Source organism: Sciurus carolinensis, unplaced genomic scaffold (assembly GCF_902686445.1).
Source record: "Sciurus carolinensis unplaced genomic scaffold, mSciCar1.2, whole genome shotgun sequence".
Taxonomy (NCBI): Eukaryota; Metazoa; Chordata; class Mammalia; order Rodentia; family Sciuridae; genus Sciurus; species Sciurus carolinensis.
Window position 1 is genome coordinate 1683271 of NW_025920126.1, and position 72089 is coordinate 1755359.

The 72089-nt window shown below is 37.4% G+C and overlaps 1 long non-coding RNA gene and 1 other non-coding gene across 3 annotated transcripts; one reads left to right on the plus strand and one right to left on the minus strand.

Annotated features, from left to right (window-relative positions):
• The first annotated feature begins 3288 nt into the window (after positions 1-3288).
• Positions 3289-50483, plus strand: LOC124973946 (uncharacterized). 2 transcript variants are annotated; one of them, XR_007106728.1, is made up of 3 exons: positions 3289-3353; positions 5937-5990; positions 50055-50483. It is a non-coding gene; the product is annotated as an uncharacterized LOC124973946 (long non-coding RNA). The 2 variants fall into 2 exon arrangements; XR_007106727.1 differs by lacking the exon at positions 50055-50483 and adding an exon at positions 22602-23160 and having other exon boundaries at positions 3326-3353.
• A 17731-nt stretch (positions 50484-68214) lies between these two features.
• Trnai-uau (transfer RNA isoleucine (anticodon UAU)) lies at positions 68215-68292 on the minus strand. Its single transcript has one exon. It is a non-coding gene; the product is annotated as a tRNA-Ile (tRNA).
• Between the last annotated feature and the right edge of the window lie 3797 nt (positions 68293-72089).

Consider the following 72089-nt stretch of genomic DNA (forward strand, 5'->3'; position numbering starts at 1 on the left):
CTCATATGCTGATGTTGGAAAGAAAAAATGGTGGTGACTGTTAGTTAGATGTAAAGGGGGCAGTTTTGGTTCGTCGATAACTCCCAGAAAAGATGCTCCGCAGATACAGGTCTCACACATGGAACTTTTATTCAAGCGGACAAAATGTGTCCGCTCAGGGGAAAGGGGAAAGGGAAAGAGAGAAGATGGCGCACGGTTCCTTGTATTGGAATTTCACGGGCTGGGAGGAACCAATCATGGAGGAGAATTATTACAGACTGACTGATGGACCAATGACATATTGGAACGTAATGTGGGAGGCAGGAAGGTTACGGCGACGTAAGCCGGAAATTCCTGTAACGGGAAAGGCGGGCTTAACGGCAGATTGACAGGTGTGTTGGGAGGGGAAAAGGTGGCTTTATACCTAACAGTGACTCCTATGAAAGTATTAGGGAGATCAATAGAGTAGAGAAAAGGTATAGAGAGGAACAGAGCATAGGAGGAAGTGAGGTAGTACTGGGGAATGAAACCTAACAAATTATGCTGTCTTCACATGCGGGGACATCCAGAATTCCATCCAGTGCTTGTCAAAGATCCTCTGGAGGATGATTGCAAAGGCTCATCCTAAAGGGAATTGCCAGATGTTTTGCTCCAGAGCTTGGTGCTTTTTCTGCTGTGTTTTTCTGATAATACATTACTCATTTCAGTCTGAACGGATTACTTAAGGGGACAAGGGGAATACAACAAAAATCCCAGAAAATATTACCTACAATCTGAAAGATAAAGGGTCTTTAACGTTAACAAAGTCAAAAATAATTTTGCAACCATGCAATGAGTCCCTGAAAGCCTCTGGAGAAAATAGATATAGATCTGCCTTTGTCTCCAACAGGCTGATTAAATTCTAATGATGGTTTTGTTTATGTGTGGTGGTGAGGTAAAAGAATAAGGTTTCACAACATTCCTTCCTTCCTACAAAAAATAGGTCACCCTATAATAAACCTTGGTACACAATGCCCTGTTCTGGAAAAAGGAGTTACATGAGACAAGGTAATCTATTCAGTAAAAAAAAACTTGGCCATGAGAACCACTGAGACTGCTGCCCTCCTGTAGTCCTTAACTCAGCAATTTAGATATTAACCAGATGGACCTAGTAGAGATGGTCACATGAGATTACTTGTCTATCGCTTTAACCACGAGAATAATAAGAATAGTCTTAGGTCACATACAGTTTAAATATTAAGGAAATAAACATTGTATTAGCTCATTGACTTAGTTAGATATTCTTTAAACAATTGTGATTAGGTAAGGATAATCTGTAAGGTTACTGTTTTCTCATAATCTTTGGTTCTTTGTTAAGAACAAATTCTGCCTATGCTTTGGAAACCTTTAATTTCATTAACCACAAGACTGCCATTATAGCCTGAAGAAAAATGTATATAAACCCAGTCTTCCTCAGAATAAAGTGGGAGTGATTGCACCAGAACTAGAGTCTGTGTCTTTCATTCTCCATTTATGGCCGATGCTGTCTCCCCATGCCCCGTTTACCGGTGTGGAACCCATGAACTCCTGCTAGGTCTGGACCCCGGCATTCACATATGAATTTGAGATGAATCTCGCTTATATTTACATAACAAAATTCTTGATAAAAATTTTATTCAGTGTTCTCAACAGAAACATTTCAATTGAAATTAGTAACTGTCTATTAGAGCTCTTGAATTAATGAAAAAAATGATTACAATGTGTTAGCAATTTAAAATGCTTCCTGTTGTGCATAGAGTAAAGCATATCTTATGCATAATCCCATATAATCATCTCTTTGCTGGCAAGGTCACTCTTGAATAATCAAGAATGTTTATATTGACCTGTGTAATTTAAAGTCAAATGTTTCTATAAAGTATTTCCATGTATTCAAATTCTAAGACTCAGAATATAGAATGTTATCATACATAGTACATAGAGTATAGTGCAATATTGATGGTATTTCAGGTTTTTCTTTGGATCACTTTTAAAAAAATAAATGAAAATGAAAGATGTCATTAAAATAAAAGCAAATGCACTAAAAACATAAAAATGAAGAATATATGTAAAACTATGTATATAGTAACTACTTACAGCAGTTTTGATCTTCATTACAACTCTTCTTGAATATCATGGAATATGTGTTAGCTACCTTGATAAGTACAATTTATGTACTGCTATTGTACCTCGATAAATGCATTTTGTGTATTGCTATTTTTATTTTCAACCCTAAAGAGTACTCTAATGTATAAATATTTAGATCAATTTTTATTATATACCTGCAGCGTGTGGAATGGAAGATTAAGTGTTCATGAAGTGACATTCAGGTTTAAGGCTAGAAGATAAATAGAAGATAATTGAATCCTTATACCCCAAAAATTGCCAGGATGAAAATACAAGAGAACTATAAAGGAAGATGTAATTGCTTGAAGAACAAGGGAACAAAAGTCACACCATAAGCAGATCTCCAGGGCTTAGTATTTCTAGTTTGTAAATTAAATTTTGCATCTATTTCTGTGTTTCTAATCCTTTTCATTCTTCCATATGATTATTGTCTATGGACATAAACATCAGGATGAAGACATAAATCAAGCAGACCAGTCCAAGTGCTCTCAAATCACTATTTTTTATATAATTAGTAAAATATTTAGATATCTTTTTAATATGGACATGTTGGTTGATAGTAAGAGTGATGCTGCATATATATAGTGTTCTCCCTAATGTGTAAACAGTATTAGCTCCTAAGTTTTATGTATTTGATCCTTACAATTCCTTTGCATAGGTAGGGTAAAGTTTTAAATCATAAGTTGAGATCAACAGAGAAAAAGGATTTTAAAAATTAAATGGAGAGTTTTGGCATCATGTAAAATAAGAACACCTTTAAATGTTTCCAGATGAAAACTAGAGTCGAAAATAATGCAAATTGATGTGCAAAATCATTCCAAAAAAGAGATTCTTAAATATTTATTTTCTCCACCTTCCCCACTACACATAAAAATATGCAATATGCAGTTTTCTCCAACTGTAAGAGTGAAACTGAGAGTAATTGAGGTATCAAAATATTCTTTATAGCAAGGGGCAAACTGCTGTTCATTTCAGTTTGTAGCAAAAATTATCATGGCAATTTGTAGCCTGAGGTCTACATATAGTTTCTTCTCTTTTTAGGGTAGAATTATCCCCAAGGAAGGGAGATGAGTCATCTTCAAGGCACTGCACTCCTGACACTGTGCTGCCACACACAGACTGTGCCACTTCCAACCTCCTGGACCACTTCCTCATGGAAGATGTATCTCAAAATATGCAGCATCATTTCATCCTGAAATTAAACCACCTTGCTTTGTCTCAGAAACCAAGAGGTTAGTTTGCTTTTCCTCTTTCAGAGAACCTTCTTTCAGCAAAAAATTTTATTTCATAAGAACAAATTGTATACAAAGACAAAGATCCAAAGTTCCAAAGAGAAGAAGTACTTTTTTCTTTCAAATTTTTTAGTAAGTGCTTTTTTATAAAGTGTTCAGTTTCTGTAGAATGTTTTATAAATAACAAAAGGCTTGACTTCTTTATAACCAGAAGTAGTTAGCAATACAGTAGCAGTAATTTTCCTTTTTGCTTCAACTCCTATCTTTTTTTATATCTTGTTTACAGCAGGTCAAAGGCATAGGTAATGTTGTAGGTGCTTAAGTGCTGACCAGGTTCTCTCATAGGCTCTACTGTGTATTCCCTCACATGTTCATATTGGATAAAGGTGATCAGCTCTGTGTGTCAAAAGACAGTGATTGCCTGCCTGGATACTGATGCTGATTAGTATATAAGGACTAACAAAATTTGTACAGATGTCTCTTCTTGGCCCTTTAATCTGATATAAATTGTGTGATATTATTCTCTCTTACTTGCCCTCTAATATATAGTTTCTAGTGTATTAACACTGATGTTCAATGTAAGGTCATCATAATTTCTCATACCCCATGCTCAAATTTTAATTTTTGAGGGCAAAATTATGGTAATATAAGAAAAAAAGCAGAAGCATGAGTGTTAAAGTTGAATTTCTACATCTGTCTTTGTCAGTGTGAATCAACAGTGGTATCCTGGGAAGAATGGCACTGCCTTTGCAAATGAGTAAACTTGGGCCTAAGCATTAAAGAAGGAGAATGTATAAAACTTCAGAGGTGACTGAGGACACTTCTTTTACATATATCAATAACTGACATCATCTGAATTACAAGAAAAATTTAGAAATTCTTGATGGGTGTGCAAAATAATTCTTGTAGCATTATTGGAAATGTAGCTCATACTCTACTTAAATTCACTGCTTAGTGATCTCACTTTACGGTAAATTTTTTTTATGTACACATCCAATAGGAGAAAACTGTCAATTTATTGAAACTGCTTTTCATTAAGGTTTTTCATGATTTTAAGTATTAGTATAAAAAAGCTTCCTTTAGATAAAACCTTCCATAATACATACATAATTTTGATAGTCATAGCTTAGTTTCACAACAAATCATCATTTTTTTCTTAAACAACTGCAATATTGGTGGCAATTTACTACAGTATTTACCCTATTGATACAGTATTCACCCTATTGATACAGTCTTTTAATTTTATTGGAAAACAGGTTGTAACTGCCCCCTCTGCTCTATCTCCAACCACACTGTTTTGGAAAATTAAATAAAAACCATGGACTTTTTCTCATTAAATTCTTTTTTGTAGAACCACAGATCCCATTATGTAAAAAATTATTGAGATTTAGCATTCTTTTTCTTCTCTAATTTCCTCCCGTCTTTTCTCTCTCCACCACATCCAAGATGAATTTTATATTTGTCAGGATAAGCTTCCACTTTACAGATGAATTCTGGTTTCCTTTTACAAAATTTTATTAGTGCATTACAATCACAAATAAAAATTGGGTCTATTTTGACATAATTATAGAAGTACAGAATATTATTTTTTCCAATTCAATCCCTGGATTGCCCCTATTAAATTTCCTCCTCATTTTCTTGTTGGTTTTTCTCTATTCTGTTGGCCTTTCTTATATTTATTGATACATGGCATTTATTATTTTATTATTTTATCATTTATTTATTTTTTTGTTCATTTACTTATTGTTTTTTTGGCTATGGCAGTAAAATCCACTTTGATATAATTATACAAGCATGGAATATATCCTACTTTAATTAGGTCCCCACTTTGTGGTTGTAACTAAGCAGTTCACTGTGGTGTGTGTGTGTGTGTGCGTGTGTTTTTGTGTGTGTTATATATAACACACATATATATATATATTACATATATACATTTTATATATATATAAAATGTATATATGTACCTTTGGATATATACCAAAGAGTGGGATAACAGGTTCAGATGGTGGATCCATTCTTCGTTTTTGAGGATCTCCATACTCATTTTCAGGGCAGTTTCACCAATTGGGAGTCCCACCAACAATGTGTGAGTGAAACTTTTCTCCCTCATTGTCACAAATTTTTTTGTTACCTGTATTCTTGAAAATTGTCATTGTAAGTGATGTGGTGTGAAGTCTTAGTGTAGCTTTAACTTGCATTATTCTGATTGCTTGTGATGTTGAAAATTTTTTAATATATTTGTTTCTCATTTGTATTTCCTCTTTTGTAAAGTGTCTCTACAATTCCTTTGCCCATTTACTGATTGTGTCTTTTTTTTTTGGCATTAAGCTTTTACAATAATTGTTTATCCTGGAAATTTACACCCTATCTCAGGAGAAGGTAGCAAAGACTTTTTACCCAATCTTTAGGTTTTCTCTTCATTATGTTGATTGTTTCTTTGCCATGAAGAAGTTTTTATTTAGATGCTATAACATATATTGTCTTTGATTTAAATTTTTTGGCATTAGGTGTCTTATTAAGGAGTAATTTTGTACCAATATGTTAAATTGTTCATCTAAATATTCTTTTTTCTTGTGTGTGCAGGGTTGCTGATCCAAGACTGCATCCTTGATCGTCATTGTGTTGATTTCGTGAAGAGTGAGTGTTGAGGTTAACTTTCAAAATATTGCATATTGATTTCCAGTTTCCCCAGCACAATTTGTTGAAGAGGCTATCTTTTCCCCAATGTATGTTTTGGTGCTTTTGTCTAGTATGAGATGTCTGCATTTATGTGGGTTTGTCTCTGTGCCTTCTGTTCTATACATTAATTATTTTGCCTGTTTTTAGGCCAATACATGCTATTTTTGTTACTGTAGTTCTAATTGTGCAATTTCAAGTCTGGTATCATGATGTCTTTTGCTTCATTTTTCTTGCTAAGAATCACTTTAGCTATACTAGGCCTCTTAGATTTCTAATTGAATGTTATGACTACTTTCTTCTATTTACATGAAGAATGTCTTTGGAATTTTGGTAGAAATTTTACTATGTCTGTATAGTTCTTTTGGTACTATGGTCATTTTGGTAACTTTAATTCTGCCTATCCAATAACATGGGTTTCTTCCATCTTCTAAGGCTTTCCTAAATTTAATTACAGTTTTGTTCTTTTAAATATAGAGATTTTTCTCTTCTTTCCTTAGATTGATTCCCAAGTGTTCTATTTATGTTTATTTGGGGGGTTATTGTGAGTGGGTTGGCTTTCTTAATTTGCCTTTCAGTTGAGTTTTCTTGGAGTATATGAGTGCAATTATTATGAATGTTAATTTTGAATCCTGCTAATTTTCTGATTTCATTTATGAATTCTAAAAGATTTCTTGTGGATTTTTGGGATCTTCTAAATAGAGGATCATGTTTTTAGCAAACAGGGATAGTTTTAACTCTTCTTTTCCTAACTATATTATTTTAATTTCTTTCTTTGCCTAATTGTTTTTGCTAGATATTCTAGGACTATGTTTAAAAGAGGTGGTAAAAATGAGCATGTCATTTTTGTTCCTCTATTTTGAGGGAATGATTTTAGTTTTTCTCTCTTTAGAATGATGTTGACCTTGGTTTTGGTGTAATAGGATTTATAATGTTGAGTTATGTTCCCTCTATCCCTACTTAATCTAGTATTTTGATCATGAGTGGATTATGTATTTTGCCAAATGCTTTTTAGCATCTATTGAGATAATCAAGTCATTCTTGTCTTTAAGCCTATTAATATGATGGATTATATTTGATAATTTCAGTATGTTGAGAGAACATTGCAGCCCTGGGTTGAACTCCTCTTGATCATGGTGCATAATATTTTAATATATTTTTATGTTATTTGCTAGTATTTTATTGATATTGATATTTTATCTATGTTCATCATGAATATTGGTGTAAAGCTTTCTTTCCTGAATTTGTGTTTGTCTGATTTTTATATCAGGATGATATTAGTTACATGGAATGTGTTTGGAAGCATTTCTTCCTATTCTATTTTGTAGAATAATTTGAGGAGGATTTGTATTAGTTCTTAAAAATCTAGTGGTATTCATTTGAAAATATCTCAGGTCCTGAGATTTCCTAAGTTGGTAGTCCTTTGATGGCATCTTCAATATCATTATTTGAAATTGATCTGTTCACATTTTCTATGTTATTCTGGCTCAACTGGTGTAGGTCATATATTATTAGCAATGTGTCGATGTCTTCAAGTTTTCTGTTTCATTGGAATATAAATTTAAATAATACCTTTTGATTTTCCTCTGTAAGTCAATAGTTTCTGCAGTGATAATTCCATTTTCATGACATACTTTAATAAATTTTTTTTTCTCTATCACTTGGTTAGCTTGAATAAAGTCTTATCAATTTTGTTTTGACAGAGTCAATTTTTTATTCATTGATTCTAAAATATTTTTTAAATCTCAATTTCATTGATTTTGGTTCTAATTTTAATTATTCCCTGTTTTCTGCTGAATTCCATGATGATTTTTTTTCATTTATTATGACCAGACCAAAATATGTAATATTAGTTTACTTATTTGTTGTCTTTCTGTTTTTTTATGTCTGAGTTCAATGTTATAATCCTTTTTCTTAAAAACATCTTCATAGTGTCCCAAGAATATGGTGTTTTATCATTATTCTCTTTTACCTCTATGTTATATTTATATCACTGTAACATTTTCTGCTCTCCATTCTCCATACAGGAGTGAGTTTTTCATTCTCCAGGTGTTTAAGTTAGTTTTAATTATTCTAGCCTTGATACCTAATTTCATACCATTTTGATCAGGTAGAATGCAAGGTATTATCTAATTTTTGAATTTGCTAAGTTTCTCTGTATCCTAAAATATGGTGTATTTAAGAAAATTTTAGATGTGGTGCTGAGAAGAAATTGCAATCAGTCATTGATGAATACATACATATATGTATACACACTCAGTCATACATGTACATTAGCTAATAATGTCTGTTTCTTTGTACTATCATTCCTTCCCACATATCCTTTGCCTACTTTCACTTCCCTCTACCTAAAATATAGTAACTCTATTCTTTCCTATACCACCACCCTAATTGTGAATTAGCTTCTACATATCGGAGAAAACATTTGGCTTTTGGTTTTGTGGGTTTGGCTTATTTCAATAGTATGATATTCTCTAATTCCATCCTTTTACCAGGAAGTGCCAGAATTTCATTCTTTTTAAAACTGGGTAGTATATATATATACACACCACTTATCCTTTATCCGCTCATCCGGTGAAGGATATCTAGGTTGATTCCATAGTTTAGCTATTTTAAATTGAGCTGCTATAAACATTGATGTGACTGTGTCCCTGTAGTATGTTGACATTAAGTCCTTTGGGTATAAACCAAGAACTGGGATAACTGAGTCAAATGGTGGTTCCATTCCAAGTTTTCTGAGGCATCACCATACTGATTTCTATAATGGTTGCATGATTTTGGTTTCCACCAGCAATATATGAGTGCATCTTTTCCCCCACATCCTCTCCAACTTTTACTATTGCTTGTATTCTTGATAATTGACATTCTTTTTGGTTCAAGATTAACACTTATAGTAGTTTGGATTTGTATTTCTCTAATTGCTAGAGATGTTGAACTTTTCACCTACGTATGTTGATCAGTTCTATATCTTCTTTCCTGAAGTGGCTGTTCAGTTACTTAGCTCATTTATTGATTGAGTTGTTTTTTGGTCTTAAGTTTTTATAGTTATTTCTATATCCTAGAGATTAATGCTTCATCTGAGGTGCATGAGTCAAGATTTTTGCCCAGAAGTTAGGTTCTCCCTTCACATTGTTGATTGTTTCTTTGTTAAAAAGAAGCATTTTAGTTTGAGTCTATCCCATTTATTGATTCTTGCTTTAACTTCTAGCACTTGAGGGGTCTTCTTCAGGAAATCAGGTCCTAGGCCAGCTCGGTGGATATTTGGTCTATTTTTTCTTCTAAGAGTCGCAGGGTCTCTAATCTGTTGCTTAAATTTTTGATCCATAGTGAGTTGAGTTTTGTGCAGGGTGAGAGATAAGGGTTGAATTTTATTTTGTTGCATGTGGCTTTCCACTTTTCCCAGCACAATTTATTGAAGAAGCTGTGTTCTTTCCAGTGAATGTTTTTGGTACATTTTTCTAGTATATGTTACCTGTATTTATGCTAATTTCTCTCTGTGATTTCCATTTTGTATCATTGGTCTACATGTGTGTTTTGGTGCCCACACCATGCTGTTTTTATTACAACAGCCTCAAAGTATAGTTTGAGGTCTGATATTGTGATGCCTCACCTTCACTTTTCATGCTAAGAATTGCTTTGGTTATTCTGGGTTTCTTATTTTTTCAAGTGAATTTTATGATTTTTTTTTTGGTACGATGAAGAATGTCATTGGAATTTAAATAGGAGTTGCATTAAATGTGTGTAAGGCTTTTGGTCATATCACCATTTTGACAATATTAATTCTGTCTATCCAGGAGCATGGGGAAGTCTTTCAATTTTCTAAGGTTTTCTTCAACTTATTTCTTTAGTATTCTGAACATTTCATTGTAGAGGTTTCACCTCTATTGTTAGATTGATTCCCAAATATTTTTAAGGAGTTTGTAAATGGGGTAGTGTACTTTATCTCTGCTTCAATGGATTTATTACTGATGTAAAGAAATGCATTTTACTTATGGGTATTGATTTTATACCTGCTATTTTGTTGAATTCATTTACTACTTCTAGAAGATAATGCTGGATGTTTTTGGATCTTCCCATTGTAGAATTATATCATTGGCAAAGTGTCATACTTTGAATCCATTTGTATATTCCTTTAATTTCTTCCATCTGTGTAGTTGCTCTGACTAGTTTCAAGGACAATATTGAATGAAACTAGTGAAAGAAGGCATCCTTGTCTTTCTCTAGTTTTTAAAGAAAATGCTTTCAATTTTTTTAAATTTAGAATCATGTTGTTCTTTGGTTTAGCAATATGATTTTTAAGATTTTGAGGTATTCTCCCTTTTATCCCTAGTTTTTCCAGTGTTTTGAACATAAAAGGGCACTATATTTTGTACTGTACTTCATCAAATGATTTTTTTGCATTTATTAAAATGATCCTATGATGCCAGAGTTTTTTTTGAGAATTTTTGCATCTATGTTCATCAGAGAAATTGGTCTGAAATTTGCTTTCCTTGATGTGCCTTTGTCTGGTTTTGGAACCAAGGTGATATTGGTCTCATAGAAAGAGTTTAGAAGAGTTCCTTTCTTTTATATTTCATGGAAATATTGAGGACTACTGTTATTTCTTCTTTGAAGGCCCTGTAGAACTCAGCTGAGAATCTGTCTGGATTTGGGCTTTTCTTTTCTTTTTTTTTTTCTTTCCAGAGAAGTCTCTATTTTATTAGCATAGTGAACAAACAAAGCATTAATATCTAAAAGGAACTGGCATTTTGGAGGAATGGGCTTTTCTTAATTGGTAGATTTTAATGGTTTTTCCTGTTTAATTACTTGAAAATTTTCCATTCATATAATGTTTGACCTCCTGATTCATTTAGGTGGGTCTTATATCTCTGTAAATTTGTCAATTCCTTCAATATTTTTGTTTTATTGGAGTATAAATATTTATAATATTTTCTATTCATCTTCTGTATTTCAGTAGTGTCTGTTGTGACATTTTCTTTTTCACTGTATATTTTTAGTTTGTGTTTTATCTTCTTCTCTTTGTTAGTGTGTCTATAGGTTTATAATATTTAATTTTTTTCAAAAAAACAACTTTATGGTTTTTCAATTTTTTTCAATTTTTGTTTGTTGAAATTTCATTGATTTCAGCTCTTATTTTAATTATTTATTCTCTTCTCATTTTTGATGCTGGTGCACTTTTCTTTTTCTGGAGTTTTGAGTTGAAATGTTAGGTCATTTATTTGTTGACTTTTTTATTCTTTTAATAAATGAGCTCAATGCAATGAACGTTTTTCTTAGTACTTTCTTCATAGTGTCCCAGACATTTTGGTATGTTGCTTTGGTATTCTCATATAACTCTAAGCATTTTTTCCATTTCATCCTTGATTTCTTCTACTATGCATTCATCATTCAACAGTGTATTATTCAATATTCATTGGTTAGAGTAACTTACATTTTTTATCTTTGATTTCTAATTTGAGTCCATTATGATCTCATAGAATGCAAAATATTATCTCCATTTTTTTATATTTCCTAAGAATTGCTTTGTGGCATAAGGTATTATCTATTTTAGAGAAGAATTTATGTGCTGCCAAGAAAAAAGTGTATTCACTTTTTGTTAGATGAAATATTCTATATATGTAGATTTGTCTAAATTATTGATTATATTATTTAATTCTACAATTTTGTTATTTAGCTTTTCTTTAGAACATCTGTCCAGTAGTGAGAGAGGTGTGTTACAGTCACCCAATATAATAATGTTGTCGTCTATTTGGTTTTTGAAATTGAGAAGAAATTTTGATATACATACATGCTCCATTGTTTAGAGCACAAATATTTACAATCACTGGGTCTTTCTGATGTTTAATTCTCTTCAGTGAATGCAATAACCTTCTGTGTCCCTTCTGATTAACTCTGGATTAAAGTACACTATCTCATATGAGGATGGAGATATCCGCTGGCTTATGTAATCCATGTGAGTGTCATATGAATGATAGGTTTTTCTTCCCCTTTTCTTTCACCTTCAGTCTGTGGATGTCTTCATCAATTCAGTGAGTCCCTTGTAGACAGCATATTGTTGGGACTTGTTTTATAATTCAATCTTCAAATCTATATCCATTGATTTATGTGTTTAACCCACTGATATTCTAGTTTATTACTAAATTTTGACTTGTTTTTTTGGGTCATGTTGGTTTATTTCTGGATTTTAATTTGATTTAGTTTTTTCCCTTTTTTAGATGAACATCTTACACTTTTTAATACACTAATATTTATACAAAAGTTTATAAGCAACTTATAAACTATAATGTTTATAAGCAACTGTTTCAACAGTTACATAAATGGGATTAGGGCTGTTATCCCTGCTCCCCATTTTCTACATATGGAAGAAAATAGTAAGTGCCATCCAACCTGGATTTCACCTTTAGAATTTGAAGACTACATGCAGCTCAGCACAAGTCTGAGTTTCTACAAAGCTAAAGTGAGAATCCATTGTATTTCATGTCAAAGTGACCCAAAGAAAGTCATCCATTTCTGTCTGAGTTTCATTGCTGTTGAGGAAGAAGCTCTCCAGGGTTTCAAAACATGAACACATGGTCTGTGTTTCTGTACTGTTAAGCTTACCATTACTCTCCAGAGCAGATTGGTTTTTAGCAAGGGAAGTAACCTCAGTTTGTGTCTCCATGTCTGATGAATCGATGTTCATGGGAAAGTTGAAGTCCTTCAGGATGCCACTGAGGGGTAGATGAGGGCTACTATCTAAAAAGAAGTTTAAGTCTATCTAACATCTGAAGACCAAAGAAAGTGAGAACTTCCCCTATACACATAGGACTTGACAGATGCATGTGAAAGTAAGAAGTCAGTTTGGGTCTCTATGTCCAGTGATTCCAAGACTGGTTCACTGCAAACAGAATGGCAACTATTAAGAATACAAGCAACTCTAAATGTTGGCAAGAATGTGGGGGAAAAGGTCCACTCATACATTGCTGGTGAGATTGTAAAATCTTTCAGAAAATTATGGAAAGTAGTATGGAGATTCTTCAGAAAATTTGGAATGGAATCACAATTTGACATAATTTTCCCAGTACTTGGTTTATACCCAAAAGACTTAAAATCAACATACTATAGGGATGCAGTAGTATCAATGTTTACAGAAGCTAAATTCACAATAACTAAACTATGAAACCAACTTAGATGCCCCTCAACAGATGAATGGATAAAGAAAATGTGATATATATATCACAATTTAACAACTGTCTTTGCCAGTAACCAAAAGTTTCTCACCCCTGTCTCTTAATGTCCACAAGACTTCCTGGCACAGACAGGCCCTGGCTGACCCAGTAAATATCTCACCAATATGGGCCTCAGAGGTTCTGATTTTGGTCATATTGCAATCTCAAGATCACGATGCCACTTGAATATGGAAAGACACCACTAGGGTTGAGTAATTCTGAGAGAGAGTAAGTAGATGGCAGCAACCTGCATTTCCAGGAGGAATACTCCAGTTGTAGCCAGAGCTGTAGGCACCCTGACATTGAATCTCTAGTTCCTGGATGGTGTCCCCAAACAGGGGCAACTGCAACCCTATATAGCTGTGGCACCAAAATAGTTTGGCACCCCAGAAAAACCCCAGGTTCTAGCCAGAGTCTCAAAATGGAGGTGACCATGTAAAACCAACCCTAATGTCTCCCTGGTAGTGGATGTCTGAGCAAATGTGGAAGTGATAGCAGCAGGAGATGGCAGCAACAGGCAGGGGTTCAGCAGCAGCTATAGATGTCAGTGGTGATAGCAGCAGGTGGGGGCACTGAGATAGCAGTGGCAGTGTGGTTAGCTGTAGCTGCAGTTGCAACAGCACCAGAGTACAGGCCTTCAGATGGCCTCTAGTGACTTTGATGGCAGTGCTGTCAGTGGTAGCAGCAGTGGTGTCAGTAGTGAACATGGCAACCTGGGATCTCAGAGAGCCTGGAGGGCAGTAGATGTCTGGATGATCACAACTAGGACAGTGACAACAACAGCAATAATACCTGTGGCAGTGGAATCAAGGGAAGGTCTTGACGGGGTCCAGCCCTAGCAGGAGTCCATGGGTTCCACACTGGTAAACGGGGCTCAGGGAGACAGCATCGGCGAAGGATGGAGAATGAAAGACACAGACTCTATTTCTGGTGCAATCACTCCCACTTTATTCTGGGGAAGGCTGGGTTTATATACATTTTTCTTCAGGCTATAATGGCAGTCTTGTGGTTAATATTAAAGAAGTTTCCAAAGCATAGGCAGAAAACAACAACCTTACAGATCATCCTTACCTAATCACAATTGTTTTAAGAATATCTAACTACGTCAAAGAGCTAATACAATGTTTATTTCCTTAATATCTAAACTCTATGTGACCTAAGACTATTCTTATTATTCTCATGGTTAATTTCATGTGACCATTTCTATTAGGTCCCTCTGGTTAATATCTAAATTGCTGAGTTAAGGGTTACAGGAGGGCAGCGGTCCCAATGGTTATTGTGTGCCATTTATTATAGGGGTGACATATTCTTTGTAGGAAGGAAGGAATGTTTTGGAACCTTATTCTCTTACCTCACCACCACACATAAACAAAACCATTGTTAAAATTTAACCAGCCTGTTGGAGACAAAGGCAGATTTATAACTATTTTCTCCAGAAGCTTTCAGGGACTCATTGCACGGTTGCAGAATTATTTTTAATTTTGTTAGTGGTAAAGACCCATTGTTTTTCAGATTGTAGGTAATATTTTCTGGAATTTTTGTTGTATTCCCCTTGTGCCCTTAAGCAATCCGTTCAGATTAAAATGAGTAATATATTATCAGAAAAACACAGCAGAAAAAACACCATGCTCTGGAGCAAAACATCCGGCAATTCCTTCTAGGATGAGCCTTTGCAATCATCCTCCAGAGAATCTTTGTCAAGCACTGGATGAAATTCTGGACACCCCCACAAGGTCTGTCCCAAGAGAATACCTCTGAACTGTAGTAGTGGTACCTACAGCAGGAGCACCAGGGTAGAAAACCTCTGGTGGTCAGCATTGGCATGAGCAGCAAAGGCACCCATAGAATACACCTCCAGGAATCTGTGGCAGGGGCCTCAGGGGCAGCAGTCACAAAGATCTCATTTATAGATTTTTAAATAAGCATATTACAGATTATACTTAAAATCAAACTTCACTGTACTTTATTCATATGTGTACATAAGAGAGTTTGGTTTGTTTTATTCTACTTTTTTTTTTTTTTTTTTTTTTTTGGTGCTGGGGATTGAACCCAGGGCCTTATGCTTGCAAGGCAAGCCTTCTACCAACTGAGATATATCCCCAGCCCTTATTCTACTTTTCATCTCACTTTTTTCCTTCCTCCTTCCGTATAACCCCTTCCTCTACTCCACAGATGGCTCTTCTAATTTTATGGGATTCCTCCTTTTTTGTTATTTTATCTGGCATTCACATATGAGGGGAAATATTTGACCCTTGACTTTCTGAGTGTATCTTATTTCACATAGAATCATGTTCTTCAGTTTCATCAACTTTCCACAAAATGCCATCATTTTATTCTTCTGTGTGACTTAGTATAACTCCACTTGGAATGTACAACCATATTATCTTTATCCCTTAGACTGTTGATGGGTATGTGGTCTGTTTCTGTAATTTGGTTATTGTAAATTGTGTTATCAAAGATACTGATATGGCTGTGGCTCTGTAGCAGACTGATTTTCAATCCATACATATATTGAAGAGTGGGACAACTGGGTCAGATATTGCTCCCATTCCAAGTTTTGAAATGGATAGTCATACAGTTTTCCAGAATGGTTATACTTATATACTGCCCAACAGACACTGCATAAGTGGACATTTCCCCCACATTATCCTTTGGTTATGTTTTAAAATTCTTCTTAGATATACATGACAGTAGAGTGTGTTTGACATATTTTAAAACATGGAGTGTAACTTTTCATTCTTGTGCTGTACATGATGTAGAGTTACACGAGTCATGTATTCATAAAGAAACATAATAAAATAATGTCTGTTTAATTCTATTGTATGTCCTATTCCTATCCACCTCCTTTCCCTTAATATTCCTTTCTCTACTTCAATAAATTTTATTCTTCCTTTCTCCCCCTAAATGTTCTGTCTGATATGTGGATTCCCACATTATTCTTGATAAATGCTACTGTAAATGGAGTGAGATAAAATTTTTCATTTATTTCCTTTTGAATTTAATAATTTTATTGAAGTATAGAAAAAAGCAAGGGTACATTAATAATAGGTTATCTTCATGTAATTTTGATTTGCATTTCACTGATTGCTAGACTTGTTGAACATGTTTTCATATATATGTTGGCCATTTGTTTTTCTTATTTTGAACAATGCCTGATTAGAGATTTTTGCCAATTTATTAATTGGGAAGGTTCACTTTTTAGTTCTTTTTGTATTCTGTATATTAATTTTATGTCTGAGTAGCAGATGGAAAATATTTTATCATGTTACTATGCTCTCTATTCATATTCTTATTTCCTTCATTTTACAGTAGTATTCAAATTTGATTTTATTCCACTTATTGATCCTTCATTTTATTTCTTGTGCTTTCAAAGTCTTGTTTAGGAATTGATGCCTTTGTCAATATGTTGGAGTGTTGGGCCTGCATTATCTTTAAGCATATGTGGAGCTTATACCCTAATTCCTAAGTCTTTGATTCACTGGAGTTGGCTTTGGTACAGGGTGAGTCTTTTTTTTTTTTTTTCCTACATATGAATCTAGTTTTCAGAGCACCATTTGTTAAAAATTTTCATTTTTTTCCCAGCGTATATTTTGGCACTTTTATCACATACCAGTTCATACTATGTGGATTTTTCTGTGTTTTATACTCCATTGGTCTTAAAGTGGGATTTTGGCACCAAAAGAATGCTGTTTTTATAATAAAACTCTACATCCTGAATGGATATCTGTTATTGTGATGCTTTCAGCATCACTTTTTTTTTTTTAAAGTTGCTTTTGCTCTTCTATGTCACTTATTTGTCCAAATAAATTTAGAACTGCTTTTCTGTCAGTGTGTGTTATGGAAAATGCCACTGATAGTTTGGTTGAGATGGTGTGGAATCTGTTTACTGCTCTAAGTAGAATAAAATTTTTGATAATATTAGTTCTGCTTATTCAAGAACTTGGAAACTATTTCTGAGAAGGTCTTCATTTTTTCCCTTCAGTGCTCTGTAGTTTTTATTGTTGATGTCTTTCACCTCCAAGGTTAGAATTTTTCCTAAGTACTTTTTTTAGAGTATTGTGATTGTGATATTTTTTCTAATTTCTTTATCAGCGGGTTTTCTCTTGCAATGTAGGAATGCTAGTCATTTATGTATGTTGTTCTTATATATAGTTCCTTTAGTAAATTTGTTTATCAGCTAGAAATATGCTAATGTAGAATTTTAAATCTTCTACATAAAGGTGTATATCATCAATGAAGAGAGACAAATGGACTTCATTTTTCCTATATGCATGCCATTAGATTTCTTCTCTTACCTGATTTCTCTGGCTTGAATTTCAAGTTGAATAGGAGTGGTGAGAGTTTATATCCTTGTTTTATTCTTGTTTTAAGAGAAAATGCTTTATTTTTTCTCCATTCAGTATGAAGTTGGCATTGACTTTCTCATACACAGCTTTTACAATGCTGAAGAAATTTCTTTCTATCATTTCTAGAAGCTTAAACATCAATGGGTGCTGGATATTGTCAAAAGGTTTTTCTGCATCTGTTAATGTAATCATGTAAATTTGTACTCAAATTTGTTTATGCAGTGAATTACACACACAAACACATACTAATATATAAAAATTACTTTATATGAGAGTATATAAAGTTTATTTCTTGATAGTATGGATTTAGTCTAGGGATTATTTGATGACTAGCAAGACATGCCACTAGCCACTTTTTAAATTCTTTCCATATTTTTATTATCACATTAGAGTTTTACATTATCATGGGATTTATTATTACATATTCAACCATTCATCCAATATAAAAATATACAAAATCATTCCTGAGTTTCCCGTTTCATTTCCTTCCCCATACACCAGGTCTCTTACCTCCTTTTTTATTTGCTCTTTTTTGACATATGTGAATTAGAGTATATTTTAAGATATTGTACATGCATGGAATATAACTTTTTTTAATTGGGATCCCATTTTTGTGGTTGTATATAATATGGAATTTCACTGTTTATGTATTCATAGATGAATATAGAAATGTTATGTTCATTTCATTTGAATGTCTTTTCTATTCCCATGAAATTCCCTTAAATTCATTCCCCTTTGTCTAATCCAATAAACTTGTTATTCCCTCCCCACCTCTTATTGTGTGTTAGCATCCACATATGATAGAGAAAATATGACCTTTACTTTTTTGAGCCTGGCTTATTTCACTTAGCATGATAATCTCTGTTCTACTCATTTATTGGTAAATGTCATAATTTCATTCTTCTTAATTGCACAGTAATATTCTATTGTGCATATATACTATATTTTCTTTATCCATTCATTTGTAGAAAAGCACCTATCATGGTTTCTTAGCTAAGTTTTTGAGAAGTGAGTTCCTATAAGAATTGATGTGACTGCATCACTGTAGTATACTGATTTTAAATCTTTTGGTATATACTGATGAGTGGGACACCTGGGTCAAATGGTCACACCATTCCAAGTTTTCTGAGGAATCTTTATGCTGCTTTCCAGAGTACTTGCACCAGTTTGGAGTCCTACAAGCAATGAATGAGTGAATAATTTTCACCTCATTTTCACTAATATTTATTATTACTTGTGTTCTTGATAAATGCCATTCCAACAGGAGTTGGAAGAAATCTCATTGTAATTTTAATTTGCATTTCCTTAAATTCTAGAGATATTGAAATTGTTTTCATATATTTATTCACAATATGTATTTCTTCCTTCAAGTGCCTGCTAAGTTTCTTTGCTCATTTAGTGTTTGGGTTACTGTGTGTATTTGTGTGTGTGTGTGTGTGTGTGTGTGTGTGTGTGTGTGTGTGTATTAAGATGAAGAAGTGCCCCAAGCCATGTGGTTAACATTGAAGAAAGATGATTGACTATGGAACAGGCACACATGTGTCCTCTCATAAACAGGAGGCACACCTCTGCTGTGAGTCAAACTTCTTTCAGACAAACTGGCTGCAGGCACATCCTCTTCCCTTATTAGGAGTGAGCAGGAGCTCAGCAGGAGAGATACATGCTAATACCCATATGTTAGAAGGCACTCCCCTTGTCGCTGATTGGCTGCTTGAGAATATAAAAACTGTTTATTTCCACATAAAACTTTAGTCTGCATCACCAGAACCTGACTCTTGGCATGGTGCATTCACCATCCCACTCACCTTCCTGCATCCTACCAGCCTGTTTTAGGTTTAAATCCCAACATCTGGTGCCCAACTAGGGCACTAGCAGAGGTTCAGGTAAGCTCATCAAGTGAGTGATCTGTGTGACAATGGGTAATTTACCCCCTAATGCTAGGAAAGGGCAAATAGCTCTTTTGTCAACATTGTTGCACAGTAGGCAAGTGAAAGTAAGTGATAAAGAGCTTGCATATATTTGGGACATAGTGATAAAATATGTCCTTGGTTGAACTTTCATACTATATGGGACCCAGAATGCTGGCAGAAAGTGCTCAATCAGATGAAAACATAGGATGTACAAGTGAGGAGCCTTTTGTCATGCACTTTGTTTCCAGTTTTAACTGCTCTTGTAGCCTGTTTGGAAGGAGGAAGTTTAAATATGGAGGGGAGCACTGGGGAACCTTTTGTGCTGGAGGCACAAATGACTAACCTAATGTTACAAGACAGTGAAAAAGAAACTGTGCCACAACATGGTGCCCAGCTAAAACAGGAAGAGGAAACCATAAAAGGGAAAGAGGAGGTGCAGGACACAGCAGTAATAGAAGACAATGTTGCACCACAGAAACCCACTTCACTGTATCCCCCTCTTCCATCTTACCATAGTGCAACAAATTTTGCACTTGGCTACAAGCCTATAAAAATTTATGTGAAATAAGAGATACAAATTGGAACCAATCCAGCATCAAAGCACAGGCAGCTTTCAATTCTCCCCAGTGCCCTCAAGCCTTCCCTGTAAATATCAATCCAACACCCACACACCCTCTACAATGGTATCCATGTGAGGCAGCTGATATAAAAAGACTTAGGGAGGCTGCAAGGGAAGATGGGATTCAAATACCATATGCTCAACAACTTTTAGAGGATATGTCCCTACAGTTACTGGTTCCTAAGGATTTTAAACATCTGGCAAAATCCATACTTACAGCTGAACAATATTTGTTGTGGGGGGCAGCATATCATGATGCCTATCTAGAACAGGCAGAAAGAAACTTGGCATCACAGCAACAACCTTATGTTCAACTAACAGCCAAAGACTTAGAAGGTGTAGGACCATATTTGAGTCCAGCTGTGCAAGCCACAGGTCCAGATTTACATTTTGATCAAGTTCAAGTGCTAGCATTAAAAGTCTTTTAATGGGTAGGAGATGCTAAAGGACAAGGACAAAAATTAAGCAGTCTCATCCACGGATTACAAGAATTATTTCTTAAATTCTTATTGTGAGTGCAAGAAGCAGTAAAAAGAAAAGTAGTACATCAGGAGGCTGCAGAAGCAGTAATAAAAGATTTGGTATGGGACAGATGTAAAAAAGAATTTAGGAGGTGCTTTTCTGTGTTCCTTCCAGATTTATTAAGTTGCAGGATGAGTGATCCCTTCATCAGGCAATTTCAGGAACTATCAAGGCAGAGAACATTCACTATGGCAACCAGAATTGCAGATCCTCCGACATGGGGACAAATGAAGAAATTAACTCAAGAGGCTAAATGCACTTTCCAAAAGGCAAATCAACCCTTGAACCCTGTTAATCTTTTTATTGGTCATGCTTGCAGTTATAAACTGTAAGATGAATGTGGCTGCTGCCAATTCTTTTGCCTATTGGGCTTACATACCCAATCCTCCTTTAGTTCAAGGTGTTTCATGGGGTGAACCTGAAGTTTATGTATGTACTAATAATACTAATTTTCCCCTCCCTCTGAATGTAGTGGTCTTGAAGATATTTCATTTCATAAAAATCTTTACAGAATTTCTACTATGACTATGACTCTAGAAGGTGTTCCCTTGTGTATAGGAACTTATTCTTTTTGTTTACCTATTCATTCTCATGACTCTTCACATGCTTATAATACTGGGGGAATAAATTTTTGAGGTTATTCTTCTGTGGTTTTTACTGTTATGATATCATCTTGAGAATTTAATACTTCTCAATCATACTTAAATTTATCATCTTTAACTTCAGAGGAACATTTTGTGTATGCACATTTACCTTTGTGTTCAGCTAAATATTTTGAAGCATCATTACATCATTTAGAAAGGGAAAGATGTCTTGATCATCATCAAGTAATACAAAATCATAATATAACAATTGTAGATTGGAGCCCTGATTACTCTGAATTTATAGAATGTTGGTCAAATCATACATTTAAATGGCATAGTCATAATGGCACCTTAAACACATGGGGTAATGAGATGATTAGAATGCAACATTATGCATTAGTACCTCCAATGTTACAACATATTAATTTTCCAACTCCTCAAGGGAACATTTGGAAATTGTGGGCAGTTTCTGGTAAACTTGTAGTGTGGACTGGAAATTTTTCATTAAATGTCTCTAACCCTTCACCTTTTGAAGTACATTTACATAAGAATTAACTTATTTTGCATTTGCATGTGTGAAGTTACCTTATTCTTGGATGATAGGAAATTGGAATAAAACTTGGGGAACAATTTCCTGCAATAATTGTAGTTTTACTCAATGTTTGAACAAAACAATATGGGAAAATATAGAAGGGAATAACTTTTCTTTAGTTATTGTTAAGGCTCGCACTGAATTATGGATGCCTGTTAATTTAACTCATCCTTGATCTGATTCTTTATCTGTTACTCATTTGTATAATGCTGTACAAGTTTTATTAGTCTGAACTTGATGGCTAATAGGGATAGTTATAGCTTCAATCCTTGCTGTCACTTCTGTTACTGCTACTGCTGCTGTAGTTGGAACTGCTATCCATCAAGGAATTTAAACTGCAGATTTTGAGTGAATCTGTAATCAAGATGCTCATTTATTATAGCAACAACAAAAAGACTTGGACTCTCAAATAGCTATGGGTGTACTTAATCTTCAAGGCACAGCTTCATGGCTTGGTGATCAGGTGACAATTTTAGCAACAAAATTGCTGTAAAATGTGATTGGAATTCTTCTCATATCTGTGTAACTCCTGTTCCATATAATATCAGTGACTCCTGGGAAAATGTTCAAAATTTATTGGACATAAGAATTTAACCTTAGAAATCATGGAGTTAGACAAAACCATCATAGACACATTTAGTAAAACCTTACCTGACATAACAGAATCTGACATTGTTCAAGGACTATCTTCCAGTATTACTAATTTAAATCCTTTGGGCCATATATATACTGTGTTGTCAACTTCTTTTGGTAATACTGTAATAATTATTATTTTGTATTTTATTTTATAGTTAGTCTTCCAGCACTGGAAAAAGCAACAACAGCTGAAAAATGAGGCCTCTCAAATTGCTTCTATGCTGGCACATTTACAAAAACAAAAAGGGGAAAAATGTAGAGAATCAGAAGCAATGACTGCTGGCGTGCTTGCAAAGTGCTCGCAAATGAGATGTTCTGTGGTCCTTGGTAGAGTTTGCCTGCAAACAGGATGTTCTGCCAAGAGGTATAAAATGTTCTGAGAAAAAGACACTACTTGCAAACAAGGATATTTATCTATCCTTGAAAAAGGGCAAAGTTCAAAATGTTTCTGCCCAAAGTATATTAAGAAATTATTAAAAGAATACCCATTCCCTAAGCAAAAAGACCCTAATCATTGCTGCTGGAAGAGTGCCTTCTTTGTCCTGAAACCACATAAAAAGGCTTGCTAAATTCAATAAGGGAGCTACCATGGAGATAACTTCACTGACCTTTACCAATGCCAGTCACTGTAATCTCACTAGATGTGAATTCCTAAAGTCCCCTTCTTGTATAACTCCCCCTTTTTACCTACTGTTATCCAATGATTCTTCCTTTCCCTGTGATAACATCACATGTTATCTTTTATCATGTACTAATTTGTTCTATTCCTTTGTTATGTTAATATATCAACCTCCTTTGATGTACATGCTATATAATGTTACTGCTGCATCCAGTCCTATGTTTTTGACTCATAGAGTGCCACTGAGAATGAAGCATGATTTCAGAGTTTCTGCTCTCATCACCATCATCTTGAGTCTTCTGGCTGCTTCCACCACTGCTATCATATCAGCTGTACAATCCAGTCCTGCCATGGAGACAGTCAATGTGCTTGCTCGGCAAACAGCCTTATCTTTACAGAATGTGCAAGAAAGTATTGCTTTGCTACATGAAGGACTTTTAAATTTGTGTCAACAAATAGACATTACTAATGAGAGAGTAACAATCATACATTTGATACTAACTGCTTCTTGTGATCCCTCATATCCTCCAGTATGTGCCTTACCCTTGTTGGAGTGTCCCAAGAATATTAGCTCTCTACCTTTGTACAACAACTAATTAACAAAATTGTTTCATTTTTTTGACCCCGTTAAACCACTGATCTTGTTCTTCTTATAATATTCTGGATTACCATAAAATGTGTATGTAAACGTTTGTCAAACATACCAACAAAACAAGCCATGTTAGTAGAAGTATACACTGGCTCAATAAAAGAAAAGTGGAGATTTGAAGGAGTGCTCCAAGCCATGTGGTTAGCATTGATGGAAGATGTTTGACTATGGAACAGGCACACATGTGTCCTCTCAGAAGCAGGAGGCACACCTCTGCTGTGAGTCAAACTCCTTTCAGACACACTGGCTGCAGGCACATCCTCTTCCCTTATCAGGAGTGAGCATGAGCTCAGCAGGAGAAATACATGCTAATACCCATATGCTAGAAAGCACTCCACTTGTCACAGATTGGCTGCTTGAGAATATAAAAGCTGATTGTTTCCACAATAAACTTGAGTCTGCATCACCCGAACCTAGCTCCTGGTGTGGTGCTTTTGCCATCACACTCACATTTCTGAATCTTGCCAGGCCGCTCTGCATTTGAATCCCAACATCTGTGTTTGCATATTTATATTACATCATGCATGAGGAGACTCAAATTTTATGTAGATGGCAGTTTTCAAAACAGAATAAAAAATATGACACAAAGACTTGACTGAATATGAACATCTTAAACAGCTTCATTAAGATATAATTCAATTGTTCTAAAATTCAAAAATTAATGTATAATTCAACTCAAATATTCAGATTTGTGAAACCATCACATATCACTTAAAGAAAAATTTATTATTTAAAGAAACATGTCCTTTGACCCTCTTTCCCTAACAATATGCTCTCAATTGGAAATTGGTTTCTCTCAGTTTCTATAGATTGTTTTTCTGGCATTATATATAATAAATGATGGAGTCTAAAAGTTCTAAGCAGCACCATCCCAATATGTGACAAACTCCCAATCTGGAGGGATTTGGAGTCCTACCTCTCAAATATATGGACACAGAACATAGACCCAGTAGTGGGAACCTAGGGTCATGGGAAAAATGATATTTTGTTACATCAGGAATGTACATTTCCAACTGGTAGATGGCAGGAGATGAAGCTCAGGGTTCTTGGAATGATGTTCCCATTTTACTGAGCAGGATAATAAAGGGAGGAAGCAGACCTTTATTTACAAACCAATAAATTTTAAAGTTTTTACTCTATGATAGTGGATTTTCTTAAATTGGCTTTAAATCCTTGGAACCATTTACATACAATAACTTTTGTTTTATGTGTATATTTATTTATGTTTACTGTTCTGAGAATTGAAGCAATGGCCTCAAGCATTTTAGTCAAGTGATTTTCCACTGAGCTATGCCTTTAGTTCCTAGAAAGAATTTCAGTGGTTTTATTTCTTTGATTTCAGAATAATTTTGATAAATAAAATGGTGTGTGGTTCAATAAAGCTACTCACATGTAAAGCCATAAGTCTATGTAGAAATTATAAATGACTGAGTAGCTTTTAAATTATTTGTAATTATCACATAGTAATAACCTATTAGAAAACATGAAATTCCAGTTGTCAGTATCCTGTAGTAGAATCACACTTCTTATGCATTAAGAATCTTTGAAGATTCTAACACTACTTTTGTCACTATATTTAATGTTTTTATTTTTATAAATACAATAGTCACCACATATTTATTATGTGGGAAAAATTAGTGTAAATGTTGAAAGATGAACCTCAACATAAATCAGAACTGTTTAATATTATACAATATAATAAGAGTTGAATAAAAACCACCATTAGATATAAAATTAATTTGTTAGATAATGCTGAGAAAATAAAAATAAGCATGAAATTAAATTGTTAATAAGGTGTTAGTGGATTTATGCTTTCTGGGAATCTTATTTCCAACATGGCAGATTAGACTAAGTTCTATTTTTTGATAACAACATAAACTTTGCAAGAATTTTTGTAAAACAAAATTCATGTTGAGCACTCTGTATTGTTATGAGTTTTGTTTCTTGGAATTAATTTTTCTCATTTTAGATAAAATAACTGCCATATATTATAAAATAACTTCCATTACTTTGTTTTGTTTCACAATGGTTTTAAAATTTATAAAACATTTTTGCATTTATCATAATCTTATATTCTAATTTTTTCTTCTGTATTTTTGGTTTTATTAACTATTGATTTTTCTTTATACTACTCTCACACGTTTTCTTTCTAGATTTGTATGTGTATGCATGTGCTTGTGTGTATGCACACAGGTGATGGAATATATTGGACAAAGATGTCATCAAAAATCATACTTTGTGGAATCTTGACCCTTACTTCATTTACTTAGTTCTTCTCAGACATGACTGCTAGTGAAGACCAAATGACAATTTCTCATTTTATTATCTTAATTATATTTATTTAAATTATATTTCCCAATATTAAATTATATTATTTATATTAAATTATATAATTTATATTAATTATATAATTTATATTAAATTATATTTCCCAATATTTACATCCTGAATCCCTTGTCAACAATGTGAAGAAATTTGGAGATGGGATCTTTAAGAGATAATAAAATCCAAAAGAGATCTTAAGGTTTTGGCCCTAATTCAAATTGACTGATGTCTTAGTAAGGAGAGATTTCAGAGATACACACAGACAGAAGAAAGATCATGTGAGGATGAAACAAGAAGGTGCCTCTCCAGGACAAAAGAGGAGAAACTGAAGGGAAACCATCATGCTAATTCTTTAATCTTGAAACTTGAATTCCAAAATGTAAGAAATAAAATTGTGTGTTTTACATGACCCTTTCTGTGATGTTTTATTATGATAACCCTAGCAATATGTATATGCTCCACATTTACATTTCCTGTCACCCTCAACATGGTACATACCTTGAGTTATCAAATATAAAAAGAACTAAAAGCTGGATTAAGGTGTCAAAATACTAAAACAAGAAGAAAAGAAGAAAAAAAGAAAAAGACTTGAACCTCTTCACAAAAACCCATAAATACACGGAATAAAAACAAATGTTACATATACACACAGTCTTTAGAATGTATAATTTTGCTTAGTTTGCAGTTCAAGTTTACATTAAAAATTACATAATAGTAGAACAAAAGAGCAGTAATTAGATTTCGTGACTATATGTCGCTGCCCACAGCAACAATTGCGTGGGTATTTATTGGAGGCGGACTGGGAATAAACTACTTTTCCTATATTCACTAATTTATAGAGGAAAAAAGACTTCCAGAAGAAGAGATGCTTTGCTTAGAGGTTAGAGGAAGAGAAACTTTGCTTATCAGGAAGAGAGACTTTGCTTAGAGGAAGAAAAACTTTGAGAGAAAAATAGGCTTTGCTTATAGAAAGAGAGACTTTGCTTATTAGGAAGTTTTTAGAGAAAGAGAGGCTTCTATGCTTATCAGAGATCTATTTCTTCTTAGAGTTGCATCCCGCATCCTGTGAACTAGGTGCTATCTATCTGAGGGCTAGCTGCTTCTGCTTACTGCTGCTTTTTCTCTCTGCTAGCTGCTGCTGCTTACTGCTGCTTCTTCTCTTTGCTAGCTGCTGCTCTTCGCCTTCTGCCTACTGCCTCCTCCAGGAGGCAGAGGGCGGGGCCATGCTAGTTGAGATCAGGCAAGGAGCCAGCTGCCCTATCACGGCAAAGGTTAAAGGAAGCAGGTCCAAGCAGGAGCACTCGGGAACAACTGTGCACTCGTTATGTGCATGGACTTAATTGAATACGGCCAATGATAAATCACCTGAGTGTGCTTATGTTAATTAACCTCCTCATTGCTGATGTGATCAAAGCAACCCCCAGCCAGTCACCAGGCGCCATCCCTGGCGCAGCCCACATGGCACAGCCCCCAACAACTATACAGAATAAGTTGGAAATTAACCTTGTCATGTGTTACAAAGTTTCATCAGTGTAATCAAAATGTGACTCAAATAGCAATTATGACTCTGTGTACCCACTAAACACAAACTTGTAAATACAAAAATATTTTTTCCCTTAGCACTAAATCTAGGGGGTGCTTTTCCACTGACTTACATCCACACACCTTTTTACTCTTACTTATTTTTATTTTGAGGCATAATCTTGCTAAATTGCTGGGGTAGCCTTCTGAGTTGCTGACATGTAAATCATGGGCCTCCAACACTATCTTGTAAACACTAATTTTTAAAATGCTACAAAAGAGTCATGTACAGTGTGAAGTACCTGTAATCCCAAGTGATGCAGGAATCTGATGTAGAGGAATCACAAGTTTGATGGCAGTTTCAGAAACTGAGCAAGTTGCTTTCACAAAATATCAAATCAAAATAATTGGGGATGTAGATCAGTTTTAAAGTCTATGGGCTCAATTCACAGTATTGTAAAATAGAGTGACTAATTTAAAAAGCATAATATTTAATAAAAATTTCTTTATTGGGAACACTTTATTTCAGCAAAAACATCTTAATTTTCTATAGGCATAATATACATTGCCATGAAATAGCCATAAGAGGAAAAGATGTGAAAAAAACAAAACCAAGTTCAAATTAGATCAATTTTTCACATTTACAAATATGTTAGATAATGTGGGATTCCATACAATCAGCTAAAATAGATAATGTGACCTTCAATGTATACAGAAAAAGATTTTCAATGGTTGAAACTTAGTATATAAATCCCAAATAACAAAGGGGTGATTATCCCCACTCATTCTGTTTGACATTCCAGTTTCCCTGTTCACAAACATGTCTCACAGCCTATTATAATTTCAATTCTTAGTCTCACACATTGTGTTCCTTCCTATGCAACACCCAATATTATTATTAAAAATTATTCTATTAATATAAATCTTGCTTTATATTTTCATCACAATCATGGTTAAAATGTTTGCTTAGTGTCTATTTCAACACCCTCATCTCAGTTTGCTTTTATCTCAGAAAGGTACAATATACCTCTATTAGCATATCCATCAAATAACATCAATAGCTTCTTTATCACACATTACCTTTGCAACATCTATTCTTCAAGATCAAATATCTGACATTATATCAGTGGCATTCTTCTCCCAGGAAATAATTTAGTAACACCCATTAAAGATTGTGTAAGACCTTTTGGTGTGCTTGATGGCACAAATCAATAATTTCAGTGATTCAGGAAAACAAACCAAAAGAATCACAAGACTGAGTCCAGTTCCTACAATTCAGAAGGACCCCATCCTCATCTAAAGAAACAAACAATTGGGACTATGGCCTAGGTGAACATTGCCCCTGGATTGAATCCCAGGTAACAGAAGAGTATTTTAAATATGTTAGTTATTGTTGAACATGGAATATTAAAATATAATTTGTTAGATTTGTCAGCATTTTTTTAGTTAGCAGAGAGCTATCTTACCTAGAAGGTATAAGGGTCTCTTTAAATATATTTTTTTTAATTCCACTTCAGCAAATTATCATTGACTGGGTCTATGTCTTTTATTTGTTTTTTTTTTAAGTTATATAGGACAGAAATATTTTGACATATTTATACACACATGAAGAATATCTTATTCTAATTAGGGTCCCAGTCCTGTTGTTGTGCATGATGTGGAAATTCCCTGTGTTTTATTACTGTATGTACATAGAAAATTTATGTCAAATTTATTCCACTCTTTCCTATTTTTATCCTCCACCCTTCCCTTTATTCCCCTTTACTGATTCAATGAACTTCTATTCTCCCTCCAAACACCCACATTGTGTGTTAGCATCCACATATCAATAAGAATGTTTGGCCTTTAATTTGGGGAATTGGTTTAATTAACAAGATAGTCTGCAGATTCACCCAAAGGCAAAAATTTTATTATTCTTATGACATTAATATTCCATTGTGTGTGTATTCCATTGTGTGGACCCCTAGTCCACTACTCTCCAGCTTATATTTTGGGAGCAGCCTTAGTCCTGTAGCTTCACTGAGTCCTGAATACTGGAAGGACCAAATACTGTGTTCCAGGTGAGTGTTTGAAACTAAACTGAGAACTTCTGAGGGACACCCTTTCTCTCAATTCTGCAGAGACTTAATATGGTGGTTTCTGCCTCATATTTGGTAAGTATATTGAGTTTACAAAGGGTGTTCATAGGAACAGGGCTGCACACCCTGTTATCGTAGATATTTTTTGAGGCACAAATGGTGTACTTATGACAACTGTCCACAAGTGCAACAATTAGATCTTAAAGTATTTTGTACCTTTTAATTTGACTTTGAAAACCAAACAATTTTTAGGGAAGTATAAATCTTCAGAAAAAAACATGATAATCAGGTTATTCAATGTACTGATTTACTTTAAATAAATTCAAAAGTAAAAATAGCAACAGATTTTCCCTACTGGGATACAAAAATCACCTGCATAATTCTAAATTATAATCAAGTTCTTCTTGTTCTGTGATTTAAAAAGTAAAAAGAAAAAATAGCATCCAGGGCATTGGGTTAAAAAAAATGAAGACTTAGTTGCTTTATCTTGCAGAATCCTATGAATTAGGATAGCATTAGTATTCACTTACATGCTAGAATTTTGCAGTATTATCACTTTATATCATGTGGGTATTGGTAAATTGTTTCTTTCATACCAAAAGACGGTTCCTCACCCATCCACGTTGTTATTGTTTAGATATGAGGTTTTAGGTAGAACAAATACTAGGGACAGAAATGAAGCAAGGGTAGACACAGTGCAAACTCCTCCTGCCTGATTCTAGCCTTGTCTCATCCACCCTGCATCCCGTATCCCCAGTGTGGTTAATTTCAAGCTACTTGCAGTTCTTTGGCCCCCATGCCATTTAGCACATAGCATTTTGTCTCAATCTGGCAAACTTTATTCGACTGTGGGCCCTAAAGACTGCAACTGCATATTGTTCCCCATGGTGTCTCCCAGCATCTAGCTAGTTTGCTGGAGTACAAATGATAACAGCAATTATCAGTGACTTTCTAAATGATAAGATGCCAAATAATTCATAAAGAGATGTGATAAAAACATAAGTGTTAAAAAAATCAAATCTGTTTACCTTTTGCATTGGTCATTTTGCTTGCCAAAATTATATATGCCATGTACCATCTCTGTGCCAGAGCCTGATGCCCATGATGAGATTTAGGGTCTCATTGGAAGAATGGTAAGCTAAAATGATTCTAATTGCTATCTTGCTTCTCTGTCTTACTACTGGAGTTAGGGTATAATAATGTGACTATATCCTGGGAGCAACTGGGTTTCTTTCTTTCCCCTGACTCTTATTCTTATCACATGAAATCAAACTTTTGTCACACACAGCAACACATTGATTTTTGAACATTTTAAATTATGCAGGGAAGCAAAAACTAGTAATTGTAAGTAAAATTAGCAATGAGCAAATCTAGTACTTTATAAAACTTTAGACTGGCCATCCTAATCTTTGGTGAGGATATAAAAGGCCTCATTGTCTGAAAGGCTTAAGGTTTGAACAGCAGAACTCTGGTAATGAGTAGAGCAGAAAGGACTTATAAGACTACAGTGAGTTCCTGGGGGCAGAACTCAGAGCTTCTGTGGAAATCAGCAAGTATTTCTAAACAATGAATGGCCTCTCTTTTCCCTCCTTATTGGGAATTCTGCCACATGATTGAAATATGTCTTGTTGCCATCCTGGGAAAGCCTTGGGGAATGACTGGAACTATGCTAATTTTCTTACATAGTATTACCAACAATAAGTATTGTTCATAAGGTTCTATACGTTATCTGGATTTCTTGGAGTTGAGATGTTTATACCCAGTAGTTCTGAAAATTAGCATCCAGTCACCTGGATGGTGTGTTAAAGATTTCTGAGTTATTAGGTCTTAGATAGGGTCTGACATAAACATTTCATTCAAGTGCCTAATAATGCTCTTAGTCCAGGAGTGATATTTTGAGAATGACTGAAGGCCAGTGGTTCCTACTTTACATTTACAAATCTGAAAAATAAATTGCATTGTGTGTTGTGAGGGGAAGTGCTGGTGATTGACCCAGAGCACTCCACCACTGAGTTTCATTCTCAGCCCTTTATATTTTGAGACAAGGTCTTTCTAAGTTGCTGAGGTTGGCCTCAAACTTGTGATCCTCTTGTCCCAGTCCTGAGTTACTAGGACTTACAGGAGTACAGAGCAGTTCCACTTTACTTGGCTTTGTTACTGTATTTAAAAACTACTTGATTGAGTGTTTCAATTTTAATTTCACCAAATAGACCTGTTTTTTTTCTTGGTGCCATTCAAAGGCAGGTAACCCCCCATAAAAATAATACAACACAGTCTGGATGGCTGACTTGTTATATGGTCTTGGATCCTCTTTTTGTGATTGGATCATAAAACTAAGGGAAAACAATTATGCACCATTTAAAATATTATTACCCCTCCAATGAAAAGGTAGTTGAAGTTAGAAATTTTTAAAATGATAAACATGAAAAAATGGTAAGAGAAAGATTTTTCTGAAACTAGACATTGCAATTGATAAGTCTTCAGAATTCAGATTACGATTATGTCCCTTCCAAACTTATAAAAATAATCTATCAAAATAACAAACCTCTTTCACATATGTTATTAATGTACTGTCAAAGAAAACAAATGCAGACTTGGCCTACAACAAACTTTAAGTGATACTGGTAGGTTTCCTGTTGTGATCTTTATAAAGGTAGGCTGGAATCCTGAGGGTGACAACTGATAGGGCTGAGGAGATTCTGCACATGATAATTCACATACATTCATTGTTCATTCATGTACAGTAATTAGATCAGGCTATAGCATATATTAAAGAAATCCAAAGTAGGAGAAAAGGCACTAACTGTTCTGGAAGAGGTATGCTTTCAAACTGAGATATATTTTAGTAAATAGATGCCAGGAACACTGTGCTAAGTGTTGAACGTCAAGGGCCCAGTATTACAAATAAAGTGAAATGTCTTCCAATTGAATAATTTGGCTTTTTTAGCTTACATGTCTGTAGCATTCCAACTTTTTAAACAGATTTTTATCAAAGTTGAAATGCAACCAGTAGGTACAAATTTGCATTTGAGACTGTATGCTAAAATTTTTAGTTTGACAAATCTGAGCCAGTAAATATTTGCAACACTCTGCAGCAGGAACTGTAAGACCTATATAACATGTAAATAACAGGAGATTAAACAAAATGAGCAGGAACTGAGGGACTGAGTAGTTCTTTGCATCCAGGGACTGGACAGATTCTGAGGAAGAAGTGTCACCTGAGCTGAGCTGGGAGAAGGGACAGGACTTTGATAGAGAGCAAAGTATATTTTAGGACTTAAGAGATCTGTCTGGTTTGGATACAGAAATTATATTCAGAAAGAGACCTGGCAATAGATGAAGTCTGTAAAGGAGGCATGGCCATGAGTAGTTCCACTTTAATATGCTGTTATACCTTCAGACATGATATCCATGTGAAGAAAGAAATCAATAGAAAGTGGAAGGAATAGGAAGATAGGAGAAAATTATTGCACTACTTCAAATACTGAAGGGACACTGTATATACAAATCAATTTGGAAGACATTTTATAGGCAAGATCGAGAAAAACTTCAGTTTGGTTTGAGGAGTAAATAGGTAGTAAAAGTGAGAAAAAAAGCAAACTGACAAAGTGACTATGAGACTGAAAATGTTTTAGAAAAAATAGCTAATATACATTCAGGTCTTCCTGTGTGCCAGACATCATATCTTCTCATTTAATGCTACCAGTATTTCCGTTGTAAAGATGAAGAAACAAAGGCACAGACATTGCTCAATTTACCCAAGATCACACACTATTAAGTAGCAGAACTAGATTCAAATATAGGTTGTATTCTTAACCACTACTCTCACTGACTTAAGCACCAGGGAAGAACAGCTTTCTTGGAAAAGAAGCATTGGCTGGGGATGACTAAAATGGAAATGGTTTTCAAGTCCAGATATTCATATGGAGAAAAGTAGGTTGAGGACAGAAGTCTGGCCTGTGCTGCAATATAAAAATTACTGTGGGAGAGATCCAAGATTGCAGACTAGAGGGAGGCTGCATTCCTTGTCGCTCTTAATGCCGATTTCAAGTAGAGGATATCTGTTTCTTGGTGAGGCAGTTTTTGCTGCTTATTGATCCTCTGGTGTTTACCCATTTGTCTGCTGTGATGGCCTGCAGTCTGCCAGCTTATCTATGCCTTTTTTGAGAGCAGATTTCTCACTGTCAGGCATCTATCATCTGCCATTTGTCCTCCTTTCACCTATCCATCGCCTTCCTTACTCCTATCAATCACCCAATGCTCAAGGTTCACCTCCCAATCATCCGACTACAGTCAGCAAACTGATCGTCAACCGCCAGTGGACCACCAGCTGCCTGCTGCTGCCTGTAAGTTCACTGTGACAGTACCTCCAGGTTTGATTACACGTGGCTGCCACCATTTTGAGAAAACAGCCAGGCCCTGTAGGACCCCTGACCAGACTGACTGAGCCCCATCTCCAGGATCCCTCAGCCCAACCGATCACTCCCTGCCTCTGGGGCCCTCACATCAACTGACTGCTCCCAGACACCAGGATCCCCAGACCAACTGACTGTGCCCTATCACCGGGACCCCAGACTGACTGATTACACCCAGCCTCCAGGATCCACAACCACACCAAACACACTGGAACTCCAGGACTCCTGCTGGACAAACTGCATCCCGTCTCCAGGACCTCCAGCTGACCACGTCCACCCCTGAGCTGCAGCTCCCCATTTGCCAACACATTTCGAAGCCAGAGTGGCCATCTTGGATAATCCTGGAAGCTGTAGCTCTGATCTTTGGGTGGGGCAAATCCCAACCTGGGACGCCTGCTGGAGGCTTGATGCTCATTTTCAGGTACCTCTCATGCATCAGGCTACTGAACACTGGGAGGTTTCATTAGTATATGACTGTTATACAGTAGATTTTCTTTTTTCTCCTTTTTTAAAAAATTAAGTTCTTATTTCTTTACTTTTCTTGCTCTCTTTTCTTTTGTTTACCTGTTCCCTCAGAGTCTCTTTCTCCATTTTGTGCATGCTAGCATCTGATTTATTTTGATTACACTTTCACCCTTTCTATTTTCTAGAACTTCTGCATATTCTTTTCTTATCCGATTAACAGTCACATTCTACATCCCTCTGCATCCTCTTTGTCCTCCATTAGAAAGTGCAGACCTTATTGCAAACCTGTTTGTTATACTGAAGATAATTTTTGAACTCATTTTGTTTATTATGACAATTTTTTTATTGTCCCCAACAGGGCTATTTAATCTAGGATTGCATCGTGTCTGATTTGGGCACTGCTAATATTGATCTCCCCTTAAAGAAAGGGTTTTGTAAACCTATAGGGCCACTATAAGGCTATAGTGGGAAAGCTGTAATATCCCAGATCTGCACTGCTAGAAGGGAAGATACATGAACAACATGTAAAAACAAGGGAAGAAAATGATCCAAACAAATCTAGATTCTATATTAATAGAATGCAATGACAGTATGTTAGAAGAAATGCCAGAAAAAGACTTCAGATTATTCATGATTAAGATGATTCATGAAGCAAAGGATGAGTTAAGAGAGCAAATGCAGGCAATGAATGATAATACCAATAAACTGAAAGAGCACCTGCAGGAAGGAAAAGATCATTTCAACAAAGAGATAGAGATTCTCAAAAAAAAAAAAAAAAACAAACAAACAAAATGGAAATCCTGGAAATGAAGGAGACAATAAACCAAATAAGAAACTCAATGGAAAGCATGACAAACAGACTAGACCACTTGGAAGACAGAACCTCAGACAATGAAGACAAAATATTTAATCTTGAAAATAAAGTTTCCCAAACTGAGAAGATGGTAAGAAATCAGGAACACAATGTCCAAGAACCATGAGACATCATGAAAAGACCAAATTTAGGAATTATTGGGATTTAGAAAAGCACAGAGATACAAACCAAAGGAATGAACAACCTATTCAATGAAATAATATCAGAAAATTTCCCAAACCTGAATGGAAAATCAAATACAAGAGGAATCAAACAGGGGGTATCACAATACCAGAACTTAAACTATACTAAAAGCCATAGTAACAAAAACACCATGGAATTGGCACCAAAATAGACAGGTAGATCAATGGTACAGAATAGAGGATATGGACACAAACCCAAATAAATACAATTTTCTCATACTAGACAAAGGTGTCAAAAATATGCAATGGAGAAAAGATATCCTCTTCAACAAATTGTGCTGGGAAAACTGGAAAACCATATGCAACACAATGAAAATAAACCCCTATTTCTCACCCTGCACAAACCTCAACTCACAATGGATCAAGGACCTTGAAATCAGACCAGAGACCCTGCATCTTATAGAAGAAAAAGTAGGTTCAAATCTTCACCTTGTTGGCTTAGGATCAGATTTCCTTAACAGGACTCCCATAGCAGAAGAAATAAAAGCAAGAATCAATAACTGGGATATATTCAAACTAAATAGCTTTCTCTCAGCAAAGGACACTATCAGCAATGGGAAGAGAGAGCCTATAGAGTGGGAGAATATCTTTGCCAATCATACTTTAGACAGAGCATTAATTTCTAGAATATATAAAGAACACAAAAAACTCTACACCAAGAATGCAAATAATCCAATAAACAAATGGACTAAGGATATGAATGGACACTTCACAGAAGAAGATCTACAAGCAATCAATAAACATATGAAAAATGTTCACCATCTTTAGTAATAAGAGAAATGCAAATCAAAACTACACTAAGATTCCATCTCACCCCAATTAGAATGGTGATCACCACGAATACAAGCAACAATAGGTGTTGGAGAGGATGTGGGGAAAAGGTACACTCATACATTGCTGGTGGGACTGCAAATTAGTGCAGCCACTCTGGGAAGCAGTGTGGAGATTCCTTAGAAAACTTGGAATGAACCTACCATTTGACCCAGCTATCCCATTCCTCGATCTATACCCAAAGGACTTAAAATCAGCATACTACAGAGATACAGCCACATCAATGTTCATAGCTGCTCAATTCACAATAGCCAGACTATGAAACCAACCTAGATGTCCTTTGATTGATGAAAGGATGAAAAAACTGTGCTGTATATATACAATGGAATATTACTCAGCTCTAAAGATTGAGAAAGTTATGTCATTTGCAGGCAAATGGATGAAATTGGAGAATATCATGTTAAGTGAGATAAGCCAATCGCAAAAATCCAAAAGGTGAATGATCTCACTGATAAGCGGATGATGACACATAATGAGGGGTTGTAGGGGGGCAAGAATGGAGGAAGGAGGGACTGTATAGAGGAAAAAGATGTGGGAGGGGTGGAAGAGAGAGGGAAAAAATAACAGAATGAATCAAACATGATTATGTAAATGTTTGAATATGCAAATGGTATGTTGTAACTCCATGTAGAAACAGAAACAGCATGTATCCCATTTGCTTACAATAAAAATAAATTAAAAAACAATAAAATAAAAAATAAATATTACTGTGGTCCCCCTCCCCTGTCTCCCATCCCCTACTCCCCCACACTCCACACTGTCCTCAATCAGGAACTGATGTGCCTTCCTGTCAATCATATTTTCTTTTTGGTTTCTAAAAGCTGTTCCAGGTTATCTCAGGTCAGTCATCCCAAACATCTTTTTGATACTACAGGATTGTCTGTCCATTCCTTCTCTGTAGATTAGATGCTGAAGGACATAAAATAGAAGAAAATAAAATCCACTGACAAATGGAGTCCAACCTGGAGCATTGGACTCCAGTTTTGCTTGCAGCTTCTTCCAGACATGTGTCCCCAACATTAACTACTTTCTGTACCACCTGTAGTATCTCTTATATTCATTATAATTTGTACTTTTATCCCTACCATTTCTATTAAATATTCATTCTGTGAAGGAAAAACTGGGGTTTGTAGTAAAGAGTCAATGAAAAGGACTGAGAAACATGCCAATAAAGACAGGCTAATCGAGAACTGTGATAATTAAGTGTACATAAATAAGAAGTTAGGGACAAAAATCAGTGATGTCTTTTAAAATATCAGACAAGACTAATAAAACCAAAAGGAATTCTTTTGAAATTATCAACAAGATAGACAATGAGCCAAACAGGAAATTTAAAAACCACTCACAATGAAAATTCAAGATTGGCTCTCCTCCAGTGTTCACTCCAAGTCAAAGAATATAGTGGTTAGAAGCATAAATAAAAGAGTATAAATTTTATGTGAGGAATTTGAAAACACATTTGAAGGGGATATCATTTTAGAAAAAAATTAAAATTTTAAAGCACCAGGAAAGAAACAGAACCTTGAATACACCATTAACCAATGAATACATTGGAAGAGTAATTAAGACACACTTTAGCCCCTGACAAAGTAAGAACTTGGGTAATTAGGTACAGATAAATTCCAATCGGTATTTAAATTTAGGTGGTGTTTCTTATTAGCTGTGACCTTCATTTAATCAGAACTTTAACTGTCTGTTCATTTGCAAATTGGAGATAATTAAACCTACATTGTAGCCCCTAGATATCAAATGAAATGACAGCCCTTGATAGGCAAGAAAGCACAGATGTAAATTAATTACTGAAATAGTTTGAAAAATGCAAAAATATATTTACTTGTTCTACAAATATTTATTGTACTTCTAACAGGTGCCAGGTTCTGCAGTTTGATATTTAGTGCTGAAGTTTTATATTTAAACTTTCTCTGTCCTAAATAGGAATTATGCTACAAGACAATATAAAGAATCATTTTGACACATATCATCATAAGCAATAAAATATCTAGGTGGGTGAAGACTGTCAGGTATTAATAGAAAGCCTTTACTTCGGCTTGTTCAGTTGGGAGCACAAGTGATGGATTTGCTTCAGACCTGACACTTGTTACTAAAACATACACTTTTTATTTATCATCTTAGTTGGTTGCAATATAGAAATTAACTTTACACTGTTTTTTATGAGTCTCTTTCTAATAAGATTAATATTATTTATCAACAAAAATTTATTACAGAGGTTGGGGTTATAGCTCAGTTGTAGAGGACTTGTCTCGCATGTGTGGGCACTGAATTTGATTCTCAGCACCACATATGAATAAATAAAGGTCCATTGACAACTAAAACAAAAAAAAAACTGTGCACAATGAATGTAAATGCATTCTGCTGTCATGTATAACTAAATAGAACCAATAAAAATACTTAAAATGCTTTTTCAACTCTAAAAGAGATACTTTTTCAAAATACTTCAAGATAAACAATCCTCATTTTCAGTTTACTGAGATAAATCTTTGTAGTTTTCTGGAAAACTAATGACAAATATAAAATATAGTATTATAAATTATGATTTATAAAGAGTCTGATTTAAAAATGTTTTCCTCAATATTTGAAGCAGATCAGCATTCCTAGATATCCTAGAAACTTTTAAAACTAGTATTTGAGTATACTTTAGTGACATCTAAATTATGTACTTTTAAAATAACCTGTCATATACAGCAATTAAGGACATTTTATGGACTTTATTCTTCTTTGCTCTAGGTAATCTTGCAATTGTCATCTGCAAATTAATCTACAAAAGGGATTGGCAAATGATCCATCACAGGGATGCCAATCCATTTTATAGAGAACCAAATTACTCTGGTCATTTTGGGAAAGTAAGGAACCCCATTGTTTCCCAGGGGATTTGTAATAATTATTTTAGTTTGTCCCCTGCAGTTCTTCACACTGCTTAACATCACACATGCCAGTCTGAACAGAACTGCTTCTCCAGTACTGCTTTCTTAGAGCTCTCAGAAATCCTGATGATGTCTGACTGCAATTAAGGGCTTGTTAACTGATCAAATTTTTCTCCCTGGGCTAGTTTCCTTGTGTCATGAGAAGAACATTGTGAAATCCTCTGTCCATTTAGTTTGCTCATTTCATAACATGGATAGTCTACATTTATGTTAGCATTTTAAAAACTGGTTTTTCTATATTCAAGTATATATGAAAATGTGTGTTGTCTTAAGTGAATTTTAATGTTTTTGTTTTCATATGGTCTTAGCTCTTAAGTGCTGAACACTGTTGACAGTGAAGAACATTTCTTCATATTTTTATTGTAACTAATAATTATGTGATCATTTTTCTCTTTAATTTTGCGTACGATGAACTGTGATTGTATACACACTGTAACCAGCTGTGCTTTCCTTTGCCTTTAGTTTTATGTGATTTATATATTTTTATTATTGAGAAGGCATTTGAAAGACAAAAATTAGTATCAAAAACTCTCTAGTAAAATTTCATTATTTTTCACAAGTAGGCAAAGTATGAAAATATATTCATATCACTTTTTTCTTTTAGCTTTCAATTGTATGAGAATTGCCTTAGAATCTCTTGTCAATTGAAATTAAGCAAATGTGATTTCCAAGTAACAACTTTATAAGAGTAAAATAAGCCATACTTAGACAATAAACATTCATAAAAGAAAAGATTTTAAAGAATATTTTTTAAACTTTGAAACCACTTAGATGTTCATATCTTTTTTCCTCCCTAACAGAAATCGGAAATGGAAAGTCACCAGTCCATAGCATTCAGACTGCTACACTTTCTAGGTGAACATATTGTTATTTCAAAAGATTAACCCTTATTTTTCCTATAGAAAAATCAGCCTGATATATTTACTGTATCAATAGAAGTTGGGTTTTTCTAAATACCTGCAACCATAATTAACATTTAAAAATCTAATATTTTGAAAGCTCACTGGTAATAAACTCAAACAACAAAGAAACACTTTTGTAGCACCTTTGTGAGGATAGTCACAATTTTTGATGGATAAAAAATGTACAGTAATAAAAATATAGAAGGAGACAATGAAGGCATTACTTATGGAAACTGAGACATAATTAACTGCTTTATGCTTTACTAAATTGATGGTAATAATGGAAGAAAACCTGACAAAAACTCTTCAGGAATCACATCACTGTGGAACTACCTGCAGTTACAACAAATAAATTAATTTCTGTAATATAGTTCAGAACAGTGATTAAAAAAATTTTGTGTTCTGTAAAAAAATCAGTAGGCACCATTCCCATGGCACCAAACCTATACATGAAGCAGGAATTTTCCAAAGTAGATAAATACACTAGAAAGTGCCCATTGAAGATTAGGTTAACTGAAATCCTTAACTACAAAGTTACAGAAACCAAGTTGATATGTAACTAAATAGCTGATCCAAACCAGACATTGAATGGCAGGGATTATGAAAAGACTAAAAAGTGAACTTTGTGAAAAAATATTTCTTTAATTTTCAAATACTGAAATTAGGCTCAGTTAGAAATTCAGATTTTCAATTGGAATCAAGCTTCTCTCTGTTGTGTGGAGACACAGGCTTTTATGGGAAAAATATTCAACAACTCCAGTAAACTGTAACTTTAAAGTAATGAGACTGGCTCCAAAATCCACAAATAGACATGACTGGTACTCCATCATAGGTTAATTCTTTATTAAAATAAAAGAAGCTTGTTCAGGGAACTGACAATTCCTGAAAGTCAAATGTGTGAGCTAGAAGAACTGAAAGAGGCCTTTAAGAAAACTTCCCTCCACCAGTTTCTTGATCAAAAAAGGTTTGCAGAAGCTGAGAGTTGCCTGGGTCACTGAACTCATTGAAGGTAGATCAGTGAAGGACATTCAATTTCATTTCCCCAAGGCCTAGCTGTAATTAACTACTGGTTCAAAACTGTTAGGTAAAGAAACAACAATAAAATTTATAGGATAAGGGCTGGGTTATAGATCATTTGTAGAGCATTTGCCTTGCATGTGTGAGGCACTGGGTTTGAATCTCAGCACCATATGTAAATATGTAAAATTGAGGTCAATTGACAACTAATTATTTTAACTGTAGGATAAAAGAGCACATACAAAATGCAAGATTCTTATAGAGAAGCTGAAATAAGTCAAGAACACGAATTTCAACTAAAAGTTTCTTTTAGATATATAATTTTTTATTGTGATTCATTGTACACAAATGCAGTACAACTATCATTTCTGTAGTTGTACATGAAATATGGTCATATCATTTGCGTATTCATACATGTACATAGGGTAATGATATTTGTCTCATTCTACTCTCTTTTCTTCCCCTGCTCCCTGCCAATCCCTCCTTTCTGTCTAAAGAATTCTACCATTCTTTTCTTACCTCCCCATGCTCCCATAATGTATCATCTACCACTTATCAGAGATATCACTTATCCTTTGTCTTTTTGGAATTGGCTTAATTTACTTTACATGATATTCTCCAACTCCATCAATTTACCTGCAAATGTCATAATTTTATTCTTCTTTATGGCTGGAAAATATTCCATTTTGTATATGTACCACAGTTTGGTTATCCATTTATATATAGTATGGCATTTAGGTTGGTTGCACAATCTAACTACTGTGAATAAGTTGCTATAAACATTGATGTAGGTGCCTCACTGTAGTATGCTGATTTTAAGTCCTATGGGTATAGGCCAAGGAGTGGGATAGCTGGGTCAAATGGTGGTTACAGTTTTCTATGGAATCTCCATACTGATTTCCAGAGTGATTGCACCAATTTGTAACCCCACCAGCAAAGTATGAGTGTACCTTTTTCTCCACATCCTCACCAACATCTGTTTTTGCTTGCATTCTTGTTAATTGCCATTCTAATTGAGTGAGATGGAATCTTAGGGTAGTTTTGATTTCATTTCTCTTATTACTAGAGTTGTTGAACAGTTTTTCATATATCTGTTGATTACTTTTAGATCCTCTTCTGTGGAGTGTCTCTTTATTTCCTTAGCAAATTTATTGATTGGGTCATTTGTATTCCTGATGTAAAGTTTTTTGAGTTCTTTATAGATTCCAGAGATTAGTGCTCTATCAGAAGTGTGTGTGCAAAGATTTTCTTCCACTCTGTAGGTTCTCTCTTCACATTGTTGATTGTTTCTTTTCTTGAGAAAAAGCTTTTAGTTTGAATCCTTCTCAATTATTGATTCCTGCTTTTATTTCTTGTGCTTTGGGTGTCATGTTAAGGAAGTTTGGCCCTAAGAGGAAATGATGAAGATTTGGACCTGCATTTTCTTCTATTAGGTTCAGGGTCCCTGGTCTAATTCCTAGGTCCTTGATCCATTTTGAGTTGAATTTTTTGCAGGGTGAGAGACAGGAGTTTAGTTACATTTTGTTGCATGTGGATTTCCAGTTTTCCCAGCACCATTTGTTGAAGAAGCTATCTTTTCTACACTCTATGTTTTTGGCACCTTTGTCTAGTATGAGATAACTGTATTTATGTGGGTTTGTCTTTGTGTCCTCTATTCGGTACCATTGGTCTACCTGCCTATTTTGATGCCAATACCATGCCATTTTTGTTACTATTGCTCTGTAGTATAGTTGAAGGGTCAGGTGATACTCTCTGCTTTGCTCTTTTTGCTAAGGATTGCTTTAGATCTTCTGGGTATCTTATTCCTCCAAATGAATTTTATGATTGCTTTCTGTATTTCTATAAGGAATATCATTGGGATTTTAATTGGAATTGCATTGAATTTGTATAGTACTTTTGGTAGTATGGCCATTTTTGACAATATTAACTTTGCCTCTCCAAGAACATGGGAGATCTTTTCATCTACTAAGGTTTTCTTTAATTTCTTTCTTTAGTGTTTTGTAATTCTCATTGTAGAGGTCTTTCACCTCTTTTTTTAGATCAATTCCCAAGTATTTTATTTTATTTTGGGGGGCTATTGTGAATGGGGTAGTTTTACTAATTTCTCTTTCAGAGGATTCATCACTTATGAACAAAATGCATTAAATTTATGAGTATTGATATTATATCATGCTACATTACTAAATTCATTTATGATTTCTAAAGGTTTCTGGTGTAATATTTCTGCTTATCTAAATATAGTCATGTCATCAAATAGTGATAGTTTGAGTTCATCTTTTCCTATATATACCCCTTTAACTTCTTTGGTCTAATTGCTCTGGCTACAGTTTCAAGGATGATGTTGACTACAAGTGGTGAAAGATGGCATCCCTCTCTTTTTCCAGTTTTTAGGGGGAATGTTTTCACTTTTTCTCCATTTAGAATAATTTTGGCCATGGACTTATTATAGATATCCTTTACAATATTGATGTAGGTTCCTACATTCCCTATTTTTTCTACTGTTTGGAGCATGAAGGGGAGCCATATTTTATCAAGAGGCATTTATGAATCTACTGAAATAATCTTGTTATTCTTGACTTTAAGCTTGTTGATGTGTTTAATTACATTTGTAGATTTCTGGATGTTGAACCAACCTTGCATCCCTGAGATGAAACCTACTTTATCATGGTGCACTATCTTTTTAATATATTTTTGTATGCAATTTGCTAATATTTTAAGAACTTTTGAATCTATGTTCATTAGAGATATTGGTCTGAAGTTTTCTTTCCTTGATATGCCTTTGTCTGACTTTGTTTTCAAGGTGATATTAGCTTCATAGAATGAGTTTGGAATGGTTTCATCCTTTTTTTCATAGAATACTTTGAGGAATATTGGAATGGGTTCTTCTTAGAAGGTCTTGTGGAACTCAACTGAGAATCTATCTGGTTTGGACAATTCTTTGTTGGTAAGCTTTTGATGAATTCTTCTATTTCACTGCTTGAAATTTATCTATTTAAATTTTGTATGTCCTCCAGATTCAGTTTGGGTGGATCATATCTCTAGAAACCTGTAAATGTCTTTGAGATTTTCTGGTTTTTTTGAGTACAGAAATTCAAAGTAGTTTCTATATTTATGTTTTGCATTTCAGTACTGTCTGTTGTGATATTTTCTCTTACATCATGGATTTCAGTAATTTGAGTTTTCTCTCTTCTCTGTAGTGTGGCTAAGGGCTTATCAATTATATTTATTTTTTCAAAGAACCAACTTTTTGTTTTGTCGATTTTTTGTATTTTTTCTTTTGTTTCAATTTCCTTGATTTCAGTCCTGATTTTAATTTTTTCCTGTCTTCTACTACTTTTGGTGTTGATCTGTTCTTTTTCTAGGTCTTTGAGTTGTAATGGTAGGTCATTTAATTGCTGACATTTTCTTCTTTTATTGAAAGTGTGCGATGCAATTAATTTTCCTCTTAGTACTGCTTTCATGGTGTCCTGGAGATTTTGTAATGTTGTATCATTGTTCTCATTTACCTATAAGAATTTTATAATCTCCCCCAATATCTTCTGTTATCCTTGCATCATACAATAGTGTATTATTTAGTCTCCAGGTGTTGGAGTAGTTGCTGTTTGCTACTTAGTCATTGACTTCTAATTTCATTCCATTATGATCTGATAAAGTTCAAGGTAGCATCTCTTTTTGTATTTGCTAAGAGTATCTTTGTGGCATAACATGTGGTCTATTTTAGAGAAGGATCTATGTGCTGCTGAGAAGAAAGTGTATTCAATCATTGAAGGATGGATATTATATATACATCTGTTAAGTCTAAATTATTGATTGTATTATTGATTTCTATGGTTTCTTTGTTAATTTTTTGTTTGGAAGATCTGTTCAATGGTGACAGTGTTGTGTTAAAGTCAACTAGTATTATTGTGTTTTGGTCTATTTGCTTCCTGGAATTGAGAAGGATTTGTTTAATGTACATGGATGCACATGCACATAAATATTTATGATTTTTTTGTCTTGCTATTTATGCTTCCCTTAAGCAGTATTAAATGTCCTCCTTTATCCCTTCTGATTTACTTTGGCTTGAAGTCTGCTTTATCTGATGTAAGGATGGAGACTCCTACCTTTTTACTGAGTTCATGTGCATGGTATGCTTTTCTCCATCCTTTCACCTTTAGTCTGTGGATGTCTTTTTCTATGAGATGAGTCTCTTGAAGAAAGCATATTGTTGGGTCTTTCTTTTTAATCCAATCTGATAGTCTGTGTCTTTTGATTGATGAGTGTAGGTCATTAACATTCAGGGTTATTATTGAGATATGACTTGTATTCCCGGTCATTTTGACTTATTTTTTATAACATGACTTGATTTCTCCTTAATTGGCTATTCCTTTAGGGAAGTTCCTATTTTGCTGACTTTCATTGTTGTTTTCCATTTCTTACTCATGGAATATTTTGCTGAGAATGTTCTGTAGCACAGGCTTTCTATTTTTAAATCCTTTTAGCTTTGGTTTATCATAGGATTTTATTTCATCATCAAATCTGAATGTTAGTTTTGCTGGGTATAATATTCTTGGTTGGCATACATTTTCTTTCAGAGCTTGAAATATGTCATTCAATATGTTTCCTGCTTTAGGGTTGGGCTGAAAAATCTGCTGATATTCATATTGGTTTTCCCCTGTATGTAATCTTATACTTTTCTCTCACAGCCTTTAAAATTCTCTTTATTTTGATGTTAGATATTTTCATGATAATGTGCCATTGTGTGGATCTCTTTTAATTTTGTATATTTGGTGTCCTTTAGGCCTCCTATATTTGATTTTCCATTTCATTCATTAGATTTAAAAAATGTTCTGCTATTATTTCATTGAATAGGTTATTCATTCCTTTGGTTTATATCTCTGTGCCTTCCTGTATCACAATAATTTTAAAATTTGGTCTTTTCATGATATTCCCTAATTTTTTTGTGATTCATGATTTCTTACCATCTTCTCTGTTTGAACAAATTTGTTTCAGGATTAAATATTTTGTCTTCATCTGAGGTTCTGTCTTCCAAGTGATCTTGCCTTTTGGTTATGTGTTCATTGAGTATTGAATTTGGTTTATTGTTTCCTTCATTTCAAGGATTTCTGTTTGGTTTATTTTCAGAATCTTTTTATTGAAATGATCTTTTTCTTCCTGCAATTGCTCTTCTAACTGTTTATTGGTGCAATCATTCTTTGCCTGCATTCGCTCTCTTATCTTATTGCTCACTTCTAATATCTTATTGCTCACTTCTAATATAAGTTAATTATGTACATTATAAACTCTCTTTCTGACATTTCCTCTTTCATGTTGTCCTTGGGTTCTATTGATATAGCATCTATGTTTGTTTGGGACACTTTCTTCCCTTGTTTTCTCAGGTTGTTCATGTATCTTCCCCTCTAACAGTGCAAATTTGAGGTACTGCAGTTTCCCCCTGTAGACTTACACTGCAATTGTAGATTTAAAATACCTCACCTTGAAGTGAGAGAACAATATTAGCAATGCACCAATCAAAATGCATCGTTAACCCAAATAGTCCCTATTAAAATATTAACCGTGTTGTCTTTTTTTTTTTGTAAGAAGCATGATTTCTTCCTTTTTATTTTTATGTTAAGCTTACCATATAAGTAGGTATTGTGGGAAATAAAAACATCCTAACTGAATACATTTCATTCCATTTCTCCAGAGAAATATATAAAAAGTAACTATATTAGAAAATACTGCTTTGTAATCTGCAAGACTTAGGTTTGAATCCTGGATTTGCCATTTACTAGATATTGCCTTGGGCAATCATTTTAGCATTTAAGACTCAGTTTCTTTCTCTGTGGAACTGAGACGATTACATTACCTTCATGAGATTATGAGGAAAAAGTGAAGTAACACTGACTATAGTTGTAAACCTTTAGGTGGTCATAAATATTAATTATTTTTATGTCTTTTGTTTTGATTTGGACAGAATTATCTATTCACTGGTTTTTAAAACCTGTTTTATATTTACAGGAAACTTAAATACCTGTATATGTTGTTTAAAGGGAAAGTACCTAAAATACATTAATTACTTGACTTAAGTCAAGTGTTGGATTTGATTAAAAAGAATAATTTAATGATCTACTCATATGGTAAAGTTTATTTTCTCCCTCAAATCTTGAAATTCATCTGATATGTGGAGAAAAATTGGCATTATTTTAAAGAATGCAAGGAGAATGCATAACTTTTGAGACCTTAAGTTTTTGAAGTAAACACACAAAAACAAAAGCAACTATCTGAAGCCATTAGGGAAAATAAACAAAAACTCAGAAATGACTTCCAAAGCTCCATTCTTTAAAACCACTCTCGCTAACAACTTCATAAGTTTATATGGTGATGAGGGATGCCCAGGTAGGGAACAGCATTAAAAATATTTTCTCTTTATATTTTGTATGTTAGGTATTTTCATTATAATGTGCCTTGGTGTGGGTCTGTTGTAATTTTTTGTATTTGGAGTCCTATAAGCCTCTTGAACTTGATTTTCCATTTCATTCTTAAGATTTGGGAAATTTTCTGAAATTATTTCATTGAATAGATTGTTTATTCCTTTGGTTTGTTTCTCTAAGCCTTCCTCAATCCCAATAATTCTCAGATTTGGCCTTTTCATGATATCCCATAGTTCTTGGAGATTCTGTTCATGATTTCTTACCATCTTCTCTGTTTTTTCAACTTTGTTCTCAAGATTAAATATTTTGTCTTCAATATCTGAGGTTCTATCTTCCAGGTGTTCTATCCTATTGGTTGTGCTTTCTATGGAGTTCTTAATTTGGTTTATTGTTTCCTTCATTTCAAGGATTTCTGTTTTTTTTTTTCAATATCTCTAACTCTTTATTGAAATGATCTTTTGCTTCCTGTATTTACTCTTTTAACTGTCGATTGGTGTGATCACTCAATGCCTGCATTTGCTCTTTCATCTCATCGTTTTCTTCCCTGATCATTTTAATTATGTCCATTCTGAACTCCCTTTCTGTCATTTCTTCTGCCATGCTGTCATTGGATTTTATTGATGTAATATCTGGATTTGTTTGGTGCATTTTCTTTCTTTGTTTTCTCATATTGTTCAGGAATCAGTGGGTCATTAAGATATTGCAGATTTCCTCTATTGACTTATAATGTCCCTGAAGATTGCTAGTATATCCCCTCTTATCCTTCAGTAGCCTGAAGTCTTGGAGAAAGTTGATAATGCGGTGCTCCACAAGGAAGTTGCCTCTCAAGGGGTGGTGACCCTCAGGTGGTGTATATTCCCTGCTAGTGGGCAGAGGTGCCTCCACTTGTTGACCAATGGTCATCCAAAGGGGAACTAGGCTGCAAGATGAGGCAAGGCCTGTTTGTGCCTGTGTCTCTGGCTTTACCATCCTTGTGGGAAAACCTCACCCGTCAGGGAAGACTCACCTGGTGGGGAGGTCTCACTGGTCAGTTCCCCTCCTAGAGTTTCCCCTCAATCTACAACTACCCCCTGGGCTGGGTTGTCTTCCTCTGCAATGTTCCCAGGGGCCCGGACCTACCTCCTGGGCCTGGGAGCCTCATTCTTCACAGACGAGTCTCCTTGGGCTGCCTCTCCTCAGAGAATCTGCCTGCAGTCCTGGAAACTTCACTCCGCCCTAAGCGTGTCTCTTTGCGGCTCTTCCAGCAAGAAGCTGCCTAGCTCCTGGGACCCTGCTCTGCACCTAATCGCCTGGCTATGTGGCCTCTCCTCTGAGCCACTACCTGGAGCCCTGTACAATAGCTCCGAGACCCAGAGATCTGCCACACACCTCTTCCTCTGGACAGCCACCCGGTGTTCCAATGCAGTCACTAGGAGTCCAAGCAACTCACTTCACATCTCCTCCTCCCACCAACCGCCCGTAGCCCTAGGCAGTCTCTCCGAGTTCAAGTGACCCACCCTGTTCCTCCTCCTTGGGGTAGCCCCCCGGGTGTTCAGGAGTGGTGACTCAGAGACCAAGCAACCCACTGCGCTCCTCCTCCAGGTAGGCCACCGGTGTTCAGGAGCGGTCGCTTTGAATCCAAACAACTCACCACTCACCTCCTCCTCTGAGCAGCCACCCGGAGCTTTGATGCAGTCACTCCTAGACCAAGCGACCCGCCATGTTCCTCCCCTTTCTCCGGGCAGCCCCCCAGTGTTCAGTAGTGGTCGTTCTGAGTCCAAACAGCTCACCACGCAGATCTTTGAAGAAATCTGTAACCTCAGGGACTTGGAAGTCTGAGGCAGGAGAATCTTGAGTTCAAAATCAGCCTCACCAAATTATTCAGGCCGAAGCAACTTAGCCAGACCCTGGCTTCAATGCTGGAAATTCTTGGTAGGGAGATAGTCCATAGTTGGGGAGCTTTTGCAATTCGGTCTCCAAGAAATGGAAACTTTGACAGTGCTGATGGCTTTGATGTGAAACTCTGTATTTGATCTTCTTCTGCAGTCTCTAGAGGCCTGTTGTTTTCAGGTTTGTTTGTGAGAGCACTGATCTGCTCCAGTTTCTCTCAGTTTGGACACCGAGAATTTGGACTATCTTCTTTCCAACTTTATGATTGTGATTTTTGTGGTGTCAATTGTGATGGTCACTTGATCAAAAGACTCTCTTTGCAGATTGGCAGCATCACATCTCCAACCCCTCCATAAATATTTTGAGACAGAGTCTGGCTTAGTTGCTTAGGTCTTCTCCAAAATGTTGAGGCAGGACTTGAACTTCTGTCCTCCATCGGATTTCATTCTTCAAACTCTCTCCTGAATCCCAATGATCATTTGTACTGAGTGTCCTTGTTGTTCCAGGAACCCAAAGATGCAGTTGCAGCAGGTCTGCACCTCCTGAAGTAGGTGGGTCCTGGAGAGCCAAGCCATCTGGGGAGTGAGACTCCTGAGCAGGGAGAAGGCTAAAGTGATTCAACTGAGCTGCCCAGCGGAGCATGTTTTATCTGGTCTACTGGCTGCTGTATGAACTTCAGGGGGCCAACCTCCGGGAGTCAGGGTTGCCTTCACCTGGCAATCGCATCTTCTGTGGATGACAACCAGACTGCACCAAGTCCTTGATCATGACCATCTTCCGGGATGTCCCTCGCAGCTGCCGCCGCTACCTCCTTCTCCCATGTTGACTTAATAAACAGAGAAGATGAGTTCAAATTATTATCTATAGCAAAACCAATAGGTTTTCAATAAGGACCACAATTTCTAATGGTGGACAAAGGGGATGGGGTGGAGTATAGGATATAATATTAATGAGATAAGAAGTGAATCTATAGAGATACTGTGTTGTAGGAATATTGAAAGCAGAATTAAAAGAAATACGCTGTTAGCATGAGAAAAGGAGAGAGATTCTCCAAGAAAACAGATACATAAGAGGAAAATAGAGTGGGAAAAATATCAATAAAAGAAAAAAGTAGAAATATAATAGTTGTAATAGGAATAATCTTCATAATACTACTAATTAAAAATAATTCAACAATAAAATTATACTATACTGTTCAAACCTTGTATTCTTCTATTCTTCAGTAGCCTGATGCTTGAGAGGAACTTGATAATTCAGTGTCACAAGAAGGGTGCTATCCCACTACCTCCAGGCCAGGAATAATCAATGCTTGTATGAAAATTTGACCCCATTTTTATAGATAATTCACCACAGTGGGAGAACTGGGGATGGTGGGTCTGATGGCATAGGCCTGGGCTTGGCACTGTAGATTTGTGAGGCCAAAAAAATTTAATATACTTTTAAAATTAAATGCTGATTGGAAATATTCAAGTGACCAGAAATCTGATTCTTGGTATTTTTCCTTCTCAAAATACTTTAACTATACTCTAGATCTACATAATAAAAATGGAAAGATAATTTTTTTGATAGATCAAAATGCTCTATGCAGGGACCACTGTAGAAATGGAAGAACAACTCTCAAAGTACTGTTTCATGCTGTGTGTGTTCTTAAAATTAGTAGTATAGTTAGAAAACATGATCCAAAGAGCAGCAAACCACCACCTTATTTTAATGTTACTTGACCCGTGTTAAAGTGATATGGTTGAAGTTTATTAGAACTATACAACCTGAGTGCCATCCTCGCTATAGAGGTGTCTGGGAGTTGCAGGATTCATAGTCACCCAGGCACCTCTAAGGATTCTGGGCAGTGTTGTCTGGTGTTCTTCCCATGCATCCCTCACCACAGAGACATGTGGCAGGTGTAGTTCCCCAAAGAACATGAACATTCTAGCACAGTGTTATGTTGGTGTAGCCCACACAATAGTGACTCCTTGGAGCTCTGAGACCCCAGGAATTCTCAGTATTGTAATTCACTCTAAGGTAGCACTGACATCAGTGGTCTCGAGAATAGCAGGTCATTGATTATTCAGAATAGTACAGTTGGTCATAAATAGAACTCACCATCAAGACTCCCAGGATCTGAACACTGAAAGCCTGCCTCTATACCCTGAGGAGACTGGATAGTGCAATGCAAAGCCTATACATGTAGCCTTCAATAGGAAGTTGTCTAGGAGCTACAGGCCCTGAAGTATTCTGGCCTTCTGCCTGCAGAGCCCTCACTGTGGAGACATCTGTGAGTGGTAGGCCACACAGGCACCTGAGCCCTTCCAAGAATCTTGGGTATTGTAGTTTACTTTTAAACCCCACAGTCCTTACCAATGAGGATCCTGGGAGATTCTGGTCCCTTAGGATTCTGGGCAATGTAGTCTCAGTGACCTTGTCTCAGAATGAAAACACACAGGGTTGGGCATATAGCTCAATGGAAAAGTGACCCTGGACAGATATGGAAACCCTAGTACCAAAAGAAGAAAAAAAAGCAGTGCTGTTTTCAGAGATGCAGTCTGGAGGGAATATTACTGTATTTAGAAATCCATAGGACAGGCCTTGACTGGCAAAAGCTGAGGTAGTGGGTCTGTAAACAAGGCACTGCCCTACCTCATGGCCTGCACACAGCACCATGCAATCCAAGTGACTCTTGGGGTATACCTCTTCAGGAGGAAAGGTTCAGGACACTATGGTGGGGGATGTAGCACCAGGAAGCTGCCTACCTCTGCTGACACAACACTTGTACACAGACCCTCTTCCAGGTACAAATTATGTGGACTGCTGCTGGGGTGGGTTGGTAAATCCTGCAAGTCAAGAAAGTCCACAATCCATTGGTGGAAGCAGGAGTGTGGTCCATGTGTGGCACTACACAGTCTCAAGTGGGGAGGCAGACAGCATCCAGCCCACTAACCTGGGCCCCTAGAGCTAGGCTCAGCATGCTTGGCCTCCACCTATCCCTCTCGAAGTATTTGTCCCAATGTTGATCCCAGAAGCTTCCTCAGGATTCCAGAGACCAAATTATCATTGGATCCACTGACGTTAAACTGTTTTCTGACACCCCAGTTTCTCTCTGCAAAATGCCACTGAGCCAGGATCTGCTCTGCATTTCCTTCCACCACCATGAAGATATGCAGTACATCCTGCCATCCTCCTTTGGCAGGTGCACAGGAACCTGGCCACCAGCCACTAAGTTTTCTATTTTCTCCACTCACACTTGGTCTCTCCGAGGTAAAAACTATCACTGCCTCACCATGCCTCACCCTGTCTTTCTCTTCCTGTAAGATGTGTCTGAGAATATCTCAGAATTTGCTTCACTCTTAAAGATGAGCTGTCATGACTTGGTTAGCTCTGAGTGTACATAGGTGTAAGAGGAAAGGGCTGAACAAGGCAGGTTTCTCTCCTCCCTAAGCATATAAGGCAGGACAATCAGCTTTGATCTTGTAGCCTCAGTTATAGAACCCAGGACTTGGGTGGAGATTGTACTGGCCCCTCTCCTGCCACAAATGTGACAAGATTCCCTTGTGTACAGCTGCCTAAGACCTGTCTCATCACCTGGTATGTGGCTCTGCTCCTGCTTTTTCTGCATGCTGTTTCATCAGAACTTGGAGTGTACTCTGAGAGACAGAAGCAGAGGACAACCACAACCTGTAGTCAGGAAGCAGGGGCAGGCCCACAGCCTTGGGGCAGGTGAATGGGAACAATACAAGAAGACACCCAGGGATTAAAGGAGACTTAGTTTTAAGCTGAAAGGTGTAACCAGAAGACAATTCAAAAGTCCACTCCAGGACCTCCAATGTGAAGATTTAGAACAGTAATATGTGTAGGAACCCAAAAGCTCTGAGCAGGCAAAGGCAGGTTTTCTGTCAAGAACTGAATACCTTGCTTAACAACACAAACTTCTTTTAAAAAGTGACTTTTTTATATATTTCTGAAGGGAAGTGTTTCCAGCTCAGAATTCTGCCCCTACAAATTGGTTAGTCCAGTTGGAGGGTTAGTTTCAGACATTTATATGACATTCAACAATTCAGAAAATTTATTTTCTTGGTGCTTTGTTGTAAAAGCTAATTGAGGATGTTCTCTAAGGAAACAAGGGAGTCAAGGAAAAAAGTACAAGGTTGCATTCAGCAAGCACTGGAGCAAAGCAGGGATAAAAACTCCAGTCATTGTGATGCCACCCCACCCAGTCCTGGAAGCTAACCCTTGAAGTGGCAACAGGAAGAGGAGGCCCCATGCAGAGAATTCTCAGAAGGGGTTCTTGAAACTCTGGGAGAGTTTATGAGTGTGATAAAAGTAGATGTGCCAAAATAAAGAAAAAAGGCATATAGAAGGCAGGTGTGATGGTGTGCACCCATAATCCCAGTGTCTGGAATGCAGATGCAGGAGAATCTTGAGTTCAAAGTCAGCCTCAAAAATTTAGAGATACCTTAAGCAACTCAGCGAGACCCTGTCTCTATACAAAATATTAAAAGGGCTGGGGATGTGGCTCAGTGGTAAAAGGAGTGCCTCTGGGTTCAATATCTGGTATTAAAAATAAAAATAAAATAACATAAAGAAAAGAATAAATAAAAATGCATACAGAAACTTCATGAAAAGAAAAAGGTAAAGGGAAAATATTATACAAAGGACACTAAGAAATGCAGTTGAATCAGTATTCTATAAGGGAGATCACAGACTCTATTGGATTTAAAAGACAAAATGCACATGTAAGTGATAACCATAAATAAAATTAGAAAAAAAATTTCTGCCCTGGGTTGTGTGGGTAAGTGGAAGGAGTATGGACTCCTCTGTGGCATGGTCCTGGCCGGTGAGGCAGATGACTACAGTGAGGAGAACAGGAGGGACTGATAGGAAGACCCTTTGCCTACACTCTGCCCCTCAAAATAAACCCAAGGTGCTAATGCTTCCTATGCAGAACATGAAGGTCTGTGCTAAGGGAACTTACATGCAGTGCCAGGATCACCAATGAAAGCAGTTGCCATGGTGACTTCAGCAGAACTCATCACAAAATGCAGTCCAAGATGGTGGAAGTGCTGCCTGTTGTAGAAGCACACTTCCTTGGAGAATGTCAGTGGAAGGTCCAACAGCCACACCATGAGGGCAGCAAGGAAGGGATACAGCCTATCACTGCTGGCAGTCAAAGGGCAGAGACCAGGCCCATGGCAGATGTGAACAAGGGTGGCAGGATAGTGGTCAGTTTCTCCTGGTATATCTCACAACTCTCTAGTGGTCTGGAGGGCACAGCAGAGGCTGCCTCAGGCTTCAGCAGCTTCCTAGGAGGAAACTCCAGACAAGCTCAGTGGGTGTCCCAAAATGAGTAGCCCTGAAAAGCATGGCACCCAGCTTCACTAGCTGTACCCTCTCCTGTGGCTACAAAGACAAGGGTTGAGATCCAGTGAGCCAGGCAACAAGAGTACTCAGAGGAGACCAATACTACATCCTAAAATACCTTAGAAGTTTATCTATAACTTTCTGCAAAATATTGAAAACTGGAAGCATTTAGCAAGAGTCTGAGAGCTGAGTAAATTACACAGAAGCTGGTCATAATGTGGTGATTTACACTGGTGACCACTCACCTCTCTGATGCTGCTCCTGTGTTTCAGTAAACAGCTATTTGACTTTCTGGTAGCAGCCAGAGCAGCAGACCCTGTCATCATCCCCATATCATTGGTAGGAGGTCATGGGAACATACCTGAGGCCACACACCTGGATGGAGCTGGGCCTGGATATAAACATGTCTTGGCTTAAGTCATGGGAGATTCTAATGTCACAATCATGCACAGAAAAGGAGAGAAGTGTACACAATCCAGTGTCCAAACCAATTGGGGGCTGCCCTGAGCACCAGCTCCACACTGAATAGCCTGGGCTGCCCATGATAACCTTGTCCTTATCCTAGATCAGCATCAGGATAGTTGAGCATGGAGGAAAGTGAGATGGCTCAATAATACTGGTGAGAAGTAGAACCTCTGGCCACTGCTGACTTCATGAAATAAGAAACTGATCCCCAATGGGAAATGAGTCCCAGAGACAGCTGGATCTCTTTGTGGTAGTTATATATGCTTTTCTCTCCAAGATTATCACCTGGATCTCTGAAATACACATGAAGCCAAGGATATGAGGTCAGCAGCAAGGAGCAAGCATGACAGCAGAGGAAGCTGCCACTTCCAGGTCCCTGATATGGGTTCCTTGTTAGCAACATCCTCACCACCACATGGGGTCACACCTGTCTCTCACCAGGTGCCAGGGTCAGCACACAGAATACTCATATCCACTCAAAACCCTGGTCTACACCTAAGGAAGGAAGGGCATTGAATAGGGATGATGGTCCTACAGCCTGAGGAGATGACACTCTCTGGCAGCCAGTGGCCTTGGGTTGTGAGGGATCTAGGAATATCTTGGGCCAGGGCCAAAGCTTCCATAATCTTGGGTTGGTCTCTGGGAACTGTGGAGACTCAGTTTCCTCATATCCTGCTGAAAAGAGATCAGAGGAGGAAAGGCTTAGTGGGCCTGCAAGTCAGCATGTGAGTGCAGCTGTATTGAGAAACATGAGTGTCCACTGGGCACCTGTACATCCTGACTTTGTCCCTTCATCTGACTTTGAGCTGATCCTTTCCTTTAATTATGAGCCCAGCACCCCAAAAACCTGTAGCTTGGCTCAATTCTCAGATCTATTCACTGTCTCTTCCCTCTGGCAACATGATGCCCCTGTCTTCAAACTGACTCCTGAACTCACTGTCACAGTTCCACCTGAGTCTTTCCAATCAGACTGTCCCTGTAACAAATCAGACCTAGAGTCAATGAGTAGGAACCCTTGGCCACTTGCCTGTCCACTGAGGCCTGTAAATGCAGCCAGAGTTGTCAAAGCAGCTGCCTGAGTTCCACAGGGGCTCAGAACTCTCCTCATCACTGGAAAGTTCTGTGACTTCTGCTTGGCCTGACAGCCTGACAGCACATGCTTGAAAAGTATCTTTTGGTGCCATTGGTAATAGGCAATACAGTTGTACACATGCTCAGTGGTCAAGCCTGTCTCTGAAAGCAAATTCTCCTGCCCAACAATACTTCTAGCTCTGGATAACAGAGATGCACAGAGGTAGCTGGGGTAACTCATGTCCACCAAATAAGTGGTGTGAGCCCTGCTAAGCTTTCCAAGGACAGAAGTGCAATAGGTCATGTAGTTTCTCACTGGAGAGAGGGTTGTGTGTTGAGTATGTGCTGGAGAGGCAGAGCAGGTCCCTGTGGACAGGACACATGGGTCCCAATTTCTGTGCTGACCCACTCCCAGTCAGATGTGGAACCTGTCTCCCAAGCTGACCACAAACCAACCCAGCTGAACTCCAGAGCATCCAAAAGCCAGGCATGAAAATCCTGCACCCCTGCAGAGGCAGGGTCTGCAGATGCTCCAGGTCAGGTTCACTTATTTGCCTGGAATTACCATAAGCCTAGTTTTCTAAGGTTCATCTCAGCTCTGGGAACCCCTGCTGATTAGCCAGGGTGAGAAGAAGGCACAACCCATGTGAGAAAACAACACTGGAGGGAAGAGTTCAAGGGGACATGGCACCAGTAGCAGGGGTACTTAACCTTTAAGGGAACTGGGGGCCCAGACACAGGACTGAAAATTGGGCAGTACCAGAGACAGTCCCTGGGTGTCCTGCCAGAGGTATGCCTTCTCTTTACAAATCCCTCTGTCTGCTGGCTGTACTTAGCAAGGCCCTAATCAACTTAGTGTGTACCTGTCTCAAAATTAAAAATAAAAATAAATAAAAACGTTTGGAATGTGGCTCAGTGCATTAGTGTCCCTGGGTTCAAACCCTGGTACCAAAAATATCCACTTTGTGCCAGACATATCACTATTTGGAACCTGCCCTGCATCACCCAGACACACTTTAATCATATACACCACTCTTTAGAGAGGAGCATGAAGCATCATCCTCATAGTAGATAGGCAAGTAAAGATTACAAGTGACTCTCTATCAATAAAGTCAGGTTGTGATGCCAAACATGCTGAGATCCACGGTACCACCAGATGACTGGAGAGACACTTCTGGTCTTCAGAGTGTAAGAAATAGAAGGTCTGGTAGTTCATTTTCAGAATCTAGTATTCAGCCTTAATTGAATCCAACTGTAACACTTCCCTTTTCCCTGCTCTAATTGTAAAATTATTCAACGGAGTAGACTCTAACCCCAAACTCCTCAAGTCAGAGTGAAGGGCAGCACTGCATTAGGTTAGAGATAAAAGGAGGTGGAAAGCCCACCCAGGCACGTGCTAGGCAGGTTTTGGTAGCATAGCCTTCTACCATAAGTATAGGTTTTCCTACTCACTTCTGGGCATGGTATCATTTTGTGTGGCACCTCCTTATTTTTAAAAAGACTTACTACAGATTGAGATCCTGGGTTTACAAGATAAGGAGATAGCTCTCCAAAGGTGGACCATGTCTTATCCATTGATTTTTTTTTCATTATTTAGCACAGTGTAGCACCAGATGACCACTGAATATGGGCTTGATGATTAGGTAGTTTACTTCCTGTTTCCCAACCAGTTAAAGTTGATCCAGTGAGAGTAGGTCACCCTGACTGAGTTCATGTCCTGTTGGGTATAGTAGAATCAGCCTCCAACTCTCTCTGCACCCTACCCCACCACAGAGGCTTACCTCTAGAAGCCAGAAGTCTGCCTGCAGTTTCTCCTGCTAGACCAGGACACACACACACAATAGGACCACATCCACATTGTCCAGGAGGTGCAGGTAGAGTTGGCTCTCCAGAACAGCATCAGCCAATGGCTGTGTTTGGCAAGGTCATCCTGCATGTCTTGGCACAGCATGCCTGCTAGGATCACCTGCTCTGAGGGGTCTGTTAGCAGCCCTCACACTCCTTCTGTTGTGCCAGAAATCTCTGCAGCCTCTCCATCACAGAGTTTGTTCTTCCCATCTATCAACCTTCAGACCAAGTCTGAGTGGTGACACTGATGGCAGCAACAATTGCACAGTACAGTAAGAATGAACCTGAGAAAGGAGACCTATATGACATACCTTCTAGAATTTCCTTATAAACACCCTAATGTTTGATGGTGCAAAGCACTGACCTGGGTGCTGTGTGTAACCATTCACCTGGGGTCTGATATTCTCCTCTGTCCCCTACACTTATCCACAGTTTCACTGGCCTGGCCATCTCCTTTCTCCTCACCCCTGCTCCTCCAAGGGCTGAAACTTTCCTCTCATTCCTGGTGTGACTTCTGGTTCACCAAAGACCCGGGCAGCCAGATGGGCAGCAAGGGTCCACCTGACTTCACATGAATACACCCTATTCACAGCAGAGACACAGCTGCTGTCAGCACCAATACCACTAGTATGATACACATGTTTCCTGGATCAAACTCTCTTACTACAGAGCACCCCACCAAATGAGGAGATCACCTGGGGACTGGGGGAGTTTTTTGGTGATAGATTTTGAGACAGAAGAACTTATTGACTACCTAAGTTGCTTCTGGGGAATACTCTCCTAAAGTGAGACCTGAATGTGCCTTTCTGGAGGAAGGAAATTCTGCCTGTGCTTCCAGGCTGTGGGTCTGACTTGGTGAGGTTGTACCTAGCAGGAACTGGGCACACTCTCATTTAATCCTTGTTCCTCAGCCCCTTGACTGAAGGGAGCAACAAAGATTCCAGTGTGAGACAGAGCCCTTTCAGGACCCAGGTTTCCTCTAGTACCCCACTGTCAACTGTTTGGGAGGACTGGGCTGGGTGTAGACTGAATGGGACCCTTAACCAAGAAAAGAAAACAGCTTTTTCTAAGGGAACATGCAGAAAACAGGCCAGGTGGAGATGGGTAGGTTGTTTGGCTTCCTGAATGCAGCAGACCCTGACATGAGCTGCTAACTTTCGGGATGCTTTGCACTGGGAAGCAAGGGCAGGCACCGGCACCACATGAACACACATGGAAGGTTCTACTTTCATGACTTAGGCTCAACTCCCAAGCCCCTGGAGACTCCACCCTGCTGCTCTATTGAGGCTGCTGATACAAAGTCCTCATGAACCCACCCCATGTGCCACATGACCCCTCCAACAATGGAGCCCCCAGAAACCCAACCCAACTCCATTGGCAGGCCCAGTCATACACACCCTAAAGGGAAAGAGGCACCAGATGGGCAGAACAGGTCTTCGATGCTACCAAGATGCAGCCAATTCACACAGGCCTGGAGACCTGAGGCCACTCTCAGAAGGGAGGGGCAGAAAACCAGACTGGGGTGAGGTTTCCCAATTAAAGGAGCAGCTAAGTCAGGGAGCTGAATTGCATGCTTCCTGGCCCTGAACTGCCAGCATCCATCATGCCATGTGGTAGCTAGGGACCTAGGACAGTTGACTGACTTGGTCAAAGCCGGGTTGTGACCAGACCTGGGGAGAGGTTATAGAGCACAATGCCTTTGGGGCCAGTGCTAAACTTGGTGAGCTACGTGCCCTCATGCAGCCCCCTGTCCATGCCTGGTCCACTACACCTCATGGGTGCTCACTGTCCACAACAGGAGCTAGGTGACCAGGCTGTCATGATGACTGGAGCGGCCAAACCAGCACACCGCCACCTAGCATGCCTGGAGGGTAGTGCAAGCTGTCAGGCTTTAGCAGGGTCCCCTGTCCTGCCTGGACCCAGAGCTATCCACTTCCCACTTGTCGGCACACCACACACAGCATATCTCCTCTTCAAATAGATCAAGAGGTTAGGATCCCATTTTGTGAAACGTTAGACCCCTGGAACTTGCTCCTTTGTCTTTCCTCTTACCGTCACCGCAGAGCCTGTGCTTGTTTAAATTCTCAGTCTCAAGCGGCCACAACCTGAAGCATCTCCAGTTGCAATGGGAACCATGATGGCACTGAGCTGTCATACCACCTCTCTTTGATCTCAGGTGCTCTCTGAGATGCAGGCATGAGGTCACAGAAGCCACTCCTCAATATCCAGGTGGCCCCAAGGCCTGGAGAAAGCCTCTGCAGAGAGAGAGAAAGTGCATGCTCCTACCGGAGCCTAGAATCTCTGCACCCTTCACACTAGCCATGCCCAAAGCCCACTCCTTCCACTGAGAAAAGAGTTGCTCTCCCTTCTTTTTCTTCAGGGAATGGGAACAGTGGAAAACAAAATTGAGGCCATTTTCAGAGTTGAACAGATTGAAGTTGAAGGACTGAGAGATCCAGGATATGACTTTCAGTCACTTATCACATTCCATTGAATCTTGAGAGAAAGAGCTACAAACCTAACTAGCAGCAGGTGGACATTGCATGAGGAATTTGTTTTTCCTTCCTGCCAGTAAATATCAGCCCTGGGAACTCAGATCACGTGAGCCATCACCACTTTCCTTTTCCTCTTTAGATTTACTGACAGATTCTGGCTATGTTCCTGAGGAATTCCCTCATTTAGGAAAAAAGACTTTGCCCAGGAGAAACACCTTCCTCTACTTCATCCATAAATAAGGTGGCTGGCAAGATTCAACTCCTCCACTGGGTTGTGACTTTTGCCCAGATATCTCCTGGTAAGATATTTTCCAAGGAAAATGTCACAAGGAAAAGGAGGAGTGAGAAAGGTATCAGCAGATTGTGATTGGAATGGCTAGGAATCCAGGTGTGAATGACCCCAGAAATCTCACTTCCTACTAAAAATCTGAGCATATTCTGATTCCCACTTAGGCCTGCCTTTCCTCCTGACCCCAGGCTTCCATGCTCACTGCCACCATTTTCTGCTCAGTGATCAGCTATAAGCATTTTCCTCCTTCAATAGCGATAACTTTTCCCCTCATGAAGCACCCTGGGTTGTGGGACTTGATGTGCACAAAAGGTTCCTTGCAGGATTGCTGTTAGAAGGAAGAGTTCTTAAAATTAAAAGAAGGAAGAATTTCTTAAAATTTATTGGCTTTGCCTGGGGTTGGGTTTTCTGCACAAAATAAGACAGAGTCAGACTAGTAGAGGTTCTAGAGGTTGCCTAAAAGGGGTTACTTTGTAGCTGAAGAAATAACTTGTTTTGGATAGCGCTCGCCTAGCATGCCCAATGGCCATGGTTCAAATCCCCAAAACCCTCCAGGAAGTGGGAAATTCTTTTGAATGTGCCAACCCTCCCCTATCTCAACTTTTTCTACTCATGTAATCAACTAAATTAGAACATTTGAGAAATTACCAGTAGGACATGCAAGCCATTTCTAATCAGACTTTCAGCATGGAGCTGTGGTGAAAGTTAACAGGGCTTCCACGGTCACCTGTGTTCTCAAGAGGAGGTGTTCCTTGAGATGAGTCAACTCTCAGGATCTCAAAGGTTAGATTGTTCTCAGGAGTGTGCTCATGTGGGTATATCTTCAGCAAGTTCTTGAAGAAGACAATGCTCACCAGGTTGCAATGGCAGGAACTTCAAAATGAAAACTGAACTCATCTTTGGCAATGACCAGGCTTCTTGGGCACACTCCAGACTCTGTGCAGGTGAAGTGGACTTACACACCTCAGCACTTTCTGGGGGAAACTCAATGTCATCTGGAAAAACAAGAGGTGAGGACCAAAGACAACGCCCTTAGCCCTGGCTTTTTTCAATAAATGTTCTTTTGTATCTGGTTGCAAATGACTTGAAGTCAAATTGTATGATTTGGGGATGAACAAATGTGAGTTCCTGCTGATAGCATTCATGAGGAACTAGGGGAATGTGCAACCTAGTCTCCCAGTATCATTGGAGGTCCAGTGTCAAGAGGAATGGAGCCATTTTCTAGAAGATTGTTAATTTGAATGGAGGATCTGAAGAGATGCATTGGAGAATTGGCTGAAGAATATGGTGTTCTCATGTGCACCATAGTTCTGGAAATGAGTGACTAATTCTTTGCAGGGTCAAGAATGAAACAGAAGCCCTATCTGAAAGACATCACACTGAAAGAGTGAAAGAAGAGATACTAGGTACATGGCGGGATGGCAGTGGATATAGCCAGTCCAGGAAATAATAAGGATGCTACAAGTTGAAAATGCTTGAAGATACACTCTTCCTGCTCACAAAGACCTATCACACTTTTGCATGTTCTTTAACGTGTCCTCTTTTGATATTCAACTTTTGCTCATTCCATTGGGTATTCACTTTTGCTTCTGAGCAGAAGGGTTTGGATTAAATGTGTGATATTGAGGTGCGTTCTTCATTTCCACAGTCATACTTCTGTGCTACATATCCCAATATAAAGTCATTTACACTGAAGGTCAATGGAGAAGAGGCTGTGGTGTAGGAAAGCCTTTCCTCAGAGGTCTTGTGTAGAAAAAAAAAAAACTGAAAATCAGCATATGTATCATCAGCTGTCCCTTACAAGCAACAGGAAAAATCAAGAATTGGTAAGGAGAATTTATGTCCTTGCAAGGGGAAATAGGGTCAGTCATGATGGTTGCTCACAGAAGAACCTGGCCCTGACTGCCTCCTGTACCTGTACAGTACAATGAAGCTAAAGAAATGTCCTGGAATTTGGACACAGAACTTAAGCAATGCCCAATTTGTTAGTGTCCCTTCACTGAAGTTGGTTTTCAACACCAACACCCTTCTGCTTTTCATGCCCCTCAAAGGTCCTTATTCTTCCTTTTAGAGTATTCAGCCTGGAACCTCTGTGCCATTCCTCTTTCAGCATGAGGCATGTCACCTTTGGTATTCTGCCCTGTGAAAATGTGTTCTACATGCCAAGAGCATGCTCTTGTTTCTTCCACTGGCTTGTACTCTGTATCTTACAGGGGCTGGAAAAAGGACTCTTGGCCATTTCTCAGAGGGCCTTGTGCCACAGAGGCATTAGTCTAGTGGAAAGAATGATCCCTTGGGTGAACAGAGATTGGTGAGATATTTATGCCAATGAAGGTGAGTTGAAGGACCTGTGGAAAAATCACAGCATGACAAATTCTGAGTGCAGCCCAGTTGTAAGGCAGCAGCCAAGGTGAGCACAGAACATCTCTCCTGGCCTGGCACCTTGACCCTGTCCTTCTTCCAACATGCTGAGTGAATGACTCCCTGTTCTCCTCAGGAGCCATCACAGCAGCCATCCACCTGCACTTGGAAGAGCAACTCCCCAGGTTCCAGTTTTCTCCTGTTAGGGATATCTCAGAAAGGAGGGGCAACTGACCATACAGAGTGTGATGTTTCCCACTTCAAGGAGCTCCTAAGCCAGGGAGCTGTGCTGTATGCTCCCCTGCCCTGAGCTCTCAGCAGCCATCATGCTGTGTGGCTGCTAGGACCCTAGGCGTGTTGCCTGACTCGGCCAAATCCCTGGTGTGCCCAGACCTGGAGGAGTGGTTTTGGAGGGCAATGCTGATGGGACTGGTGCTAATGTGGGTGTCCCTTGTGCCCTCATGCAGCCCTCCTTCCCTGCCTGGTGCTCCAGATCTCTTGGGGCTCACTGCCCAAAGCAGGAGCTACTTGACCCCACTGTCATGATACCCTGTGTGGACACATAAGCACAGCCCCACCTAGCAGGCCTGGAGTGTAGTGCAAGCTGTCAGGCTTCAGTGGGATCCCCTGTCCTGCCTAGACCCAGAGTAATCCAAGGCCCACTCACCAGTCCCCCCACACCCCATACCTCCACTTCAACTGGGCCAAGAATTTAGGTTTCCATTTCTTGAATGATCAGGCTCCTGTCCCTTGCTCCCTTCCTCTTTTTACCTGCTCAGCAAAACTGGTGCTTGTTTTCAGTCTTGGTCTGAAGCAGCCAGGACCAGAGCATCTGTGGTTGCCATGGGAACCATGATGCCACTGGGCTGTCATGCTGCCCCTCTGTGACCTCAGATGCTCTCTGAGATGCAGGAATGAGGTCACAGAAGCCACTCCTCAACATCCACATGGTCCAAGGCCCAGAGAAAGCCTCTGGGGAGAGAGAGAAAGTGCATGCTCCTACTGGAGCTTGGAACCTCTGCACCCTTCACACTAGCCATGCTGGAAGCCTGCCCCTTCCACTGAGAATAGAGTCACTCTCCCATCTTTTCCACTCAGGGAACGGGAGCAGTGAAAACCAAAATTGAGGCCCTTTTCAGAGTGGAATGGATTGAAGTTGAATGATTTAGAGATCCTGGATATGACTTAAACCACTTATCTCACTTCATTAAATCTTGACAGAAAGAGCTGCCAATATAACTAGTGGCAGGCAGACATTGGAAGAGGATTTTCTTTTCTTTATGCCAGCAAATATCAGGCCTGGGAACCCAGACCCCATGAGCCACCACTACTTCCTTTTGCCTCTTTAGATTTACTGACAGTGTCTGGGTGTTTTCCTGAGACATTCCCTCATTCAGGGAAAAAGGCTTTGCCCAGGAGAGACACCTTTTTCTACCTCACCCATAAGGAAATGGTAGGCAAAATCCAGCACCTCCACTGGGTTTTGCATTTCACCCAGATATCTCCTGGTTACAAATTGTCGAAGAAAAATTCCAGGAGGAAAAAAGGAGTGAAGAAGGAATCAGCGGATTATGATTGGAGTGGCTAGGGATCCATGTGTGAACAATCTCAGAAATCTCCCTTCATACTTACAACCTGAGCATATTCTGATTCTCACATAGGCCTGCCTCTCCTCCTGCCCCCCAGGCCTCCATGCTCATTGATATCATTTTCTGCTCAGTGCTCACCTGCAAACCTTTTCTTCCTTCTGTAGAAAGAGAAAAAATTTTCCCCTCATGACGCACCACTCTCTTGTGGGTCTTGATGTGCACAAAAGGTTTCTTGCAGGATTGCTGTGAAAAGGAAGATGAAGAGTTCCTTGGAATTGTTTGGTTTTGTCTGGGGCTGGGTTTTCTGCAGAGAATTTGACAGAGTCAGAACAGTAGAGGATCTAGAATGTACCTAAAAGGGGCTCATGTGAAGCTGAAGAGATATCTCCTCTTGCAGAGTGCTCACCTAGCATGCACAAAGGCAAGATGATGTCGGGGAAAATAAAAAACCCTTTTGAATATGCCCACCCTCCCTCCTCTCAACTTTTTCCTCCTCTTTTCATCAACTGAATTCCTAGTTGAAAATGTATCATTTGGCATGCAAGCCTACTCCACTCACTCTTTCAGCATGGAGCTTCAGTCAATAGGTTTAATACATAAGAACTCAAAAGAATTATCCCTCCAGAAAAATTATAAATTTCCCAGAAATAAATTTTTTAAAATACCCACAGAGTATCCAAATTGCCAATTTGGTATTCTCTCTTTGTAATAATGTTTCAACATGCACTGTTCATCAATATTGTTTTCCTAATGACTGATACTTCTTCCTCATTTGTCAGTGAATACCTTCATATCTAAAGTGTTTTTTTCACTATTTTGATGAATTGATTTTCTTCTTTTAGAAGGCAAACTATTTGTTTAGTCTTTTAGGATGATGGCTTTCCTTCCTGACATAGTGTTTTCCCCTCTGGGCCTACCTCAGTAACCCAGTAACTATTCTACTTAGTACCAAACGAATTGACCTGTAAAATTTTTCTGTACAAATCTAATTCATTTGCTCCCAGGATGTTGGGGATTTTTTTTAATGTCACCTCAGTGTCAACAGTTCTAATTATTTGAACCAAGAACTGAATAAGTTTTTGGTAAGAGGTAGTTGAGAAAAAAGGTGCCTTTTCTGGAGGTTGGTATGAAGAGAGGCTTAAGGAGTGAGATTATCAGCCAGAGGCAAGAAATGGTAAAAACAGGGAAGGCTGTAGCATGACACAGAGAAAAGCACCAAATGAACCTGTATTTGTATGACCATACATGAGGAGTAATGACAGAGGACAGCACAGGCAGGGAAAGTGATAGAGGCTAATGACTGCATATGCAGTGTAGCTAGACCAATATCAATGCTGTGGGTGGTAGACATGAAAGGCCTTTGTGGGATTGCAGATGAATAATGTGAAGGAAACAGTGCAGTGTGACATTCATGCAGGCCTGAATGGAGGGAGTGTTTCCAGAAATACAGAGGATAGACAATGTTCAGTGACCTGTATAGAATGAAGTTTAACAAACAAAGATTAAGAAGCTGGGCCAGCTGAAATGCTTCCTTTGTTTCCTTTGCATTTCTTCCCAGGGTTACCTACTTCATTTCCTCTTCCTGTTAGCTATTCAAAAACAATTTCTAGAGCTTTGGTCTTGATTAATTTTATTTTACATTCTTTGGATTATTCCTACTACAATTTCTTTCCCTATTCAGTAGTTGTATTTAAAAATACATATATTTGGTTCCAGATATATAATCCAGGAGACCTACGTGACTGAGCCTATTCCATAACATTATTTACTTACTTACTAACTGACTGACTCATTTATTTATTTATTTCTGAGATAACTTCTTGCTAAGTTTCTTATGACTTCACTCTTTGCTGAGGCTGGCCAATAACCTGCGATCCTCCTATACCAGTATCTGGGTTCTCTGTGATTTCAGGTGTGTCATTTTACTTGGCTAGGAATATAATTTTTCTATCTTCCTTGTTTTTGTCCTTTTCCTTTCCACAGAGATATGCTAAGAAAAAAAAAAAAAGCTTGTGCTTTCACTGAATTTGGTTATGACTGAACTAACATGCAACAGCTCTTCATTTAGACTTCCTCAAGGCAGTTTCCTCCCTTGCAAATCAGAATGTGGTCCACGGATCAGGAACATTGAAAACAACTTTAAATGTTTTAGAAATGTGTACACAAAAACCTGTTGAGTACAATGTGCATTTTGAACATGGTACCCAATATTTGAGTCACTAAAGTTTGAGCATTCTTGGGTATAGCTACTCTTCTTCCAGTTCCTCTAACATAACTTGCCTATTTGAAATCCTCATATTTTGTTCCCCAAATTGTAGGTGTATTATTATTCATAATCTTTCAGTGAACATTTTATCAGGTTATACTTTGCTGATCCTTTCATAATAGTCCTACCTTTTTTCATTTCCAGATTGTATTACTCTGCACCATATTTACTTTTCTAGGAAGTCAGAATCTTTCATATAGCAATAAATTATATACATCTATAGTGGATCATATGTGTTTATATTTATTTATTGCAAACCAAATATAGCCCTGCATTATGTGGCATGCATTTCTTAATTAATTTCCAATGTTGATAAAAAAATACTATTGGAAAATTTTACTCTCAGAACAGTGTTGTTACTGGAAACTCAGTTTTTGCTAATGCTGTGCTCTTCCACATTTCTAATGTTTAACCTGAGTTTACCTCCCTTCAAAATGTGTGCCCACTGCTTTTGTTTTATTTTGTTGTCTGTGATATTTAACTTTCTTATTCTTTGTTCTCTCTTCTCCTCTCCCCTTTTATATTTATCAACTTTCCTCTGATATAACCTAAGGGAAGTCATCCTTATTTAACAGAATCAGACTAGGCTGAGTTACGGGATGCAGAGGCCTGATTTCCAGGAACTACCAGGCACAAAATTCTGTCCCAGATTACCGGAAGCATGTGGTGCTGCATTCCAGTGGTTCCCTGTGTACTTCTGGAATATCTCCCCTAAGAAAATGGCTTCCCTACCTCCACTCTGTCCTGTCAATCACAGAAGAAGCTCCTCCAGGTCTTAAACCCCTTTGCCTGTGTAGTAAAAATAAAAGAGTTGGGTGAGTAGTTGTTAGAGGCCAGAGATGGTATGGCCACACCTGTCATGCCCCCACTCATTTAAAAAGATTATTGGATCTTCTGTGTTTCTTGAGTACATATGTTTTTTTTTTTTTTTGGTGGGGTGCTGGGGATCGAACCCAGGGCCTTGTGCTTATAAGGCAAGCACTCTACCGACTGAGCTATCTCCCCAGCATGAGTACATATGTTTTTGAAAAATGGACTGAAAAACAGCCAACATCCTCCTCCAGCAGTTAACCCTTTCCTTATCCACATGGGACATGGCAGAGAAGACCTCCACACTAAGATCCTGAAATGGAATTCAACTCCTTTATTGACATTCTCAATTTAATCTGTTACTGAAACTTAATAAGTATGTCACTTATTACCATTTCACAGTTTTTCCTTTTTATGCATTTATTATGTTTAATTCTTCAACTATTAGAATCTACTAGTACACATGTCTTAAATAAACATTATAGCAAATGTTATTTTATATGTGGTTCTTACCTTCTATTGGTCCTGTTATGCCATGTTTTTCTCTTTGATATGCATCACCAGATAAATGACCAATGCATTTCTGAGAAAGACTCAGAGAGATGCCTTGGCAAAATTAATATCAATAATGTGGTGCATAAATAAACCAAGAATCAGGAGTTGGCTGGCCTCAAATTAAAAAGCTTGTACGCACCGATGGAAACAATTAATAACATAGAAAATAAACCTACAGAATGGGGGAAGATTTTTGCCACCTTATTCTCAAATATGGGATTAAAATGCAGAATATGTAAAATTCTTACAACAATTATCTCCAAATAAAAATGACCCAGGAAATAAATGGAAAAAGAACTACAGAGATACTTCTTTTAAAAAGAAATTCTAATGACAATAAGTATATGAAAAAATGTTCAACATGTCTAGTAGTAAGGGAACTACAAATCAAAAGTACATTGAAACTTTACTCCAGTTAGAATGTCAACTATTAATAAATGTTAACAGGAATGTAAGAAAAAGGTTCACTCATCTGTTTTTGATGGAACTGCAAATTAGCAACATCACCCTGGAAAGGACTATAGAGAAACTTTAAAACAATAGTAATAGGACCACTGTATGATCCAGCTTTGTCAGTTACTGATACCTATTCAAAGGTCTAAAGTAAGCATATTATAAAAGGGTAGAAACATAATATATATTGCAGCACAATTCAACATAGCCAGGCAATGTAATCAGTCTAGGTACCAATCAGCAGATTAAAAAACAAAACAATATATATATACACACACACACACACACACACACACACACTATACATATATGTATATAAATGGATATATGTATGTGCATGTTTGTATATAAGTGACTTTTTAAAAATATTTTCATTTGTAGATGAACACAGTATCTTTATTTTCATTTTTCTAATGTGGTGCTGAGGATCAAACCCAGTTCCTCACATGTGCCAGGCAAGTGTTCTATAACCAAGCTATAATCCCATCCCCTATAATGAAGTTTTACTAAGTCAAAAATGAGAAAGAAATCTTGGCATTTGTTGGTAAATGAATGAAACAGCAATATATATCATGCTAAGTAAAATAGACAAGAGACTTAAAAAGTAAAAAGTTTCTGTCATTTGAAGAATGTTTTCTATCATTTGAAGAAGCTAGACAAAAATAAAGGGTAAAAATGGGGAATTTAATGAAAAATAAAAGAGAGAACAGATGAGTAGAGGAAATGAATTAAGGCTGGAGAGAGGAGGAAAAGCAAAGAGAGCAATGGTGGAATAAATCTGAACAAACTTTCCTGTGTACACATGTGAGAATACCACTGTGACTTTAACCTTTATGTATATCCATAAAGCACAAATTAAGACAACTATAAACAAACAGAAGAATGATCTGTGGATTAGAGAAAGGTAATATCAGGTGGGAGGATGGAAGGGAATGGGAAAGTATTGGGTACTTAATTGGAGAAAGTTTTATTCCATGCTTTATAATTATGTCAAAATTAACCCTGATCTTATGTGCAACAATAATGACCTAGGAAAAAGAATTAAACCACAATAAAAATCTACAAAAACTGTATGAACACTTGGAGAATGAACAATACATCTGCATGTTCAATGGATCACTGATGAAGTTGGGGTAAATTTTTAAAACATCAGAATGAAATGAGAATAGAGATATAGCATCCCAGAATCTATGGGATACAATAAAAACAATTCTTTTATTCCAGTGTTTTTTGTTTTCTTTTATTGAAGCATATTTATACATAATAGTGGGATTCTTTATGACATATAGATATTTTGCATAGTAGTCCCTTTCTTTTCCCTTCCCATCTCTCTCTCCTGATCTAGCAAAAGCAGTTGTAAGAGGGAACTTCATAAAATGACTCTCTACATTTAAAAATCTGAGATTTCAAATAAAAAACCTAATGTTGTAACCCAAGGTATTAGAAAAACAACAATAAATCTATTTGAACAAGGACAATGAAAGAAATACTACTTATCAGAGTTTAAACTATAAAATAGAAAATAAAGGAAAACTACAAATTAATAAAGAAACAGAGTTTATTTTTAAAAGGGAATCAATATTGACAAACCCCTAACCAAGGTAATGAAAGGAAAGAGAAAGAAGAAACAAATAAATAAACCTAGAAACCAAGAGAGAAATATTAAAACAGACATCACTGAAATCCAGAACACTACTAGGAATCATCTGGAAAAACTTAATGTTCAATAAACAGGAACATCTAGAAAAACATTATGAAGACTGACATGGTAAAAAAATAGAAAGCCTAGAATATGTGTATGAAGCAGTACATATGAATGTAAACAACTCAAAATATAAATCAAAGGAATGCAAAATTCCAACCTAATAACAGACAATTATATTGAAGTAGTAATAAAAAGCCTCCAGGACTAGAGGTGAACAGAGGGTTGAATTTTATCAGATATTCAAAGAAGAACTGATACCAGTGCCCCACCATTATATGTAAGAGAGAAGGAAAGACACTTCCAAAGTAATTCTACAAAGTCAGTATTAGCTGATTGAAAAGGAAAATAAGGACACAACAAGGAAAGAAAACTACCGGCCAATATCCTTGAGGGTTGTAGTCTAAAAATCTTTATGAAATATTTGCAAAATATATTCAACATCACATTAAAAACAACAAACACTGCTAGACAAAGTGGTGTATTTTTGCATTTCCAGAAATTCAGGAGGTTGTGTCAGGTGATTTGTAGTTTCAGTCAATTTAGAGACCTGGACTCAAAGTGAACAACAAAAGAGTCTGGAGGTGTGGCCAGTTGTAGAGTACACCTTGGTTAAGTCTCTGGGGCCACACACACACACACACACACACACACACACACGCACCATACATCATGAACCAGTTGGTTTTATTCAAGGAATGCAAGAATGGGTTAATATATGAAAACTAACAAAACAAATACACCAGATAAAGAATCAAGGGCAAAATCATAAGTTAATTTCAATAGCTGCAAGAAAATTTTTTGACAATATTCAATGGCCCTTCATTACAAAGCCCTGAGGAACTAGAAAGAGGAGGAACTTACCATAACATACCAAAGACCAAGTATAACTTTCCCTTCATAAATGAATTCTTCCTATTTATATTAACCTAGCCATATTTTTGGCTTGCATTCTGATTCTTTTGTTATATGATGACTTACCACAGAATTGACTACTCCCACCATATTCTACAAATGTTGATTCTATACATAAACCACAACTGTTGCAATCCTTGTTATTAGAACCCTGAGGCCTTAGACTTATATCTAGGTTGTTTTGCATTATTATGTGCATATGAGAGATGATATGTAAAAAACTTGAGAAAATCTTTTTAATTTTACCTTTGGGTCAACTATTGTGAAGAGAAAACCTGGATTGTTCTTTATGCTGCAGTGTTCTACAAGAGTGGTTTCAATCACCTTTTTCTTTTTATGATCAGCATTACAGTTGTCAGGTAATGTTCTG